Here is a 72,089-nt window from a genome sequence, read left to right as displayed (position 1 = left end):
TTGGCATTTTCCTAGTAATGCTCTAGATGGTCAGGTCTGAGAAGTTTACTCAGGGATTATTCTGAGAAGCTGTGAAACCATGCTGCTTGGTGCATCCTTCAGAAGGCAGCTAGAGAAGAGCAACACTTTGTTCAATAAATGTAGAATCACTGGAAGATCTTTGCCCTAATCAGAGAGCTTGAATATGTCTTGACTCTTAATCTTATTAAAAATCTTCATTAAAAAGCAGACAGAAATTCATTATATTTGCATATGCACCCTTGTATAGTGTCATGAGTAAAGAATCAACATCAGAAGCAAAATAAATTAGAAAATCATTTTAAAGCACTTACGGGTCATGAAATATAATTAAAGTCTCGGTAGGTTATTATTTTCATCACAGCTCTCTGAACAGTTTAACCACATCACAAGCAGACAAATGATGAGGAGATGAGTTGTCACGTCAAAGATAGAAGTATTCCATAGTCTTTACTTCTAAAGATCTCCTTAAGAGCCTGTTTTCTTAAAGGGACAAAGGGCAAAAAGTCTAAAGACTCTTAAAGTCATAGGTGATATAAGAAAAAAATAGCTTCTTCTGTTGTACTGATGTGACTGATCAAAAAACAAGCTCAGGCTGCCCTGTGATGCCTCTGCAGCAGACAATGGCAGAGGAACTGAGGCTAGATCTACATTAATTTAAGGGCCAAAAGTTGTGACCTGAGATTCTGCTCCCAACCACACTTATACTGATGCTCAAAGGCAAAGAAAGATATTCTGATATTCAAGCCTTCAGACAATCTTCATATGCATTTCCTAAAATAAAAATGATTCCAAAATATTTCCAAGTAGGGGGTAGTTAGTCAAGTAAAGGAACTCAAGTGAAAAGTTGTAGCCACTTTTTTAAATTCCAAAAAGAGAAATAAGGAAAAAGAAATAAAAAGTTAAAAGCAAAGTTCCCAATGTTTACATATGAGAAGAGTGTCCTTCAAGAAAGACCTGGATGATCAATGAAAAAATTATTTTAATAGAGAGCTCACTAAAAGAGCCTGTTTAAAAAGCATACATAGATATTTCCACACTTTTATAGCTGAAATAATGCATTTTAAAAATCACAGAAATAAATTACTATTCCCAAAACAAGAAAGTATTTCAGATACCTGGGAATCGCAGGACAAATTTATGTGGCATTTATGTAAGAAACTATTAAAGATATCAAGGAATGTAAAGGCTAACTTGAAATGGAGCACTAACACTGTTTCTAAATGGAAAGGCTGAAGGAAATGTAGATGAGGATGAAACGGGAGTGAGAATAAAAAGCTTTTTTAAGTGTAATGCTATAAGGCAAAAATTATAAAGGAAAGCACTGGATTGCACAACAGGGCTAGGAAAGCTTAATATTCGTACACCCAGAAGCAAAATAAAAAGTACCCATCTATCTGGGAACAATACTTGCAATCTATATGACAAAAAATGGATAACACTCATATAAAGAGCACAAACAACAGACCATCCGCCACAAGTGAAAATAAGTGGCAAATATAAAAAAGTTTTCACTCATGTTGAGTTTTAGAGGGAAATTTTTGAGTTAGAGCTCTTTTCATTTTTATGATTTTCCTCATTCCTCTTTCAACAAGGATGACGTAAATTCTAAAACTCGTATTGCATTTCCAAGGCAGAGAAGTATAGTTGCAATAGTACCATGACCACAGGAACTGACCTTTCAAAAGGTTAAAATGCCCACCACATATAGAAAGTGTGCTTTTTCTACTTTTCTTTTTTTTTTTTTTTTGATTGATAAGAATGCCAGACATCTATATGATAAAGAGAAGCAGCTCTCTCTGTTCCTCTGTATCTCTCCCTTTCTCTCCTGGTGTGTGTGTGTGTGTCCCAATTTGGACACACTTTATTTTCTGACTAAAATACAAATGGTTTGAGGTCCACTTCTCCAACAGGGTATAAAAACCTATGTTCTTTTAGATACATATTTATTGAATAGACAGATAATGTGACATTTTGTTAAGGAAGAGGAATGCTTAGATAGCAAGATGCATAAAAAAATATATGTAGATAGAATGGCTAATAGATTAAATAGTTGACATCCCAGTGCACCAGCCCCAAGCATCCAGTACCGTGCATCGAACCTGGACTGGCGACTCGTTTCATACATGATATTATACATGTTTCAATGCTATTCTCCCAAATCTCCCCACTGGTGCACTGGGACGACCCAGAGGGAGGGTAGGGGAGGGAGGAGGGAGGAGGGTTCAGGATGGGGAACGCAGGTATACCTGTGGTGGATTCATTTCGATATTTGGCAAAACTAATACAATATTGTAAAGTTTAAAAATAAAATAAAATTTAAAAAAAATAAATAGTTGACATCCAAAAGTCTCAAAAGGGCTACATCAAATACCATGTTTCTGCTTGATGCTGGTATTCCCCCATGATCCTTGTTATATTTCACATGGGAATCCTCTTCTACATCCCACAGTTGCTCCCATCTCACAATTATTTCATTAAAATGACTATTTCTTTGTATGCAGAGCACTGTGTTAGTTGCACCTGCTTTTCTTAAATTGCCTTCAATATATCTAGGAAAGTCTGTAACTTCACAATAATAGCTACTGTTTATCAAACTTTTACTATACTTGCAATAATTAAAACACTTGTTTTAAATAATGAACTCATTTATTTACTACAGCTACTCACTGAGATAGGTACTATTATTATTATCCTCACTTTTTATGCAAATGAATGAACTGAGGCTCAGGGACATTACATAACTCTCGGTTAGAAGAATGGAAATAGAATGTGAGTCAAGGCGTTTCTGTTTCCACAGTGTATGCAGGGTTTAACGTCGACACTGCCTCTGTGCACGCATGCTCAGTCGCTTCAGTCATGTCCGACTCTTTGTGGCCCCGTGGACTGTAGTCCGCCAAGCTACTCTGTCCATGGGGATTCTCCAGGCAAGAATACTCAGGTGGGTTGCCATGCTCTCCCCCAGGGGATCTTCCCCGCCCAGGGATCAAACTGGTGTCTTTTATGTCTCCTGCACTGACAGGCAGTTTCTTTACCACTAGCGCCACCTGGGAAACCCCTACACTGACCTCAGTCTAACCCAAATCTCTCACATCCTCAGCTTGGGGTACAAAATAAGCTCATCAACTTTTAACAATAAAATGAATAAGACTTCAAGCCCCATTTGGCCACTCTGACCTTCTTGAACTCCTGAGGCATGATTTCCCAGGAAGTGTCTTTATGTCTTTAGATGATAACCGAGCTCTTGTCTTTAACACAGGCCACTGAATGGGTTTCCTGAGGCTATGGATCCTCAGTCCGTGAACAGCAGGTTTCTAACAAACTCTAAAAGCACAGCTGCCACTGCCATCAAAACAATGGAGAGCTAATGGTCAAAGGGTCAGTACTGAGGGCACCATCAGAGCCAACGAGCTATCCAAGGGGAAAGTGGAATTCTTCTTTCCCTCACTGGATGCTACTTCTCTTTCTACATCAACTTAGCTATTGTTCAGTGGAGGAGAATGGAGACCACTATCTCTATGTGAAATTCTGCAATGAGCAACTCCCTCTGGGGGGCTTAGATCCCAACATTCACTGTTAGATACTGATAACCAACCATTAATCCCAATGAAGGTCAAGGAACAACTCCTGAGTAAGAGAATAGAGGAATTTAGGAATGCCTGGGGTTAAAGAAAAGCATCTGTTTTTAATTTTAATGGGTGAAATTTCATCTTTCTTTTTAAAACATCTAGGGCTTCCCTCGGAGAAGGCAATGGCAAGCCACTCCAGTACTCTTGCCTAGAAAATTCCATGGATGGAGGAGCCTGGTAGGCTGCAGTCCATGGGGTCGCTATGAGTCAGATGCAACTGAGCGACTTCACTTTCACTTTTCACTTTCACACAATGGAGAAGGCAATGGCCACCCACTCCAGTGTTCTTGCCTGGAGAATCCCAGGGATGGGGGAGCCTGGTGGGCTGCCAGTCTATGGGATCATACAGAGTTGGACACGACTGAAGTGACTTTAAAAAAAAAAAAAAAAAAAAGGTCTTCCCTGGTGGCTCAGACTGTAAAGAATCTGCCTGCAGTGTGGGAGATCTGGGTTTGATTCCTGGGTTGGGAAGATCCCCTGAAGAAGGGAACGGCTACTCACTTCAGTATTCTGGCCTGGAGAATTCCATGGACAGAGAAGCCTGGCAAGGTATAGTCTATGGGTCGCAAAGAGTTGGACACAATTGAGCAACTTTCACTTCACTTCACTTCCAGTAGACTTAAAATACTGCACAAAACTCTAAGGGTTTTGGCAATTGTTGTCCAGTTTTTTCAGAATAAGTAATTCTCTGTAATTCTACCTGGATAAATTTGTGCTCAAAAATTGTAAAAAAAAAAAAAAATATCCTTTAGATAAAGGGGACCATAAATATTCACAAAGCCTCTGTGTGAGTAATTAGGATAATTATATTTAGACTGGTTGTTCTTACATGTAAGGGAATATCATCTATCTCTCAAATTATAATGTACTTCAGGTACCTATTATAAGTTTTAACTATTCTGATTATAAAAGTAGCACATGGTCAACATAAAAGTATAAAAAATAAAGAAAAGCATAAAACATTAAAATTATTCATGATCTTACTACTTAAAGATTACAACTCTTAAGATGTTTATATATTTTTTTCCTATCTGTAGGTGAATGCTAAGTCACTTCAGCCCTGTCAGACCCTTTGTGACCCTGTGAACTGTAGCCCACCAGGCCCCTCTGTTCATGGGATCTCCAGGCAAGAATGCTGGAGCTATCCCCTCCTGCTGGGAATCTTTCTGACCCAGGGACCAAACCCTTGACTTTCGTGGCTCCTGCACTGCAGGCAGATTCTATACCACTGAGCCACATAGGAAGCCCCCATCTGTAAGGTTACCCACCACTAATACTCAGACATTTTCAGTCCTCTCTCATAAACTGTTAGGAGAGTAGGGTAGCGTAGTCAGATCTTATTCCCAAGAACATTTGAAAAGCTTCCTGGAATATTGTACCTGAAGGAAGGAGAGAATCACAACCAATTGGAACTACCACCAGAGTAAGCAGTTGGCAGAGAGGGACACCAGGTCTGGACCAGAGGCTGGCACTCAGGTGTGTACCAGATCCAGTCCCAAGGAAGCCTCAGGGAGCAGACTGCTACAGATGAATTACTGATGACTGCATTCTCCAAGATCTCAGGAAGGTACTGAGGATTAAGGCTGTTCTCTGATCGCTTTCTAACTGACTGCAGTACAATAAGGATGGGGGACATTCTCCTCACTTCAGCAAAAGCAAGTCTTGCTTTAGCACAGAACTTTGACAGTTAGGATTCCAGATCACTGAATAGCATTTATACTTTGATATATCAACAGCAAAGGAGACTCTAGACAATAAAAGGGGGAGTTTGAAGTAGCAACAGGGCTCTGTTTGAGAAAAGAGAAGAGAACCAGGGAAATATAAATCAGTACTTTCAATGGGAGTTCATTTGCACGCACGTGCTTGTGAAAACTGTCCAAAACACTTGATGTCTATTCATATATAGGAAGAAAAAAAGATTTTTTTTCTCCTTTTAGAAAGAAAACCAACAAACTATTTTGCTAATAGAAAGACAGCCCCAGGGCACGCTCCTGAGGATAGAGAAATGAAGCAAAAGAAAGCTAAATTGTTTTGCATTACAAAAATCTGGGGACTAATAAACAAATTTGTAGAAAAAGAACAAAGGTATTCAGAAAAGGTATTATTTGGAAGAAAAGCTATGACCAAGCTAGATAGCATGTTAAAAAGCAGAGACATTACTTTGCCAAAAAGGTCCATCTGGTCAAAGCTATGGTTTTTCCAGTGGTCATGTATGGATGTGAGAGTTGGACTGTGAAGAAAGCTGAACACAGAAGAATTGATGCTTTTGAACTGTGGTGTTGGAGAAGACTCTTGAGAGTCCCTTGGACTGCAGGGAGATCCAACCAGTCCATCCTAAAGGAGATCAGTCCTGGGTGTTCATTGGAAGGACTGATGTTGAAGCTGAAACCCCAATATTTTGGCCACCTGATGCGAAGAACTGACTCATTGGAAAAGACCCTGATGCTGGGAAGGATTGAAGGCTGGGGGAGAAGGTGACGACAGATGATGGGATGGTTGGATGGCATCACTAACTCAATAAACATGAGTTTAAATAAGTTCCATGAGTTAGTGATGGACAGGGAAGCCAGGCAAGCTGCAGTCCATGGGGTCGCAAAGAGTTGGATACGACTGAGCAATTGAACTGATTCAGAAAAGGGTAAAGATAAAAGAGAACTAAGAGACTGGCAGGAAGCAATTGCCCAAAGTGAAGGAACAATCTATGAAAAATGCCTGGTGGAAGATATGGCTAAGGGACTTTGAGAAGGGGGATGCTAGGCTGTGCTTTTAGGTTGAAAGCTTGATGTGCTAAAGCCCTTCTCCACTGCCCTCTAACATTCAGTCTGGGTCCTCTGCTGCACACAGCTGCCCTGTGTGTGAGATGCTCAGGGGAAGTCAAAGAAAAATATGTCCACATTTTATTGGAGGGAAAGGAAGTAAACAGGAGGCAAGATATTAGATGTCTGTAGAAATAGGATTTGGAAAGGAACTCACTATGTGAAGATAAACTTTGGGGAAATAAAAGAAAACTATAAATTACCATATGATACTATTATAAATATGTATTTATATGGAAATACATAACATTGGAGAAATGCTGTCCTTTTTTACTTAAAGTATATCTATGTTTTTACTCTTATTTCTACCTTCTACTTTTAATGCTACTAAGAATTTCATAATAATATATGAATGTGAATTTAATTATTGTTGCTTTTTGTTTGCTTGTTTGTTTTTAACCATTTTAAACTATCTCCTGTTTGTGACTTGTGGGTTATTTCCTATCACAAGGATAAGAGAAAGTTTGCTTTTTGTCTGGGTGAATCCAACTAGCAAACACAAATGGCCTTCTATTCACCTCCCTCCAGCTCATCAAAACTCTCCAGTGCTTTGCTTCCACAGAGTTGAACTCAGACAGATTTGTAGCCTTTTTTCCCTATAGCCTTGAATAAAATCTTCCTTGCCTGTTTACTTTTGTCCAGTGAAATTTTTGCTTTAATCCTCCATAAAACAGTCAGAAAAGCAGGATATTTGTGTGTGGTATAATTAATAAATTGCTGTGGAATTAGATGGCTTCTTAAAATTCTATTTTATTTCTTTCATCTAACATAAATTTACAAAGTATTCCCAATATTAGAGCTTTTTTAATTGTTTTAACTTGGTAAATATTGAATTATTATAGGCCCTACCACAAATGATATGATTTCTCTAATCTCTGCTTTCACATTTGTAAAATTAGACTTGTTATATGGCTACTAAGATCTTCAAAGATCTAATATAGTTAACTTCATTCTTCACAAAATTCCAAATTGTTAAACAATCTGTTCTACTACTGTACTAGAGTATTTTGTACTCAAAATACTCCAAAACTGGAGTATTTTGCTGAAACCGTGCACCTCTGATTGAGCCAAAACCCGGATGTGTTACAGTGAACATATACTGAGGCTCCAGGTCTAGTGGAAGTTGACTCATCTGTCATCTTGGGCCCATTTGGTTCTAATCAGCTTTTGCCGTGTCCTATGGGCTTCCCAGATGGCACAGTGGCAAAGAATCCACCTGCCAACGCAGGAGACGAGAGTCTCAAGTCTGATTCTCGGTCAGGAAGATCCCCTGGAGGAGGAAACGGCAACCCACTCCAGTATTCCTGACTGGAAAATTCCATGTACAGAGGAGCCTGGTGGGCTACAGTCCATGGGGTCTCAAAGAGTCGGACCCGACTAAGTGAATGAGCACACACACACGTGGCTATGTCATTCTTTCAAAGGTTGTGCCTTGCCTCCTTCCCTCCTGTTTCATTTCTACAACATGAATTAGCTCATGAAGAACTGGGAGAGAAATGTCAGTATAATGTGGAGATAATCGGGTTCATATGAAATTTTGCCAGTTGAGGGGAGCCAAAAAAGCAGGAATAGAAATAAAACCTTCAACAATGAAGGAGAAAGCCCTCAGTCCATGTCTGCTCAAGCAGCAGAAACTCTTTCAGCCCCATTTTCAAAAAAAATTGAAATAAGTCCTCCCCAGAGAGGAACATCCCAGAGACCTATAGTTTATCCTCTTGACAGTCTTCACACTCCAAACTCATCTTCAAAGGACCCCCACTGCTCAAGATCTCTGCTTCTATCTACCTGCTAGTCTGTTGCTAATTGAGGAGTTGCCAGACTTTCCACTAGATTTTTTTCTGTACATTTTAGGATCCTCTGGGACAGCCTCTAGCTATACTGAACTGCCTGCCTGAGTAGTCTGTTATCTCCCAAGGCATCAATGCTAACTTGGTTAGTGCTCTAGTCACAAAGTTGTACAAGTGTGAGTGGTCACCTCTCACCCTCACTCCATTTTCTCCATTAAGTCTTGCTAATTTCAGCACACAGTTTTGCAAAACATCAGATTCTTGGTCTTTGGCTTTTTTAACCCCCAAACACAGAATCTCTATACTGATAAACATAACTCCTCTCAACCTACCAAAAACTGAAAAAAAAGAAAATTGTGATAAGGCCCTCTACATTTCTCATCTATTTGTCCAAAAGTTCATTTAAGTACCTGCAATGTGCCAGGCACTGTGCACATCTCTTCAACTGCTCTGTTTAAAACTATCTGAAGGTTTTTCACTTCCATTGATGATAGAAATATGTTTTGGTACTTAAGATTATCCCCTCAAATATCCTTTACATGCTTCAAAACTCATTCCTAAACATAGAGAATATTCTTTTAAAAAATCAGTCCACTCTGTGACTTAGAGAGCTGTAACTCAGACATCCTCTCGCTGGTGTTTCATCCTTTCCCCTACCTCACTTTCCTCAGGCTCTCGGGAAGGGCATCAGCCCCAACAAGACAATCTCTATTAGTCCCTACCTGGTAGCTCACTTCACAGTTGCTGGCCTGCTTACCTCCACATCCTCGGGCTTTCTTTCACAGCTGTAGCTTTCACTCAATAAACTAGACCACACTTGGCTTTTCATCTTCCTGAAGCTAATTTATAACAGAGCCCCTAAAAGAAAGTAAATCTGAACAAAGCACACACACACACACACACACACACACCTCACACTAATTTTATTATAAAACCAACATTTCTCTATCAATGTGGTGGGGTAGGGGAGGGGGGAAGCAGGACTTCAAAAACTGATATTTCAAACACCAAAGAAAATATTTTGGGGCCTCCATCCATTTACTAAGCCTCACATGATTAATATATGTTACAGACAGAGAGGATTTTTAGCTTGCAAATATATGGCTTGCTTTTATAAGCAATGGTTAAGACACAAATAAAATTGAAAGGCAATCCAAAGCTTTACCCTAATTCATAGTGAAATGACAAAGGTAAATATATGTTTAGAGCACGCATGTATGAAAGCACGTGGCATGTATGCTCAGTTTCCCAGTCGTGTCCAAGTCTTTGTGACCCTATTAACTATAGCCCACCAGGGTCCACTGTCCATGGAATCCTCCAGGCAAGAATGCTGGAGTGGGTTGCAATTTCCTCTTTGTGGGATCTTCCCAACCCAGGGATAGAACTCACGTCTTTGGCATCTTCTGCACTGGCAGGTGGATTCTTTACCACTGAGCCACCAGGGAAGCCCCAAAGCACATGGAGATGTGCATAAATATGTACGACTATAGAAACTGGAATCATAAAACCAACTTTTCTCCTCATCTCAACTCAGACACACAAAATGGGAATATGTATGAATCTTTGCTAAAGAACAATTTTAATCAATGATTTACACAAATTATTGCAAGTATTGTTTTAAATTTTCTCTCAAGGTACTTGTGTAGCTTAGACAATGGCTTGTAGGAGGCATAAGACTTAGCTAAACCCCAGGGGCACAATTACCAAGCAGGGGACTCAATTACTACATAATAATGTGAGCGCTGATTGCATTGTAGAGAGCTTGCCTTTCATTTTACATTATAGTTAAGAAAATATGTTCTCCCTCCTTAAAGTTTTAAAATGTACTGTCTCAGGAAATTAAATGTCCTTCAGAAGTGTCTCATTTGTATGTATCTCTAAATCATCTGGATGAAATAATTAAGGGGTATATACCCAACCTACCTGGAGTAGGGCTCATAGCAGTGACCATATCTAAGGCTACTGGACCAGAGGTGAAGCACCAGTCATTCCCAACCCCTGACCCACTGAACAGGACTTTATATATCGATTGTTACCACAGGCTGTATTTCCAGAGCTTCACAGGATGTGATTCTAGACCACTGGTTCTCCACCCTGGCTGCACAATAAGATCACTTGAATATTTTAAAATAAAATCGCCTGGGCATAATTTTAAAATGCACGCATGTATGCATGCTAAGTTGCTTCAGTTGTGTCTGAATCTTTGTGATTCTAGGGACTATAGCCCGCCAGGCTCTTCTGTCCATGGGATTCTCCAGGCAAGAATACTGGAGTGGGTTGCCATGCCCTCCTCCAGGGGAATCTTCCCAACCCAGCGATTGAACCTGTGTCTCCTATGTCTGCTGCATCGGCAAGTGGGTTCTTTACCACTAGTGCCACCACTTTGTGTCTCGATAGTAAAGAATCAGCCTCAAATGCAGGAGACCTGGGTTCAGTCCCTAGATAAGGAAGATCCCCTGGAAAGGGAATGGCTACCCACTCCAGTATTCTTGCCTGGAGAATTCCATGGATAGAGGAGACTGGCGAGCTACAGTCTATGGGGTCACAAAGAGTTGGACACGACTGAGTGACTAACACTTTTCAAGCTAGGGAGCAGCCACCTTGAGAACTGTCCTAAAATTGCTAGAAGTTTAGAAGAGTTATTAACCTTTCTCTCCCTCTGTTTGCTCAACTATAACATTGGAAAATAATAACACCTATCTATAGAGTTGTTTAGAAAATTAAACAAGTTAATGATATAAATCCCTTAAAACAGACTGACACATAGTAATTCACTATAAGCACGTGAGTTGTTATTTTACCCCAACCATTCAGGAAAGTCTGATATCCCCATTCAGTTATGCATAGTAGTGCAGATGGGACTATAAAGGGACAGGGGTCAGCCCATATTCACTCCTCCTTTAGCACCCACTCAGACAAGGTAACATTCTGATGAGGACATTCTGACCTGAAAGTGACCTGTTTCCTTGCACTAAAACCACCAGTAGTCCAAGGTGATGCTAGAAACAGAAGAGCACCAATAAATTTAAATGGCCCACAAGTTTATCTCGAAGCACAAAGATTGTCCAGGGCAAATGCCAGTACTACCTTTCCATGCTACCAGTGTGGCCATTCACTTCACAGACAATGCTATTTCACCTGTGAGTTACCCAAAAACATACTACTGCATTCAGCTGTAAATACCCCGACACAATGAAAAATTTGTGTTATAGCAGAGTCCCAAGGAGTTCTGTGACTCTAGCTTGACAACACAGCTTATATAAAGAGAAGGCAGAATACCTGTTTCTGGGTCCTGGCTCACTCTATAGCTTTTGTGTAAGCTAGTTGCTTAAAATGAAGTATTTAATCAATACTTGCAAACCAAAAACAAAGAATGCAATTGGTCATCCAGCAAATCAATGCTGAACAGTCAATACAAACAAAGCATGATAGAAAGTCAAGACAGCGAGACTATGGCATTTTATATTCTCTGCATTTTTAAATGTCTAAGTCACTTCTAAAAGAGTGTTCAGTGAGAAATGAGGCAAATTCTGTAGAATGCTTTTACAAAAAAAACAAACAAAAAACCATTTCATTCAACCACAATTCCCCAATGTTAATGGGCCTTTAACATTTGGGAGACTTAACCCCCACTGGGTTTAAGTAATAGTTCAAGGCTTTCCTATTTCCGTTAGCCTCCAGCTAATGACACTCGATTCTTCTGTCTGGGAGTGCTTCTGCTTGAGGCCTGTCATTGCCTCCCTTGAGCAAGAGTATATTAAGGGAAAAGCAAAGAGTAACCCCACCTGGTATATTTGACATATGGGTGCTGGACAATTAAGGACATCAGGATTTAATCTTATAGGATTCCAGGAATCTTAAAAACTTCAGAAATTCAAATAATTTTCATAGAAGAAGCCCAGAAGGGCAAATAGCAGAAACATTTTGCTCTCACCACTTTTATTATTCTGTATCTATACATTTAACAAATTTGTACTGAGCACTCATAATGTGCTAACTATTCTGGCCTTGAGATACAACATGATACAAAAGACAGCTTCCTTGATCTTTATTTTATTAGAGAAGTAGAGAGTTGAAGGATGCAGGTAATGAAAAATTGAAAAATGAAGATGATTTTACCTAGTATTTTTTTTAATGTGCGAGAGATGAGAGATGAGAGTGACACAGGGTCACTGTGACACGGACATCAAAGCAGGCGGTGACTAAGAATGAAGGCTCAGGGAGGTCTGTAGAAAGAGCATTTCCAGTGGATGAAACTCACTGTGCATTGGCCTAGAGATAGAAATAGTTTCATTGGTTCAAGAGACCTAAAGTAAGTGCCAGTAAGACTAGAGGGAGGGAGCAAGGAGGAAAGGTTTGGAGAAATGGGGTCAGAGCCTGAACACAGACAACATTGGGCAGTTTGAAGCAGGAGAGTGATACAACTGGATTTGTCTTTCATTTATGAAAGTTTTACTGGTAACTGCCCAAGAGGGTAGTTGGTGTGGGACAAGGATGGAAGCAAGAGAAGATGAACATGACATTAACATGTGAATCACATGATAATTTACCTATAGAATCCTGCTGACCTTTCCTCCCTGACTCAGATTGAGGTTGGAACACTACCTGCTTCCTCTGAAATGGAGATAAAAAATCCTCAGCTCCACTGTCTGATCAGTATCTCTTTTATTTTATTTTATTTTTTTTATTGTATTTTAGCTTTTTAATTTAATTTTATTTTTTATTTTATTTCTTTTTATTTTATTTTATTTTATTTTGAGATCCAACTCAAATCTCAGGTAATAGTCAAATAATTGCCTAATTAGTTTTTTTATTAGTAAAAAATAAACTACTTTTTTATTACAATGAGTTTGAGAGACTTGAGTCATTGTCATGACCTATATGTAGTAATACCATGGGTAGCAAGAGAACATATTCTCTACTTGTTCCTAATAACAGCCTATTTTTTTGTTGCCATTGTCATTCTTATTTTTAACTTCAAAATGTGATAAACATTGCATAAATGTAACCTGAATTGTCACCACTAAACACACTCATGAAACCCCTGCTCAGATTGCAAATCCCCAGAGGCTTCCACTCAGTCACTATGGGAGTTGTTACCTCCACACTCGCCTCCCAACCCCCAGGAAGGCAGTAACCACTGTCCTGACTTCTAACAGCATAAGCTAATTATGCCTATTTTTATACTTTATGTAAATGGGACTCAGATGTAGAGAACAGACTTTTGGACTTAGTGGGAGAAGGCAAGGGATGCTGGGAGAGAATAGCATTGAAACATATATGTTGCCATATGTAAAATAGATGACCAGTGCAAGTGTGAATCACGAAGCAGGGCTCCCAAAGCTGATGCTCTGGATCAGCCTGGAGGGATGGGATGGGGAGGGAGGTGGGAGAGGGGTTCGGGATGGGAGGACATGTGTGTACCTATGGCTGATTCATGTTAATGTATGGCGAAAACCATCAAAATATTGTAAAGTAATTATCCTCCAACTAAAATAAATATTTTTTTTAAATAGGGTCTATACAATGTGTTTTCTTCTATGCCTTACTTCTTTCATTCAATAATGTGTTTCAGATATATCCATATTATTATGCAGTTGTAGCCTAATCATTCTTCCTGTTCTCCACTGGGTATTCATTGAACTAATTGTTAATGGGTATCTGGATAGTCTGCATTTTGAGCTATGCTAAGAGGTGTCATTAGATGAAAAGAAAGGAAAAGAAATAGATTTCTACATATGCATACACATGCACACACACTCATACACCTCGGCTGAGTGTGTATCTAGAAGTAAAACTGCCAGGCCATTGAGTATGTGTATTTTAAACTTCAATAAATATTACTAAGGAGTCTTCCAAAGAGATTATACCAGTATACATCAGCAGTGTGAATTTCTGTTGTTCCATACCCTGGAAAGATCTAGTTTTGTTTTTTATGAGGTCCTACTTTAGAGGTAATAAAATAGATTATGAAGTACTTTCAGTGCAGTTCAGTTCAGTCGCTCAGTCGTGTCCGACTCTTTGCGACCCCATGAATCCCAGCACGCCAAGCCTCCCTGTCCATCACCAACTCCCGGAGTTCACTCAGACTCACGTCTATCGAGTCAATGATGCCATCCAGCCATCTCAACCTCCGTCATCCCTTTCTCCTCCTGCCTCCAATCCCTCCCAGCATTAGAGTCTTTTCCAATGAGTCAATTCTTCACATGAGGTGGCCAAAGTACTGGAGTTTCAGCTTTAGCATCATTCCTTCCAAAGAAATCCCAGGGCTGATCTCCTTCAGAATGGACTGGTTGGATCTCCTTGCAATCCAAGGGACTCTCAAGAGTCTTCTCCAACACCACAGTTCAAAAGCATCAATTCTTCGGCGCTCAGCCTTCTTCACAGTCCAACTCTCACATCCATACATGACCACAGGAAAAACCATAGCCTTGACTAGATGGACCTTTGTTGGCAAAGTAATGTCTCTGCTAGGAACATGTAATCAATCAAAATTCGGGTTTCACCTCTCTCGTACAAGGTGTATTTCTTTAAGGAAATTATCTGTGTCTTCAGCCACACATATGACAGAGATGAGAAAGGCATGAGATGACTGTTTGGAGCTGATATCACCCCACCACCGTTACTAGTGTCTGGGACGCCTACCATGAGGGAGTCACTCTGCTCTACATACCATAGCTCATGCTTTAAGGAGAATAGACTGGCAGTCAGACACCTTAGCACCTAAGGATTTGATTCTCTAGCCAATAACAAAACCTTTTCCAGACTATTGTTTTCATGCACACTTCTTAATTAAGGTGTATGTGAATTTGGTCAACTATTACATTGCACTCAAGCTACATTGATGTTGTTTAAAAACCAACTCCTGACAGTTCAGAGTAGGCATGTTTTAATCAATAAAGAAACACAGTGATTATAGAATTACAGTTTGGGGGACATTTTGTCTGAAGTCATCAGACCTATTAGAAAGTTCATCCTTCTGTAGTTTTAGAAGCAAGTGCAACCTTAACAACATTTCATGAAAAATTGTATTTGATGAGTACAAGGCGTAGTTTGCTGAGAAAAGTGCACACTCAAACTAAGTTAGTATCTATGTTGAATCATTGTGCCAGGTTTATTAGAACAGTCAGCCACAAAGTGGAGTGTGGCACCAGCTCTTCCAAAATGCCTGTGAGTGACACTGAAAGTCACGACCTGTGAGTGGCAGCTGCTTTTCTTGCCTTGGTCAACAGGCTCAGTGATTAATATGAGACATTATCCATGTATTTTAAAGGTAGAATATTCAACAGGAGAAAGTCGATTAATGTCATGTTTAATCATTTCCAAGTAAGGGAATATAAATATCCACCTTTCTCCACTTATCCAACCATGCATTATCTTCTCAAGTTCTAGGTAGGTACATACTTTTCAAAAGAGTGCAGTTATTAAGAAAAGAGATTGGGATATTATAGCCCTTTATTCAGGAGAGAACGCAAATAAATTTTCAGTGAGCTTAGGAATGGTGATAAAAATAAGATTCTTTCTGGGGAACAGGAAGTAGCAGCATGTGTTATTTTAATGTGTGTCATATACATATTCTGTATTATGTATCACAGAGTACCAGAAGTTTACAAGACTCCTGTATGTCGTTAAGACACTTTCTCCCTTTCTCCAGTGCAAGGGTCTCAAGTCACTCATTATCTTGTTCTACTTCCCAGGATTTGTTATTGTGGTGGTGGCAGTTCTGGTTAGCTTAATTCATGTAAAATATTCTGAGCATCAAATATAATCAGTTATAAGGGAGGAAAAGTTTGGTTTACAAGCACTGTACATGGTATCTGGGGAATACTGGAATTTCCATTGGTATCTGATCTGATTCAGTATTTACCCCTCTGGTGCTCCTGTGACAAGTCAGGCAAAACAGTGCCCATTTGCACTGGCCCATGGACTTGGTTTTCACAATTGCCAGCCCTGAATATTCCTACCACATACGTAAAGATCTGCTCTATACTTCCTCCATTCATTAAGATTCTCTTTCAAACACTAAGTCACAATAGAATAAGCATTTTAAGACTCCAATATTGTAGTATTTAAAGGAAATTTAAGAGGATTTTGGCTCAGTTGTCTGCTGAGAATTCTCTTCCCTGATCAGACAAAGGATCAGGCAATTTAACACTGTGGCTAAAAGCCCAGGTGTCAAGGGCAGAACCTGGGTTTGAGGCCAAGCTTTCTAACTTGTAAGCCTCCAGATCTTAGGCAAGCTCAAGACGCTTGCAGAGTTAGACTCCTCACCTCTAAAACTTCGGTAACAGTATTTATCTGCAGGATGTTTTATAAGAGAGGAACATGAGGAAACACACATTTAGCCCTTAGCTGTTATCTAACCTCTCACCACAGGATACTATTATCTTGTTTGTTCATCTTTAGGAAAAGGGGCACCTCAGGGAGGAAAATCTTTATCAAAATGATCTGAAAAAAAAAAAAAAAAAGAACAAACCCTCCTCAAAAAGCAGCTGCCAGGAAACAAAACCAGTAGAACTATATACTTCACTCAGGAAATGGAGTCTGGTAATTTTCGTGTCCTGAGCCAGCCCTCAGAAATGGGTGATAAAATGGAAAATGGACTTAAAAGGGATTAAATTTCTGATTTCTAGTCTGAACAGGCCATCCGAGTGGGAAGGGTACTGAAATCAAAGAGCCTGGCGACCCAGATGGTTCCACAGACGGCTCCATCTCTGAGAAATTCTGCACCTCGGCCATTCGGTCACCTGCTGGGCCACCACAGCCCACTGTGGCAAAAGGAAAGCCAGCTACATCAAAGGTCTGCAACCTTCTGTAAGTGAGGAGCTCACTTCCTGGGTCGTTGACTTCCTGATAGCGACCGTAGGCAGAGCTGGTCTCAGCCAGGGCTGTGCCCTCCTGCGTGTGTCCTCTGCCCTCACGTGGCTCCCAGGAGGCTCCTCCAGGACAGCCTGAAACCACCAGACTGGACAGTTATGTTACTCCTGGCTGATGTGTTCAGTTCTGATATCGCCATTCTTAGCGGTGTAGCTTGGCTCTTGGGATGGGATTTTTCTGAACTAAAATGGGAAGCAAACAGTGTTTTGGAATTAGACCTGAGTTTGAATCCCTCCACTTTTCAGCTTGGTGACTTTGGGCAAGTAACTTAACATCTTCCTAGGTTCTTATCTGTAAAATGGGTCTGAGAGGAATTAGATCAGCCCAAGACAGTCCAGGCACAGTGTGCTGAGCACTGGCTTCTCTTCCCTATGCCAAGCGTGCTACCTCACTTTTCCCCTCTTCAGTCCTCTGGAAAGGATTTAGAAACTTCCTCACAGAATATGTTCTGAAAATATTCATTAATTGGTATTTCTTCCCAAAAGAATCTCTTCATCAAATAAATTTGGGGATCTCACCAGATTAAGTAAGGATTGCTGTTGTTGTTCAGTCACTAAGCTGTCTCTGACTCTGCAACTCCATGGACTGCAGACTGCCAGGCTCCTCTGTCCTTCACTAACTCCCAGAGTTTGCTCAAATTCATGTCCATAGAGTCAGTGGTGCTATCTAACCATTCCATCCTCTGCCACCCCTTTCTCTTTTATCCTCAATCTTTCCCAGCATCAGGGTCTTTTCCAATAAATCAGCTCTTCTCATCAGGTGGTTGAAGTAGTCAGGCTTCAGCTTTAGCATCAAGCCTTACAATGAATTTTCTGGGTTGATTTCCTTTAGAATTGACTGATCTGATCTCTTTGCTGGGCAAGGGACCCTCAAGAGTCTTCTCCAGCACCACAGTTCAAAGGCATCAATTCTTCAGTGCTCAGCCTTTTTTATTGTCTAGCTCTCACATCCACACATGACTACTGGAAAAAACATAGCTTTGATTAGACGGACCTTTGCTGGCAAAGTGATGTCTCTGCTTTTTAATATGCTGTCTAGGTTTGTCATAGCTATTCTTCCAAGGAGCAATCATCTTTTAACTTCATAGCTGCAGTCACCACCCACAGTGATTAATCTGGTAGTCCTGAGTTATTTTATTTTGCATTTTGAGATCTGATATCTGGAAACACAATAAGAACCCTACAGTCGAGTCAGCATAAATGACTGTCAGATCAGGGAAGTGGAGCCCTGTCTCAGGCATAGGTTGCTACTTGTCCCTCACGGTGACTTCTTTACCACTGGCCCTTTCCTCTGATGTGGCAGCTTTCAAACTGAGGTCAGTGCTTTGATGGCAGCAGGAGATTCACCAGGGCAGCTGAACACTCACCTCCCCCCACCACCCAGACAAAGCAGCTTAGCTTATTGTATACTGTATTATACATTTGACTTCCTCAAAAGACGGCATTCAAAGGGGGATTCTGTGTGCCTGAAATGCAAAGTCATTGACTGAACTGCCAGTCGGCTTTCAGGCCTCCTCTGTCTCTGGCCTGCTGCACTTTCATCCGAGAAGTGTCAGTGTAGTCCAAAGATAGAAGCAAACAACGGAGACATTTTTACAAGGACTGCTGTTACCCTGTACTGGAAGTTTCCTAAACTGTCAGCAGGTTGAGGTTATCCTAATGCCTTCCTTCTGATATAATTGCTGTATTTGTACAGCATTGCGGAAAGACCGTCATCAGCATTTTTCTAATTTTCTCATCAACAAACTACGGCAAAAATAAGGAAGATATTATAATTTCTGCTAAAGCCAGGGCTAAGAGAAATTAAATATTTTGCTAGAAATAGTAGGCTAATAAGTGGAAGACGAGAAATATAAATCTAGAAGTTCTGATTCTTTCCACTGCACCTTGACCCTTCTAGATAATTTTTTTTTTTTTAACATGGCTCCTGGAGAAGAGAATGGCTACCCACTCCAGTGTTCTTACCTGGAGAATTTCATAGATAGAGGAGCCTGGCAGGCTACAATCCATGGGATCACAAAGAGTTGGACATGACTGAGCGACTTTAAAAAAAAACCAAAAGACAATCTGAACTTTAATTACATAAGTATAAGATCAAAAGTCCATCACATCAAAACCTCTCAGAGAATTAATAATACTAACTGTAGCACTTCATGCCATAAACCTTTCAAGATCTTCCCTTGGCAAACATAAATTGCTGAATAAGAACTTCATGGATAGACAGAACCAGCCTTGGTGCTCTGAGAGGTAGCAGCTCACTCTGAGAGGGTTCCCAGCCTGCACACCTTTCTCTGATGGGTAATCCTGACGTCACTTCCTCTGAGGGTGATAGGAGCTCCCAGCATCCCTTTCTTTCATCATGTTACCAGCATTCCTCTCTCTGATGGAGGCTTCCAGAATCCTTCCCTTTCATCATGTTCCCAGCATCCCTCTCTCTGAAGGCAAGTTCCCAGCATCCCTCCCTTATATTGCCTTCCCAACATCCCTCTCTCTTGTGGGGATTCCCAGCCTTCCTCTCTTACATGGTGATTCCAGGATCCCTCTCTTTGTTAGATAACTTTATTTTGATGAAGGACAAAGGTCATGACCAGAGCAGGAGATAAAAATAATTCTCTTGAATTACTGTTCCTTATATTTTTATTACTAATAAACTTGACTATTACAGTTCACAGTACATATACATATACAATAGAAATCTATAGATGTGTAGACAAATATTATCAAAGAACTGAAATTCACTTTTGCATTCAATGTTTTACAAGTGATCATTGTACTCCAACTTTCAGAAACCATCTGCACTTAATTATGAATTTTTTTAAATTAGGCTGCATCACTCATGATTCCTTCAGACCAGATATTCAGAAACAACTCAGAAAATATTGCTATGAGTACAGACACAGGAATCACCTTTTTAAGTGAAAAGTGTTGAAGGAAACTGAAAGTGACCAGGAATGAACTGGGCCCTTTGACAGGATTGCTTATTATGATATTTCATGTTTGGGATGAGCCTTGTTCTGAGGAGGCATCAATTTCTGTCGGATCTAAAGCCCATCAGCTTTTTGAAGGTGCCTTGAAGAAGTCAGGGCATGAGTACTTTGGGGGATCTCACAACCTCACACATTTAGAAATAGGATGTGCCTTCAGGAGTCAGATATCTATTTAGCAGACTCCCGGGTTCTGCCATGTGAAGTGGAGAACTTTCCCCTGAGAGTGACTACTGTCTCTGGGCTCTGTAAATTGAAACAATGACTCTGCTTTTAAGATGACAAATCAAGTTAACTTGCAGAAACAGATGGATTCACATATGCATTTTACAATTCTCTTCTTTTCAAGATGATCTGAAAGCAAACATTTTATGTACTCTGTAACCCAATTTTAATCTACTTAACGTTTATCTAAGCTAGAAATTAGAATAACTAATAACTTTAAAATGAAGAATAAAATAAAATAGACCAAGTTCTAGGTTCTATAAACTTTTCTCTGCAGTGATTTGTCACAATGTGTAGCAGATTATGTAAAATAGCAATATCTTACCATTTCAGTATTTTCCATACTTGGAACTTCTTATCTTAAAACTATACCTCTGGGGAGCACAGTACCAAAACCCAACTGTAAGTATCCTAAAAGGGTAATAATTTGTTTCATTTATTGACATATTCATTCTTTCAATCATCAAAAATAATAATGTGTTATGCTATAGGCCATGCGCTCTGCCAAGCATTGGACATGAAATGATTAACAAAAAGGTTCTCTATTGTCATAGAGTTTATGGTCAAGTGTATAGGCTTTCCCTCTTGACCTACTGATTTTTATTTGACATACAGTTCTAACAGCTCAATATATTTAAGAGTCATGTCTAGATCCCAATAGAAATATCAAGTTACAAAGGGAAAGAGCTACCAGAAAAGGTGAGGAGAGCAAGGAGAGAGGAAAAACTAACCAGAAAAGAGAGAAAACTTAACAGGATTCATTCATTCAGACAAATATTTATTAAAGTGAAGTCCCTCAGTCATGTCCCACTCTGCGACCCCATGATATGAAGCCTGCCAGGCTCCTCCATCCATGGGATTTCCAGGCAAGAATACTGCAGTGGGTTGCCATTTCCTTCTCCAGGGGATCTTCTCAACCCAGGGATTGAATCTGGGTCTCTTGCATTGCAGGCAGATTCTTTAGCATTTGAGCTACCAGGGACTCCCTATAAGAATGAGGTAAGATCTGGGGGCTCTTTTGTTCAGTGATTGCCTCCAGTGTTTATTGAGTATCCAGTAAATGTCAGTACTGCTCTAGGAACAATCATTGAACAAAAAGCCCCCAAATTTACCTTATTCTTATAGGACTCACCTTCTACCGCTGAGCAGACAAACATCTAAAGGCATGTGAAGTTGAGGAGATATCAGGTAAAGATGTGTAAATGATAATATAATAATGATGTCAGTGAACCGTTTTCTGATACCACATGCTAAACACTATTCCAAATCTTTTACCTATAAAAATTCACTGAATCCAACACTTTTCTGAGATGTGAACTATCATATATTTCCATTTAACAGAAGAGGAGATTGAGGCATTTCTCCAGAAATGAACTTTTACAGAAGCATACCTACAACAAAGGACTTCCCTTGTGGCTCAGACAGTAGAGTCTGCTTACAATGCAGGAGACCTGGGTTCAATCCCTGGGCCAGGGAGATCCCCTGGAGAAGGAAATGGCAATCCACTCCAATATTCTTGCCTGGAAAATCCCATGGATGGAGAAGCCTGGCAGACTACAGTCCATGGGGTAGCAAAGAGTTGGACACAACTGAGTGACTAACACATACACACGTTCAACAAATGTGTGATTGTCCTGGTTGAAGCAGCCATGAGTAGCCTCCTCACACTCAGCCTCCACCTCACACTCCTAGTTGCCCTTGGAGATTCTTCAAGAAATGAGATTTTTTGGCTTTTCATAAAAAAAATTGAAAATCACTGACTTCTGATAGCTCATTTCTTGTGAGGCTGAATGGCTGATAGAGAATCTGCTCATTCTATTCTAAAAAGTTAGTGGATATTTTAGACATACCCTTTCATTCTTTACCCTTATCTTCGTATGAAGTGAGGAGTTGAAAAAAAGGTATCCCTGTTTCACAAATGAACTTAACAAGACATAAAGAAGTACTGGCTAACACTGTTTTCTACCAGCTACTATGAGATTAATCAGATCATAAAACTGAAAATGTTCTTTTATTCTTTCCTCCAAGTACCAACAGCACCTAAGTCCTCCATTTAGATGAAAACAGATACTCTAGAAAAGGTCATTTCACAAACTTTGCAGTAATGTTTTTCACTTGGGATTGTTAACCTTTACTAATATTTATTGAACATGTATTTCATGAACCTTTCACCAAATTAGAAATTGAGATCATACAAAGGCTTATGGTCTGTAATATTGAGGTCAAAAATATAGCTAAAGAGAAAGAATATAAATGTTATTTTTGATGTATTTTAAAAGGTCAGTTTTCATTCCAATCCCAAAGAAAGGTAATTCCAAATAATTTTCAAATTACCACACAATTGCACTCATTTCACATGCCGGCAAGATTATGCTCAAAATCCTTCAAGCTATGCTTCAGCAACATGTGAGCCAAGAACTTCCAGATGTACACGCTGGATTTTAAAAAGGCAGAGGAACCAGAGATCAAACTGCCAACAAATGCTGGATCATAGAAAAAGCAAGAGAATTCCAAAAAAAATCATCTACTTCTGCTTCACTGACTACGTGAAAGCCTTTGACTATGTGGGTCACAACTGTGGCATATATTTAATGATATAGAAATACCAGATCATGTTACCCGTTCCTGAGAAACCTGTGTGCAGGGCAAGAAGCAAGTTAGAACTGGACATGAAACAATAGACTGGCTCAAAACTGGGAAAGGAGTATGTCAAGGCTGTATATTGTCATCCTGCTTATTTAACTTATACGCAGAGTACATAATGAGAAATGCTGGGCTGGATAAAGCACAAGATGGAATCAAGATTGCAGGGAGAAATATTAATAACCTCAGATATGCAGATGATACCACTTTAATGGTGGTAAGTGAAGAGGAACTAAACAGCCTCTGGATGAAGGTGAAAGAGGACTGTGAAAAACTTGACTTTCAAAAAATGAAGATCATGGCATCCTGTTCTAGGACTTCATAGCAAATAGATGGGGAAAATGTGGAAACAGTGTCAGATTTCATTTTCTTAGGCTCCAAAATCACTGCAGACAGTGACTACAGCCATGAAATTAAAGGACACTTGCTTCTTAGAAGAATAGCTATAACAAACCTAGACAGTGTACTAAAAAGCAGAGACATAACTTTGCCAACAAAGGTCCATCTAGTCAAAGCTATGGTTTTTCCAGGGGTTACGTACGGATGTGAGAGTTGGACCATAAAGAAATCTGATCACCAAAGAATTGATGCTTTTGAACTGTGGTGTTGGAGAAGACTTTGAAAGTCCCTTAGACTGCAAGGAGATCAAGCCAGTTAATTCTAAAGGAAATCAACCCTGAATATTCATTGGCAGGACTGTGCTGCAGCTGAAGCTCCAATACTTTGGCTACTTGATGCAAAGAGCTTACTCACTGGAAAAGACCTGATGCTGGGAAAGATTGAGGGCAGGAGGAAACAGGGTTACAGAGGATGAGATGATTGGATGACATCACTGACTCAATGGACATGAGTTTGAGCAAACTCTGGGAGATAGTGAAGGGCCCGGAAGTCTGGCATGCAGCAGTTCATGGGGTCACAGAGAGTCGGACACGACTTAGCGACTGAACAACAACAATATCCAAAGAAGGGTGTCTGTGTGTATGGGTAAATTGATGATTTAGTGGATGAATGGGTGAAAAGCAGATGAAAGGATATAGATGGATGCATGGAAAGGTGTATGTATGTATGGATGGGTGGATGGATAGATGGATTGGTTGAGAATGAATGGGTGGATGGGCCACAGGTTGATTAATAGAGTGAAGGTGAAAGGATACATGTAGATAGACAAAATGACTATTAAATAAATAGTAAAGATATGAGTGCTGTTTATACAGAAATCAGTAACCATTATTACTGAGGCTGATTAAATGATGTTTACTATTATGTATTTAAGAATGCAAGAAAACAGGTTATGAACAATTTAGAAATTTTTGTATTTGTCTAAAGCTAAAAGAATGAATTCTTATATGTCTTTAGAATAATTATCAAATAAATCATTATTCATAGCTATAGTAAACAATTATTTAAGAAAGTGTCTTGAAATTGAGTCTTTAAAAATAGATATCTTGAAAAAGTGGAAAGGAAGACACTCCGAGCAGGAAGATGAAATGCCAGAGGAAGGAATAGAGAGGGTTTATACACGAGAAATAAATCCATGTGTTTGACATAGAAGTTCCATGTTGGGAAAGGGTGAACAATGAGGCTGACCATGAAGCAGGTGCCAGATTGTGGAGCACCTCATGCCCTTGGATGAGGTGTTTAGAGTTTCCCCTCCACATACTAAGGAGATCTTGCATAGCTGTGGTTTTGTTTGTTTGGGTTTTTTAGTTTGGGGGATTGGTTTGCTTGACTGGTTTTTTTAAGTGATGTATGCCAACTACCTCGCTGCAGGCCACGGGGTTGCAGAGTCGAGCACACCGAGTGGCTGGACAACAACCATAGCAGGCCAACTGCCCTCTTGGGAAAATCACTCTATGTGATAAAGAAATGATGCGTGAAGGGAGAGGAAGTCTATATTTCCTAACAAAGATGACACCAGCTCTTCTACCCAAATAGCCCCTTAGAAAGATCTTCAGTGACCAAACAACCTGAGATAGGCTTACCTGATCCGTACCCCAACGAACTCACCATTCTTTACCTTGCTTTATTTATCTTTACAGCCTTTGTGTTTACCCTGATATAAACATATATACTTAATTTTTATTTGTTTATTTTATTTATTTTCTTTTTCCCACTAGAATATATTCTTCAAAGGGTAGGGAATTGAGTTTGCTCACTGATTTATTTCTAGTTTACAGAACAGTACCTGGCCCAGGGTGGCATTCAGTAAATATTTGTTTTACAAAGAATGAGTCTAAACAATAAGGAGTCATTTATAGAAAGTCCACAAACCTGTAAATTCAGTCATAGTGCATGTGTGTGTTAGTCACTCAGTCGTGTCTGACTCCTCACGACCCCGTGGGCTGTAGCCCACCAGGTTCCTCTGTCCATGGAATTCTCCAGGCAAGAATATTGGAGCGGGTTGCCATTTCCTCCTCCAGGGGATCTTCCCAATCCAAGGATTGAACCTGGATTTCTAGCATTCTTTACTAGCAGATTCTTTACTGTCTGAGCTACCAGAGAAGCCCAATAAAACTTTTAAAATAAGCCAAAATTATTTTAACTGAGGAAAAAAATCCAAAGCAAATTAAATAAGGTAGTCACATAGTGACAAAACATACAAAGCTAAGCTAATTATAGAATATGAAATTCAGCAATTAATAATTTTAAACACCTTTGCTATAAAAAGCATTAAGAAATAACAGGGGATTATGTAAACAAGAAATAACCTTTAAATCCACAAAATTCAGATCTCAAACCTGGGAAGGAGGAGAAGGATCAGAGAATCTGGTCTGTAAATCTGCAGAAAGCTAAAGGAACAGAGCCAGACCATGGCTTCTTTCTCACAGCTAACAAGACTTGGACAGACTTCATACTAAATGGAACCTGCCTCCAAGTCTACCTCGTCTAGGCTTCCTACATAGAAAAACAAATCTGTTGGCAGAGACAGAGGTAATAAATCAAACAGCCCATCCAACTCATTTAAGCTTGGTTTTTTGGTTGTGGTACATTGTGAAAATATTCATCCCCAAGAACTTGCAGAGAAAGAGTACTGCTTGTCCTCACCCCACTTCCCTCCTTCCTCCAGAAGCCAGGTGGCAGGTTGGGTCCAGGTTTACAAATGAGTTGCATAGCTTCCAACATCATTCCCACACAAACAAAACATTAAGGGAAAGAGCTATACATTGAAAAATTAACCATTTTGCATTTGGAATCAAAGATTATATTGACTTCCTCAACACTAATAACTCTAGAAATTCCGGACCAAGAGATAGGGTATGAAAAAGTTGGATGGCCTCATCAACTCAATGGACATGAATTTGAGCAAACTCCAGGATTTAGTGAAGGACAGGGAAGCGTGGCATGCTACAGTCCATGGGGTTGAAAAGAGTTGGAATCAACTTAGTGACTAAACAACGAACAATCTTGCTGAGATACTATGAACATTCAGCTGGTGCTGCAACAAAACCTCTTTTCAAAGATCATTTAAGACAAACACACATACGGAAACCAAAAGGCATTTCTTCTAAAGACGAAAAGGTGTGCAATTTAAGAACATTCTAGCACATTGTTCATATTTGGGAATGATTCATCTGCATCTGCAGCTCTCCTACTCTCTGTGTGCTCTCAACTCAGCTTCTCCAGGCTTCATATTGCAGCAGGGGAAGTACACTAATTCATAACCAAGTCCATTGTCCTACCGCCGAAGGGAACATTGTAATTCTTCTTCCCAGCCACTTAAAGTACAGTCAGCCCAGATGAAAACACTGTTTCAGCTGTGACTCCATCATTATACCTAGAAATTACCCTCAAAAGTAAACATGTCAAAAATTTAAATAGTATGGCCATATATTCAATTTTTATTGTAGAGAAAGATCACATCAAATTTTGACCAAATAAAATAGGAGGAACCAGTGCTCCAAGGGGAGTGGGTTTTTTTTTTTTTTAACTTTACAATATTGTATTAGTTTTGCCAAATATCAAAATGAATCCGCCACAGGTATACATGTGTTCCCCATCCTGAACCCTCCTCCCTCCTCCCTCCCCATACCATCCCTCTGGGTCGTCCCAGTGCACTAGCCCCAGGCATCCAGTATCGTGCATCGAACCTGGACTGGCATCTCGTTTCATACATGACATTTTACATGTTTCAATGCCATTCCCCCAAATCTTCCCACCCTCTCCCTCTCCCACAGAGTCCATAAGACTGTTCTATACATCAGTGTCTCTTTTGCTGTCTCGTACACAGGGTTATTGTTAAGTTTCATTAGCTCAGTCATGTCCAACTCTTTGTGACCCCATGGACTGCAGAACAGTCTCTGTCCATCTCCAACACCTAGAACTTGCTCAAACTTGCTCAAACTCAAGTCCATCAAGTCGGTGATGCCATCCAATCATCTCATCCTCTGTCATAACCTTCCCTTCCTACCTTCACTCTTTCCCAGCATTAGGGTCTTTTCTAAGGAGTCAGTTCTTCCCATCAGGTAACCAAAGTATTGGAGCTTCAGCTCCAGCATCACTCTTTCCAATGAATATTCCTTTCTTTTTCTTGGGGATGGTTTTGATCACTGCCTTCTGTACAATGTTATGAATCTCCACCCGTAGTTCTTCAGGCACTTTGTCTATCAGATCTAATCCCTTGAATCTATTTGTCCCTTCCACTGTATAATTGTGAAGGATTTTATTTAGATCATACCTGAATGATCTAGTGGTTTCCCTACTTTCTTTAAGTCTTAATTTTGCAATAACATGACCCCACAGAGACTGAGTCAGACCTGCTTTGAGTGGCCTGCCATGGGGACAGGGGTTCTGGCTGCAGCAGACCTGGGAGGCATGGTGCACATCATAAGTCATCTTGCCAGGAGGTTGCCTTTAGCCCCACCATAGAGCCACTGAGCAGATGACCCACAAACTGGAGAACAATTATACCAAAGAAGTTTTCAAACTGTTACAAAAGTCCTAGGACCCACAATAGATTTCCCAGCCTTGGGAAATTTGGCAAAGGGACTGAGAATGCATGAGAATTTGACTTGGAAGACCAGTGGGATTTTATTACAGAACTTCCACAGAAATGGGGAAACAGACTATTGAAGGGCACAAACAAAACCTTGTGTGCACCAGGATCCAGGAAGAAGGAGCAGTGACCCCACAAGAGACTGAGCCAGACTTGCCTGTGAGTGTCCAGGATTTCTGGCAGAGACGTGGGTCAACAGTGGCCTGCTGCAGGGTCTAGGACACTGAATACAACAGTCCAGGGAGCTGTGGCAGCTGGCATAAGTCGTTTTGAAGGAGGTCACCATTATAGCCATTACCCCTACATAGTTTGGCCTCAGGTCAGCCCTGCCCAGCAAAAGAAAACTTACTAAAGAATTACTGAGCATGGCCCTGCCCATCAGAGCAAGAGTCAGATTCCCCCACAACCAGTCCCTCCCATCAGGAAGCTTCCACAAACCTCTTATCCTTATCCTCCAAAGGGCAGGTAGAATGGAAATTGAAATCACAGAAAACTAACCAAACTGATCACATGGGTCACAGCTTTGTCTAACTCAATGAAACTATGAGTCATGTCATGTAGGGCCATCTAAGACAGACGGGTCATGGTGGAGAGTTCTGGCAAAACGTGGTCCACTGGAGAAGGGAATGGCAAAAACGTCAGGATTCTTGCTTTGAGAACCCCATGAACAGTATGAAAAGGAAAATAGATATGACACTGAGAGATGAACTCCCCAGTTCGATAGGTGCCCAATGTGCTAAAGGAGAAGAGTGGAGAAATAGCCCCAGAAGGAATGAAGAGGCTGAGCCAAAGCGAAAACAATGTCCAGTTGTGGATATGACTGGTGATCGAAGTAAAGTCCAATGCTGTAAAGAACAATATTGCCTAGGAACCTGGAATGTTAGGTCCATGAATCAAGGTAAATTGGAAGTGGTCTAACAGGAGATGGCAAGAGTGAACATCGACATTTTAGGAATCAGTGAACTAAAATGGACTGGAATGGGTGAATTTAATTCAGATGACCATTATATCTACTACTATGGGCAGGAATCCCTCAGAAGAAATGGAGTAGCCCTCATAGTCAATAAAAGAGTCTTAAATGCAGTACTTGGGTGCAATCTCAAAAACGACAGAATGATCTCTGTTTGTTTCCAAGGCAAACCATTCAATATCACAGTAATCCAAGTCTATGCCCCAACCACTAATGCCAAAGAAGTTGAAGTTGAACAGTTCTGTGATGACCTACAAGACCTTCTAGAACTAACAACAAAAAATGGTGTCCTTGTCATCACAGGGGACTGGAATGTAAAAGTAAGAGTGAAGAGATACCTGGAGTAACAGGCAAGATTGGCCTTGGAGTACAAAATGAAGCAGGGCCAAGGCTAGCAGAGTTTTGCCAAGAGACTGCATTGGTCATAGCAAGCACCCTCTTCCAACAACACGAGACATGACTCTCCACATGGACATCACCAGATGGTCAATACCGAAATCAGATTGGTTATATTTTTTGTAGCAAAAGATGGAGAAGCTCTATACAGTCAGAAAAAACAAGACCAGGAAATGACTGTGGCTCAGATCATGGACTCCTTATTGCAAAATTCAGCCTTAAATTGAAGAAAGTAGGGAAAACCACTAGACCATTCAGATATTAGGTTTACTCACTGGTATCAGTTTCATGACAAGTTTCCTGGGTGCCACTGCATTGATTAGTAAACATCAATTTTCAGACCATCTAAACTCACATTGAAATTAATGACATCCTATGTGCATTATTTTTATTGTTCTTTGAGCATACAATTATATATATACATATATATGTGTGTAAAGAGAGAGAGTCTATAAAATATAGCAAAAAATAAGCCCATTTGCAGCTCTTCAAAAATCTGAAAAACAGTTTGGTTTACCAAGGCACTTGCTCTGACTTCCAATAGCAAATCCAATTTAGCTCAGTCTCTGGTAGCAAGTAGTCATGTAATTGAGCATAATTTGTCACAATTGGCCATTCTGACTAGAGAACCATTTAGGATTGAGTTAGTACAAACATTGGAAAGCCCTTGCAACATTCCAGCTAAAAAACAGAAAAGATATAACATGGCAATCTGCCCTCCCTCAAAAACAATCTATTAAACTGTAATATTTTTTGTTTCCTTATTTACTTTGAATATTCCTATTGCTGAAATATTACTATTTGCATAAAGTTCTGATCCCTATCCATAGAAGTAACATTCACATTTAATTCTTCAGTGTCACGTGGCCTAAAAGTCAGCACTTATATAGTACCTTTCACTTGAAGATTTTTTTCCAAAGTGTTTGAAATAAAATTTTGACAAGTTGATTTTCCTCACATCAATGCTGCTTGACTGCATAAATCTCTTAACTCTGACATTTCCAAATGTACTAAACCGAATACAATTGTTCCTCAGTAACTGCAGAAGGGCTAGTTCTAGATTCCCTCAGATATCAAAACTCAAGCAAGCTCTTGTATTAATATTTATATATAAATGAACATTGTATTTACATATAACCTATGCACTTCCTCCTCTATATTTTAAATCATCTCTAGATTACTTATAATACCTAATACAATGCAAATGCCATGCAAAAGACAAATCATATATGGAAATGAAAGATGGAAGTACTCATGGATTTCTTGATCAGAGGAAAAAAACAGACCATGACATTCACTGTAAAGTCATTATACAGTGAATGGCTTTTACTAAAGTAAAAACAAACCTCTAGAAAAGGATGGTAGCCCCACAACATTGAGGACATTGTTAGAAGTCGTTAAATGTTAAGAAAAAGGCATAATTAGACTTCAGACATAGTTTTTCACAGTTATCATGGCTGAGGACTTTGTAGCACTGTGGCTTTCTGCAGCAGAACAGCCTCTCGGAATACATGATAATGTATGATAATGCACGCCACATTGTGCTGTCCTTGTCCTCAATCTTTCAGTCGTGTCTGATTCTCTGTGATCCCATAGACTGTAGTCTGCCAGGCTCCTCTGCCCATTGGATTTTCCAGGCAAGAATACTGGAATGGGTTGCCATTTCCTACTCCAGGAAATATTCCAGACCCAGGGATAGAATCTGTGTGTCTTGTGTTTCCTGCATTGGAGGCGGATTCTTTACCACTGGGCCACCTGGGAAGCCTACATGCAACACTAATCATAATAATAGTGGTAATAATAAAAATAATAACAGGGTGTTAGCATTCTTGAGTTCTGCCCATGTGCCAGGCCCTGTGGAAGAACTTTGCAAACTTTCAATTTACAAGCAAAACCCTAACCCTAATCCCACAAGGCTGGTGCTATTATATTTTGGTTTGATTGATGAGACTGGGGTTTAGGCAGAGAATTTGCAAGAATGCAAATTTAGATCTCTCTGATTCTAAACCTTAAGCTTCTAGATATTATATATTCTATCCTATAACGCTAAGGAATAATTATTTAGGAAATCTTTGCATGCAAGGTAATATAATTTAAAATTAAGTTAGAAAGTATTTTAAATTAAATTTTGCAAGTTTTTGCATATACCCGTAACTAAAATGCTCATATAATTTTTTTCAAAATGTATGTAGGATACCTTTTTCATTTCTTTTCAACTTCACCTTCTATATATCATGTTTATTTCACTAAGCAATAGTACTCCTTTTGAGTTAGCAAAAAATTTGCTTTGCTGATTCAGGAGAAGTTTTTCTTAAAAGAGGTCAAGGTTTGAGATTTTTTTATGACATTAATTTAATCCTTAAGGTTACCACCTACAGCACAATACATGTAAATGCATGTAATAAATATAATTCTGTAAACCTCAGCATTCTGAGGACACATCCTCAAGCCCCTACAGACAATTAAAAACATACAATGTGGAAAACAGTGAACAAAGACTAATCTTAAGAAATTATTTCTAACTTTTTTTCTCTGGTAATGTTTCTCAGCTTTAAATCCTCAATGTTTATCCCTTTGGTGGTCAGTAGCTTGGACATCAAGTGCAGAGCAAGAACACATAAGACACATTTGATAACCATTATCTTTTATGAAGCTCTGATGCTCATCTCTGTTGGAATAGCAACAATTTTTCCTCAGTGTAACAGAATGAGAACATTTGAACATAGCTATCAATACATCTCAAAATACATCTATTCCCTCCCTCTTATAAGCAACAGGAAAATGAAAATTAAAATCTCTATTAAGCTAGGATTGGCCAACTGTTTCACCACAGAGCTCTTAATAATTAAAGGGAAATGCTACAGAATTATACACAGTTAAACATGTAATACCAAGGAGTTAATGTACATTAAAAGCTATGCTTATATAAGGCAGCGTTCTCAGGGCAGATTATTTGCAATAATGTATTTTTTTAACCCCAATTTTAAGAAGCATGTGAGAGGAGGGGACTTTAGATGAAGGCAGTCAAAAAGTGTAAACTCAATTTAAGATATATAAATACTAGAGAATATAAAGTAAAACGTGATAAATATTAACATAGCTATTTGTTATAAGAAAGGTGTTAAAAGAGTAAATCCTAAGAATTCTCATCACAAGAAAAAATTTTTTTCTAATTCTTTAACATTGTACTTATTGAAGTGATGGATTTTCACTGAACGCACTTTGGTCATCATTTCATAATGGATGGAAGTCAGGTCATTATACTCTACACCTTAAACTTACACAGTGCTGCATGTCAGTTCAGTTCAGTTCAGTCGCTCAGTCGTGTCTGACTCTTTGCGACCCCATGAATCGCAGCACGCCGGGCCTCCCTGTCCGTCACCAACTCCCGGAGTTCACCTGAACTCATGTGCATCGAGTCAGTAATGCCATCCAGCCATCTCATCCTCTGTTGTCCCCTTCTCCTCCTGCCCCCAATCCCTCCCAGCATCAGGATCTTTTCCAATGAGTCAACTCTTCACATGAGGTGGCCAAAGAATTGGAGTTTCAGCCTCAACATCAGTCCTTCCAATGAACACCCAGGACTGATCTCCTTTAGGATGGACTGATTGGATTTCCTTGCAGTCCAAGGGACTCACAAGAGTCTTCTCCAACACCACAGTTCAAAAGCATCAATTCTTCGGTGCTCAGCTTTCTTCACAGTCCAACTCTCATATCCATACGTGACCACAGGAAAAACCATAGCCTTGACTAGACAGATCTTTGTTGACAAAGTAATATCTCTGCTTTTCAATATGCTGGTCATAACTTTCCTTCCAAGGAGTAAGTGTCTTTTAATTTCATGGCTTCAATCACCATCTGCAATGATTTTGGAGCCCCCCTCAAAAAAAATCTGACATTGTTTCCACTGTTTCCCCATCTATTTCCCATGAAGTGATGGGACCAGATGCCATGATCTTCGTTTTCTGAATGTTGAGCCTTAAGCCAACTTTTTCACTCTCCTCTTTCACTTTCATCAAGAAGCTCTTTAGTTCCTCTTCACTTTCTGCCATAAGGATGGTGTCATCTGCATATCTGAGGTTATTGAGATTTCTCCCGGCAATCTTGGTTCCAGCTTGTGCTTCTTCCAGCCCAGCGTTTCTCATGATGTACTCTGCATATAAGTTAAATAAACAGGGTGACAATATACAGCCTTGACATACTCCTTTTCCTATTTGGACCAGTCTGTTGTTCCATGTCCAGTTCTAACTGTTGCTTCCTGACCTGCATATAGTGTTTCTCAAGAGGCAGGTCAGGTGGTCTGGTATTCCCATCTCTTTCAGAATTTTCCACAGTTTATCATGATCCACACAGTCAATTACATCTCAATATAACCGGAAGGAGAAAAAAATTAAAAGATGCTAGAAATGTGGTTCTTATAGAAGATACAGGGTTAAAGGCGATGTAACTACAAGACAATAGAGTGGGCAAGGAAAGAGGGAAGCTGCTTTGGGCCTCACTGTACGAAACAGTTTATAGCTACTTGCCTTCTGTATTATCTGTCAACTCCTCTAGAGTACACTACTATCATACGAGAGCAACAGGAAAGGAACTATATGTGCTGTTTTCCTTTTAGAGCTGTTCTGGTTTATGTTAATTGTGGTAAAAAAAATTTATAAATGCTTTCCTTGGGACTCCCTTGATGGTCCAGCAGTTAAGAGTCCACTCTTCCAATGCAGGGGGCACAGGTTCGATCACTGGTTGGGGAAGTTCTGCATGCCGTGGGGTGTGGAAAAAAAATTTAGGAATCCTCTATTTTATTTGGAAGATAAATTATATAGGGAATTATCAGTTATAAATTAAAATCTTTCCTGAACAATAATACAGAGGGTTGAAAACAATCATCATGACAGAATGAGCTGATGTTGACAGGATAAATCAAAAACAATGAAAATACAAAAAAAAAAAAAAAAAAAACACCTAGGCACTAGAAGCAAAGAGAGAGCTCTGTAACAGATGTGAGCTGAGGAGAATAAATTTCGTGCAAGAATATCAGAGCCATGGTACCCAGACAGCCTCCATGGCTGCTGGGCATGACCTGTAGGAAAGCTATTGCTAAGGGTGAACTCTGTGTCTAAAATATGAACAAAACAGGGCTAAGGAAGCAGAATAAAAATTTGAAAGACTTAAGTTAATTATGTTTAAACGTTCACAGAGGTGAAGGACTTGATTTATAAGCCAAGAACAGAAATGAATGAAAAAGTGAATGACTATGAATATGAATGAAATGAATGAATAATGAATGACATCTATAAAGGACTATCACAAAATCACTATGAGGAAGGTCTAATGTAAATGATTTTAGAGAACATTCCATGTGCTGTACAAATATCTGGTACATAATGAAGGTTTTCAGGTCACTCTACCTGAGATTAATTTTTATTGCCATATCTCTTCCAAAATAGACCTTATCCCAAATCATAAATTCTTGACAAACCCAGAGCAATAAGTATACCATTTAGGAGATCTTATATTAATACCTGTACTAAAACCTTGAAATTGGGCCAAAGCAGAGAAAGAAAGGCAGAAGAGTCTTAGTGGAATTTGAGTAGCAAGTTCATAAGGTTTGACAGAGAATTTTGTTCCCGAAAATAAATGAGAAAAAGGTGATCATTAGTAGAATCATCATCAAATATCTACTTGCCCTTAAAACTGATCATTTATTGCCAATTTTCCCTTTGGTCAAAATAGAACAGCTGTTTATTCTAATATTTGGAATGTGTTTTTATGCTGCTACAACAGCAATAAATGTAGTCATCCTTTCTTGAAAAGTGATAGAAACTTGCAGTCAGTCACTCAGTCTGGTCTGACTCTTTGAGACCCCATGGACTGCAGCATGCCAAGCCTCTCTGTCCATCACCAACTCCCGGAGTTCACCCAAACTCAAGTCCATTGAGTCAGTGGTGCCACCCAACCATCTCATCCTCTGTTGTCCCCTTCTCCTCCTGTCTTGAATCTTTCCCAGCATCAGGGTCTTTTCAAATGAGTCAGCTCTTCCCATCAGGTGGCCAAAGTTTTGGAGTTTCAGCTTCAACATCAGTTCTACCAATGAACACCCAGAACTGATCTCAAGGGACTCTCAAGAGTCTTTTACAACACCGCAGTTCAAAAGCATCAATTCTTTGGCGCTCAGCTTTCTTAATAGACCAACTCTAACATCCATACATAACCACTGAAAAAACCATAGCCTTGACTAGACGGACCTTTGTTGGCAAAGTAATGTCTCTGCTTTTGAATAGGCTATCTAGGTTGGTTATAACTTTCCTTCCAAGGAGTAAGCGTCTTTTAATTTCATGGTTGCAATTACCATCTGCAGTGATTTTGGAGCTCAAAAAGATAAAGTCTGACACTATTTCCACCATTTCCCCATCTATTTGCCATGAAGTGATGGGACCAGATGCCATGATCTTAGTTTTCTGAATGTTGAGCTTTAAGCCAACATTTTCACTGTCCTCTTTCACTTTCATCAAGAGGCTCTTTAGTTCTTCTTCACTTTCTGCCATAAGGGTGATGTCATCTGCATATCTGAGGTTATTGATATTTCTCCCACAATCTTGAGTCCAGCTTGTGCTTCATCCATCCCAGAGTTTCTCATGATGTACTCTGTATATAAGTTAAATAAGCAGGGTGACAATATACAGCCTTGACATAGTCCTTTTCCTATTTGGAACCAGTCTGTTGTTCCATGTCCAGCTCTAACTGTTGCTTCCTGACCTGCATACAGGTTTCTCAAGAGGCAGGTCAGGTGATTTGGTATTCCCATCTCTTGAAGAATTTTCCACAGTTTATTGTGATCCACACAGTCAAAGGCTTTTGCATACTCAATAATGCAGAAATAGATGTTTTTCTGGAACTCTCTTGTTTTTTCAATGATCCAGTGGATGTTGGCAATTTGATCTCTGGTTCCTCTGCCTTTTCTAAAACCAGCTTGAACATCTGGAATTTTATGGTTCACGTATTGTTGAAGCCTACCTTGGAGAATTTTGAACATTACTTTACTAACATGTGAGATGAGTGCAATTGTGAGGTAGTTTGAGCATTCTTTGGCATTGCCTTTCACTGGGACTGGAATGAAAACTGAACTTTTCCAGTCCTGTAGCCACTGCTGAGTTTTCCAAATTTGTTAGCATATTGAGTGAAGCACTTTCACAGAATCATCTTTCAGGATTTGAAATAGCTCAACTGGAATTCCATCACCTCCACCAGCTTTGTTCATAGTGATACTTCCTAAGGCCCACTTGACTTCACAATCGAGGATGTCTGGCTCTAGGTGAGTGATCACACCATCGTGATTATCCGGGTCATGAAGATCTTTTTGTACAGTTCTTCTGTATATTCTTGCCACCTTTTCTTAATATCCTCTGCTTCTGTTAGGTCCATACCATTTCTGTTGTTTATTGAGCCCATCTTTGCATGCAATGGAAACTTTATATTTGTATTATTCTGATGAAATGTTGAATGTACTATTATTCTCTTTTCAAATCACATTCAAGTGCCATGTAAGCTTAGAGAAATTCTCCTGATTTAGGATTCCTTTTTATAATTTCAGTGGACCTTCTGAAGTGGATTCTTCTCCTTAAGGACTTGTTCACTTCTTTCCTTGTTTACACCTAGTAGTGGAAAGAGAACAGTGGTGAGAATGCAAAGGCTTGAGTTTTAGTCCCAACTGTGTGGCTAACAAGCTAAACCTTGGGGAAGTCACTCTACTTCCTAGAAATTGTCTTCACATTTGTAGGAAGAGAAGGTTGAACTAAAGATTTTTTTTTTTTTTTGCTTCTTTCAGAATTTTATGTTTTCAACAATATTTACCTAATTATTATTCATTATACTCTATTTTTGTGTGATGCTACTTAGGTTTTTTGATTATGTGATCAGTATACAAACTTGCACTATTCTTGGACTGTTCTATTTTAAATGTGTATGAGTAGCTTTTATCCACTGACTTCATTCTTTCTGTGGCTTTGCTTCATTTATACAGAGACAAGGGTTTGGTCAGTGTGGCAAAGAATGTTATTATGATTTTTGCTGATTTAAATAAATTATGATTCAGATTTCTGAACTTTCAGTTAATATCCATGTCCATGTCATATAACAGAAACTTCAAAAAAAATGTCTTATAGACATTTATTCCTGTGTCACATAAAAACAAGTCTACAGTTTTACCAGTCAGAGACAGCAATTCCAAGTAGCACAAAGAATCCAGGCCAGCCTTCTATCCAGGCTCTAATTGTGAAGATCGGAGGAAAATGTTTTCTGTCTGAGACCTTCTACCTTTTCATTTTAAAAAAAATAATGGCTTCCTATAAACTTGTACCTAGGTCTAGAGACTTGGTTGGATTCAACAAAATATTTTTGGCAAGGAAATGTCAAAGGTCATGTTGTGTATTTCATATTAAATCACACCAGGAGCCACATAATATCAGGTTGCTTCTGATTAGTGATGCTATGTGAGGCCATTTAGTTAAATTGGTGACAGCCAGATATCTCTGTTTTCATGGTATTAATACCTTGTTCCTTTGCAATTGAAGTGATCTGAATAGTGTTCATTTGGTACCATGCTGATATATCCTATTCCTGTACAACTTTTTACCTAATGGCTACAGCATCTTTGGACGGTCGTTGGCTGAATGGTTATTACATTGAGGGGCAGCACACGGTAATCGTCTTAATTCTACTATGTGTGTATGTATGCCCACTCAGTCATGTTCAGCTCGTTTCAGCCCCACACAGGCTCCTTTGTTAATGGAATTTTCCAGGCAAGAAAACTGGAGTGGTTGCCGTTTCTTACTCCAGAGGATCTCCCCAAGCCAGGGATCAAACTCCTGTGTGTCCTGCATCAGCAGGCAAATTCTTTACCTCTAGCACCACCTGAGAAGCCCCTTCTTGATTCTATTATTCCTTCTTTATTAACTAGCATTCCTCTGAAAAGATGAGGTCTTCTAGCACAGCAATATGTTCCAGACTGTCAAAGAAAAAATTCACTGGTTAAGGTAAACAGACAAAGAAGACTTTATTCAAGACTGTTCCAATAGAGGAGATGACACTCAATTCTGCTGAAACAAAAGGTGGGTTTTTAAGCATGGGGTGGATGAGGCAGTGGAAAGTACTAGAGGACATGAAGTGGGTGGTTAGTTAATGGGATCGGGCCATCTGCACTTGCTAATTCTAGCTTAGTTAGTTTTTACCCTCCTACAGAGACTGGAAGATAGAGTAGCTATCTTTCTTGATTATTACATTTCAAAGGGATAGATCCTAAATCCTTGAGAGTTACATTCCTGGGTTGTAAAACTGATAGGAAGCTGGAAGAAGATTTACATTTTAAAGAGACAGAAAAGAATTTAGAATTGAAAGTTTTTTAAAGTAAATGCTCTAAGAGGAAGATAAGAGGCCTAAGAAATCTACCTAAAGTTTACTCACCTTGTATTTTCTCATGATATAACACACATAGACCCCATTTCCAAGGTCATTCCTAGGCCCCATTTCGAAGGTTGCGCTTAGGCCCAAAATGGCTGGTGAAGTTCCATGAAGGTCCAACCATCATGGCCACTTGCCAGGCAACAGGAAATAGAGCATTTCAAGAGGAAAATAAAACGTGCCATCTATTTGGTTTGTTTTTTATTATTAAATAATCTTAGAATCACCCAATAACTTCTACTAGCATGTAATTGACCACCTCTAGCTATGAGGACATGAACTTGGGCAAACTCTGGGAGATGGTAAGGGATGGGAGGGCTGATATGCTGCAGTCCATGGAGTTTCAAAGAGTCAGACATGATTGGGTGACTGAACAACAACAACAGCTATGAGGAAGATGAGAAACATGGTATTTTAGGTGAGCACACTGTTCCCTGGAAAAGCCAGGAATCTGTTATTATTTTAAAAGATGAAAATGGCTGTGGAGTAGGCAACCAGAAGTATCGAATATACTGATGAATATAGATGTCACAGAAAATAGAAGCAATGGTAACACTGACTAAATAGTCAGTGTTCATTAGTTCTTCCTCAGATCTGTTATCCAGAATATTTTGTTTCATTAAGAGTATATCACTAGCCTGATGCTTCATATCTTTTTTCAGCAAATCTTCTTAAACTATAATAATAATATTCTTTTAGTTTTTATTATATTTGTTAATATTAATGGACAACTATTAACCCACATAGTATATTCAAAGTGCCATATATTTGATGTAAATTTTGTAATCTGTCTTTCCCAAAATACAAAGAACCTATATAAGGACCTTAAATAAAGTGATATGAAATATTTAAGATGCTGTAGTTTCTAGACTATAATCTGACCCACAATTTTAATCTAGTTTAATAAATCTGTTCTTTAGAAGTGAAGACATAAACTTAAAAATCTTTAGGAAAACCTCTTAATGAATGACCTTTGGATTGCATTTATTAGAACTGAATCAAATCAGAACTTAAAGTTTCAGATCAATACTACCTGCATAATATTCCATTTGTATAAATTTGTTTCAACAAGCAAACAGCGGAAATTTTAATAAAAATCCTAGCTCTTCCTATTCACTTCAGCGTGTGTGTGTGTGTGTGTGTGTGTGTGTGCACGCTCACATGCACGCACGCACGCAGTCATGTCTGATTCTGCAACCCCATGGACTGTGCCCCACCTGGTTCCTCTGTCCATGGTATTTTCCAGACAAGAATACTGGAGTACGTTGCCATTTCCTTCTCCAGGAGATCTTCCCAACCCAAGGACTGAACCCACATCTCCTGCATTGGTAGGTGAATTCTTTACCACTGAGCCACCCAGGAAGCCCTTATTACAGCATAAACTGGAAGAAAAGTTTCAAACCTCAGAAAAATTCTCCTAATTAGGCAGGGCTAGCTTCCAATTGAAATTAGTATTCAGAGTTTTCACTTAGTACAGTTGCTTCTGGTTTAAAAATAGACCACAGATAATTTTTCACATTTTCTATACAATCTCCAAATATCCAATGAAAAGAAAAATAAGGAACTGGGATTTATAATCATGATGTATATACATTTGTTTTCAGGACTGTGTTTTTCTCACTGCATTTTTTATTCTTATCTGATGGCATTATTAGAATGCCATACAGGTGGTCCATATTTACCATGCTTTATTTATTTCATTCTTAAAATGCTAAGCCAAGAATTTATTAATATATTTAAAGTTATCTAAATAAAACTTCTTATATTATTTTTCTAAATTTTCAACCAATATTTCAGCTTAATTCAACAGTAAGTGATAGACTAGAAAGATTATATTGCCTAATTATGAAAAATATTATTAACTAATATATGTGATGCCCTTTAACAGCACATAATATTTATTCAAACTTAATATTAGATACCTAATGTTCAGTTAAGGCTGAGAATATGCAGCTATATATAGTATACAATCTCTGCACAGTCTACGGAGGAACATAGATGTGTATCAAGAACCAAATACCATTTGATAGCTAAATTTGATAGAGTCATTAACCTGATATAAACATCCTTACCACATAAGAACTTCACCCATGAAACAAGGACTTCCTTGGTAGCTCAGTTGGTAAAGAATCTGCCTGCAGTGCAGGAGACCTGGGTTCAATCCCTGGGTTGGGATGATCCCTGGAGAAAAAAATGTCAACCCACTCCAGTATTCTTTCACCAACATGAAACAAAAAGTGACCCAGAGTTTACATCCAGTGTAATTTGTCTTAAAAGGCTTTGTTGTTAAAGTGGAACTGAAAGGTATAAAGAAGTTGTATACTTTGGCAAAAATGCAGCAAATTTGTCATGCTGTTGTATCTTTCCAAATTAATCAATTTGAAAAGCTTCTATATGTCAGTGGTCTCAAGAGAATAAACAAAACTTCTATCTCCTTTACACTGTTGTTGTTCAGTAGCTAAGCCGTGTCCAACTCTATGTAACCGCTTGGACTGAAGTACTCCAGCCTTCCCTGTCCTTCACTATCTCCTGGAGTTTGCTCAAATTCATGTCCATTAGGTCAGTGATACTATCCAACCATCATATCCTCTGTCACCTACTTCTCCTGCCTTTGATCTTTCCCAGTATCAAGGTTTTTTCCAATGAATCAGCTGTTGGCATCAAAGGGTGAAAGTATTGGAGCTTCAATTTCAGCATCAGTCCTTCCAAGAATATTCAGGATTGATTTCCTTTAGGATTGACAGGTTTTTTTTTCCTCTCTCTATCTTTTGCATTGCATTTTATCATAATAGAAATTTATCTTCTGCTCTTCTAAATTGTGCTTTTAATTTGAAAAGGAAAGTATTCCATTCCTTTAAAATGAACATGCTAAAAAGTGTGCTTTACTAAGTCTTTTTTAAAACATTTTCACCAATACTGATGTAGAAGGCCAATTCACTACACCAGTGTTACACCAGTAACACTGTGTTTATGAATGCAATTTTCCATGATACTGAACAATTAAAATTATCAACTACAGTTCAGGATGGGGAGCACAAGTATACCTGTGACGGATTCATTTTGATATTTGGCAAAACTAATACAATTATGTAAAGTTTAAAAATAAAATAAAATTTAAAAATAAATAAATAAATAAATAAAATTATCAACTACAGAAGACAAAAGAAAAGGACAACCATGACTCTCTAGGCCACAAATGAAACATAGAACTTTCAAGTATTTTTTCCCTTGAAAATTAAAGGATTACTTTTAAACACTAAGATCAATAATGAGATTTCAATTGCCAGAGCTTCCTGGATCAACCATATCTAATGAGAAATAGATTAGAGTTCCTGCTAGAGTAGGTGAGTTCTCATCACACTGTGGCAAATTCTATGAATTGAGCTATTGCAATTCCTCTCATCTGAAGTTTGAACATAATTGGGCATCAAATGATAATTCTCACTTTGTTTTTCTGGTTGACTAAAGGAAAGATTACTGATAAAGATGCCATTAAAGTGCTGCACTCAATATGCCAGCGAAGTTGGAAAACTCAGCAGTGACCACAAAACTGGAAAAGGTCAGTTTTCCTTCCAATCCCAAAGAAGGGCAATGACAAAGAATGTTCAAACTATTGTACAGTTGCCCTCATTTCACATGCTTTCAAGGTAATGGTCAGAATCCTTCAAGCTAGGCTTCAACCAAGAAATTCCAGATGTAAAAGCTGGATTTAGAAAAGGCATAGGGACCAGAGATCAAAATGTCAACATCCGTTGGATCATGGGAAAAGCAAAGGAATTCCAGAAAAACAGCTACTTCTCCTTCATCGACTATGCCAAAGCCTTTGACTGTGTGGATTACAACAAATTGTGGAAAATTCTTCAAGAGATGGGAATACCATACCACCTTACCCACCTCCTGAGAAACCTGTATGATGGTCAAGAAGCAACAGTTAGAACCAGACATGGAGCAATGGACTGGTTCAAATTGAGACAGGAGTTAAGTCAAGGCTATATATTGTCACCCTGCTTGTTTAACTTATATGCAGAGAACATAATGTGAAATGTCATGTTGGATAAACCACAAGCTGGAATCAAGATGGCCAGGAGAAATAGCAATAACATCAGATATGCAGAAGATACCACTCTAATGGCAGAAAGCAAAAAGGAACTAAACAGCCTCTTGATGAGGATGAAAGGACAGTGAAAAAGCTGACTTAAAACTCAACATTTAAAAAACTATGAGCATGGCATCTAGTCTAATCACTTTAAGACAAATAGATGGGGGAAAATGCAAACAGTGTCAGATTTTATTTACTTGGGCTCCATCACTTCATACAGTGACTGCAGCCATTTAAATTTAAAAAGATGATTGTTCCTTTGAAGAAAAGCTATGACAAACCTAGACTGCATATTAAAAAGCAGAGACATCACTTTGCTGACAAAGGTCCGTTTAATAAAAGCTATGGTTTTACCAGTAGTCATGTATAGATGTGAGAATTGGACCATAAAGAAGGTTGAGTGCAGAAGAATTGATGCTTTTGAAGTGTGGTGCTGGAGAAGTCTCTTGAGAGTCCCTTGAATTGCAAGGAAATCAAACCAGTCAGTCTTAAAGGAAATCATTCCTGAATATTCATTGGAAGGACTGATACTGAAGCTGAAGCTCCAATACTTTGGCCACCTGATATGAAGAGCAGACTCATTGGAGGAGACCCTGATGCCTGGGAAGACTGAGGGCACGGGAAGGCGGGGTGACAGAGGATGAGATGGTGGGATGACATCACCAACTCAATGGACATGAGTTCGAGCAAGCTCCAGGAGATAGTGAAGGACAGGGAAGCCTTGCATGCTGCCGTCTGTAAGGTCACAAAGATTTGGATGCTAGTTAGTGACTAAACAACAAAGGAAAGATTGACTTCTAGCATGTGTTATCCTGGATGGACTTTATCAATGACTACTAACAGTGATACTCAACAGACCACAGACAGGGAGCTTTCATACCTTGCTGGGGATTGGGGAGCATGGTACCTTCTAGAAGCCAGTAAACCAGAGAAGGTGCCACTTAAGACTCATTCCCCTTTTTCCACTCATGATGCTGTTCCCTTACACATATACAACTTGCTCATCTTCACCCTTGACCTAACACTAATGACTCTTAGGAATTCACAGGAAAAAAACATCTACCATTTGTTGTAGCATCATCTTTTTTTGGTAAGCAATGTGCATTAGGGCTTCATATAAAATATATACAATATTTCTTTGAGACTGAACAACAGTACATTGAAAAGATGGGGAAGTTGGGCCTCACTGTGACAAACCAACAATTCCAATTCTATTCTAAGGCCAGAGCCTCTTTCCATCTGCTAATACCATATGTATTGTTGCTACTGTTGCTTAGTTGCTCAGTCATGTCTGATTCTTTGCAACCCATGGACTGTAGCATGCCAGGCTTCCCTGTCCTTCACCATCTCCCAGAGCTTGCTCAAACTCGGGTCTATTGAGTCAGTGATGCCATCCAATCATCTCATCTTCTGTCATCCCTTTATCCTCCTGCCTTCAATCTTTCCCAGCATCAGGGTCCTTTCCAATGATTTGGCACTTCACATCAGGTGGCCAAAGTATTGGAGCTTCAGCTTCAGCATCAGTCCTTCCAATGAATATTCAGGGTTAATTTCCTTTAGGATTGACTGGTTGTATCTCTTGCTGTTCAAGGGACTATCAAGAGCTTTCTCCACAGTTCAAAAGCATCAATTCTTTGGTGCTCAGCTTTCTTTATGGTTAAACTCTTACATCCATAGATGATTACCAGAAAAACCATAGCTTTAACTAGACAGACCTTTGTTGGCAAAGTAATGTCTCTGCTTTCTAATATGCTGTCTAGGTTGGTCATATCTTTTCTTCCAATGAGCAAGCATCTTTTAATTTCATGGCTATAGTCCCCATCCACAGTGATTTTGGAGCCCAAGAAAATAAAATCTTTCACTGTTTCCATTGTTTCCCCATCTATGTGCCATGAAGTGATAGGACCAGATACCATGGTCTTAACTTTTTTTTTTAATTGAAGGATAATTGCTTTACAGAACTTTGTTGTTTTCTGTCAAACTTCAACATGAATCAGCCATTGGCATACATATATCCCCTCCCTTGTGAACCTCTCTCCCATCTCCCTCCCCATCCCACCCCTCTAGGTTGATACAGAGCCCCTGTTTGAGTTTCCTGAGGCATACATCAAATTCCTACTGGCTGTCTATTTTACATATAGTAATGTAGGTTTTCATGTTACTCTCTCCATACATCACCCTCTCCTCCCCTCTCCCCATGTCTATAAGTCTATTCTCTGTTTCTCCAGTGCTGTCCTATAAATAAATTCTTCAGTACCATTTTTCTAGATTCCATATATATGCATTAGAATACGATATTTATCTTTCTGCCTTCCTTTACTCTGTATAATGGGTTCTAGGTTCATCCAAACTTATTAGAACTGACTCAAATATATTCCTTTTATGGCTGAGTAATATTCCATTGTGTATATGCACCATAACTTCTTTATCCATTCATCTGTTGATGGGCATCTAGGTTGTTTCCATGTTCTAGCTATTGTAAATAGTGTTGCAGTGAAGAATGGGATACATGGGTCTTTTTCAATTTTTGTTTCCTCGGGGTATATGCCTAGGAGTGGGATTACTGGGTCATTTTTAAGATCTTAGCTTTTTAAATATTGAATTTTAAGCCAACTTTTTCATTCTCCTCTTTCACCTTCATCAAAAGGCTCTTTAGTTCCTCCTCACTTTCTGCCATAAGAGTGGTGTCATCCACATTGCTGAGGTTATTGATATTTCTCCTGGCAATCTTGATTCCAGTTTGTGCTTCATCCAGCCTGGCATTTCACATAATGTACTCTGCATATAAGTTAAATAAACAATGTGACAATATACAGCCTTGACATATTCCTTTTCCAATTTTGAACCAATCTGTTTTTCCATGTTTTGTTCTAACTGTTGCTTCTTGACCTGCATAGAGGTTTCTCAGGAGGTAAAATGGTCTGGTGTTCCCATTTCTTGAAGAATTTTCCACAGTTTCTTGTGATCCACACAGTCAAAGGTATTAATATAGTCAATGAAGCAGAAGTAGATGTTTTTACAGAATTCTCTTGTTTTTTCCTGTGATCCAACAGATGTTGGTTATTTGATCTCTGGTTCCTGTGCCTTTTCTAAATCCAGCTTAAACATCTGGAAGTTCTCAGTTCACGTACTGTTGAAGCCTAGCTTAGAGGATTTTGAGCATGACCTTATCAGCATGTGAAATTAGTTCAATTGTGTGGTAGTTTGAATATTCTTTGGCATTGCCCTTCTTTGGGATTGGGATGAAAACTGACCTTTTCCACTCCTGTGGCCACCGCTGAGTTTTCCAAACTTGCTGGCATATTGAGTGCAGCACTTTAGCAGCATCATCTTTTAGGATTTGATTTGCTCAGTTGGAATTCTATCACCTCCACTAGCTTTGTTCATAGTGATGCTTCCTAAGGCATATTTGATTTCACACTCCAGGATGTCTAGCTCTAGGTAAGTAATTACACCTTCGTGGTTACCTAGGATGTATAAGGGTACCTAATACCATTGTCAACCTGTGTAAGAGCAGTATACACAGCAAAGTGTGCTTCCCTTTTACAATCACAATGGAATTATGTTATTGTTATAATAACTATTCTAGTTGAACTTGCCAGATTGTAAATTTAATGTGATGCAAACATACCCAGTCTCTCCCATACTTGGCTTAGAAGCAGGAACCTGTGATGACCCTTCATTGCTACAGAGATACCAGAAGCATTTATGAAGTGTTTGGATTTTAAGCATTTTTTCAAAAAAGGCACAAACTATGTGAAGTCTATATAAACCCTTTCCAGATTAATATACAAAGGAGTAACATATGTTTTCAACATACAAACATAAGGGTTTTCCTGGAATTATCTTTGCAATAATTCTGCATTTTTTTCTTCTTGTAAGAAGGCCTTTGAAAGTCAACAATGGTAGTGACTAAATAATTTTGAAATGTGACTAATGAAGGAAAATTTTCAAGAAATATATGAGTTTGAATCTGTCAGAGGAATTAATCCAACAAGCTGTAATACTATGTGATAACAACAAATATTCAGGTTTTATTTGTACAAGGTGAGTTAAAGTTTATATCCAGGAATAACCTCAAGGTTATACTGGCTGTATAGACTTTATTTTTGAACTTACTTGGTTCATGTGACTTTCAAGTCATAAAAACCATTGAAAATCATGTACTCAAAGGAAAAAACAAAACCAAATGTCAACTCCTTATAGCAAATAAAATTCCAGTGAATAATGACCCCTTCAGTGTATGTGGTCTCACTCAACCAGTTCACAGTCCTTTACACAAGATAAATTACAGGTTAAAAGAGAAGAAAAAAAAAAGGTTAAAGCAGAGCTAAACACTTACGAAAGCTTACAAGCATATGAAATAGTTGTGATTTAAAACCAAACTCTGTAATTGATAGAAATATCACTAAATAATAATGAACACGTTTATACTACATGCTTTATTATATAATGCTCTCTGTATAATATAAAGTTTTCTGTTTTATAAAGTGCTCCAGTCTGTGTGACAGCATCATGATTATGCCACCACCACCTCCTCACAGTGAGAAAAATAAAGTTCAGCAAGGTTATTTTCTCAACTAGATTTGCAGAGCTAGAGCTAGTACTGACTCCAGAATTCACCTGATACAAAACCGGTGCTGTTTATTTGTGCCATGAAGGCAAATACATACCCCAAATCTGGCAGCTATTGCCCTCTGCCTCCTAAGGTTCCCCAATAAGGAATCATGGGTTACCTTCTTAACCCTTGCTTTCTAAATAAAGCACACCAGGGGCTGCCTTCTAGATACAATTGCTGAGACGGTGAGTCCTGGTGTGATCTCTGCCTAGTGATAGAAAGGTTGCAATCAGTTCTGTTGAACACAGGACTGTTCTCAGCACCAGGCTGTTACAACATAACATTTAAGTAAGGGAATCTGATTCATTTCTCTCTCCAGATTATATGAACTACTCAAATTTTGTTTTTGAAAACTGAAGCAGCTAACAGTATTCTTTCAAAAACCAAATGGATTAATTACTATAAACCAAAATAGAATAAAAGTGTAATAGAAATCAACCCAAGTTTCTAAAGATTCTTTACAGAGCCCCAGCATGACTGACTATTTCTGCAACATGGCCCAGATCAAAACAAACAGCAAAAACAACAAAAAAGAGTCTGTTCTCTTATTGATTATGTGGCAGTCTGGCCAGTATTACTAAAGGGAAAACTTCAGAAGATATTTTTTTATAAAAGCCCAAATTTTACTGCTCCCCTAATAGTCCCATGACTCAAAGCACCCCAGCAGCAACCACTGTGGAAAGCAGTGAGCAAGCTGTAAAGTCTTCCAGCAGCAGGAGGCTCAGAAAAGAATCCAAGACTGAGTGGCTTCATGACTTGGGACACCAAAAACGAAGATCAGAAACCCACAGGGAAGGATGTAGGCAATTGCCCGGGGTAGCTGTTCCCAACAGACAAGCAAGCAGGCATCTGGCTAAGGAAAGGCTTTGGGTAGAGGGGAAGGCAGGAGGGGAGGCAAGATGACATGGCAAAAAGAAAAGAAATAAACAGGTTTCAAGATGGATCAACAACGGACCACTTCATAGGTAACAGCAGATTTCAGCCTTTCCGGCTGGGAGATAGACATTTTCCTGCCTTCTGGAGCAAACTTACCTCCCAGAAGGGCAAGTGTGTCTGAGTGCACAGAGAAAGGTCCCATTTGCTCATCAGTTCAGGTCATCTGGACAAAGGCTGCCCTGATTGTAGCTCCCCGGGAAGCAGGCTGAGCTGGCCATGCGGATGCCAATAGGACAGAGAAAAGGGAAACATTTGAGGGGACGACAGCATATTACATAAAGAAAGTTTGTGAAGACACATCTGTGATCAAATCTGGCTTTGTGGAGTTCGTGTAGCACTTTCTACTAGCAAAAAGTCTGCTGCAGAATGAAGAGTTTATGAGTGTGTCAGGGAAACTGACACAGGCAAAAATCTCCAGAGCTGAAAGCCAGCAGGTGCTTGTCAGTTTTACTCAAATTACCAATCAACAACAGTGAAACAAACACACAACAATGACAACAAAAAACACCAATGCAACAGCCAACCCTTCTTTGGACGAGTAACTTCCCATCCAGTGTATCAGGGGCCTTATGTTTCAGACCACAGTTGAAATGCAAATTCCATCATGCTCTTGAGTGGGAATTATGGGGAAGTTGTTGCAAAAACTATGCTATCACAAACCATCTGCAAAAGCAGTTTGGGACCTGGACAATTTGCTATGAGTATTACCACCATCATTACTGTCCTAGGAATTTGGTGATAAAATAAAATATTCTGACTTTTGGCAAAGAGGTCAGAAAAGGAAAATCAGTTTCCAACATCACAGGATAACTGTGGCCTTTGAGAAACAGAAATAAAAGATGAAACTTTTATCATCTGAGCTTAGCCAAAAGAGCTGATTTCTTTTTTCAGCCAAGGGGCTTTTGATCAAAGTGAACATTCAAGTCAATTTCACAAATGAGTAGGACCTAAACAGTGGCCTCAAGTGAAAATCAGACTCATTATCTACGTGATGATCTGCATCCCCTACCAAACCCAGGGCTCAGTGCTACAGCCCAAACCCAGCCCAGCTGCCAAACAAGGCTGTTTGTCAGTCTAAAGCTGAAGAACAAATCAGATCCATAAACACTGGTTTTGAAAAACTATTATGTCCATCTACCCTTTTTTATTTCAAGGGATAAGTTCTGTAGAATGCTTTCTTTTCAAATGCATCCAAGACCCCATACGTAAATTCCTTGAGCTTCCAAATAGAGAAAAAATATTTCCTGGAACAATTTGTGGGCAAGCTGTCTCTTGGAATTCAACCTGTGATTCATATTTCCAGCTCCATGCTTCCCTGAATGACAGCTGGAAATACTGTATATATGCGAGTGTGTGTTCATAAATGATGTATTGGGGAAGAAGTGTGTGATGCTAGAAAAGGCAGAGACTGCTGCAAAATCTTCAAAATCCATTTATAAATGCCCAAGATCTATTGACGATCTTGGTTTCCTTTTCTTTAGCTGATGTTTTCTATAAGACAATAAAAATCCTGAGCTACATTGAAGAACATGCAGAGAGGCATTTTCAGGGAAGGGGATATAAATTAGACATTTTACATTTGAAGAGCAACATGAACTGTTCAAGATAACAGAACAGAGACAGCACATAGAAAGGAAATCCTTGTTAATTATCAGTTGTGCTTGAGTTGGTGGTTTTGTCTCTCATGATAATGGTGCAACTATTTACCACAGAGTCGGACACGACTGAAGCGACTTAGCAGCAGCAGCAGAAGATAGACAAGGGCTTCTTCCCTGGTCGCTCAGCAGTAAAGAATCCACCGACTAGTTCAGGAGACATAAGAGACGCAAGTTCCATCCCTGGGTTGGGAAGATCCCCTGGTGGAGGGCATGACACCCCACTCTAGTCATAGCATCGCAAAGAGTCAGACAAAATTTAGCACTAAACAACTGCAACAGAAAATAAGAAAGCAGTGTTTCTGGGAGCTTTTCTTACCAAAAAAACCAAAAAGTTAACTGCTACAACATGTTTAGCAATTAGTATATACTACACTATTCTAGGCACTCAGCACATATACTCTTTTATTAAACATATATATATTTATTTATTTCTTCTTTGGGCCATACCACATGGCTGATGAGATCCTAGTTCCCTGACCAGAGATCAAACCGTATCCACAATGAAAGCATGGAGTCTTAACCACTGAAACACCAGGGAATTCCAGCATATATATTCTTTTTTTTTTTTAACTTTACAATATTGTATTGGTTTTGCTATATATCAAAATGAATCCGCCACAGGTATACATGTGTTCCCCATCCTGAACCCTCCTCCCTCCTACCTCCCCATACCATCCCTCTGAGTCGTCCCATTGCACCAGCCCCAAGCATCCAGTATCGTGCATCGAACCTGGACTGGTGACTTGTTTCATATATGATATTATACATGTTTCAATGCCATTCTCCCAAATCATCCCACCCTCTCCCTCTCCCACAGAGTCCATAAGACTGTTATATACATCAGTGTCTCTTTTGCTGTCTCATATACACAGTTACTGTTACCATCTTTCTAAATTCCATATATATGCGTTAGTATACTGTATTGGTGTTTTTCTTTCTGGCTTACTTCACTCTGTATAATAGGCTCCAGTTTCATCCACCTCATTAGAACTGATTCCAATGTATTCTTTTTAATGGCTGAGTAATACTCCATTGTGTATATGTACCACAGCTGTCTTATCCATTCATCTGCTGATGGACATCTAGGTTGCTTCCATGTCTTGGCTATTATAAACAGTGCTGCGATGAACATTGGGGTACACGTGTCTCTTTCCCTTCTGGTTTCCTCAGTGTGTATGCCCAGCAGTGGGATTGCTGGATCATAAGGCAGTTCTATTTCCAGTTTTTTTTAAGAATCTCCACACTGCTCTCCATAATAGATGGAGAAGTATATATTCTTAATTAATAGTTCATTCTCAAAGTTACTCCATGAGATAGGCATTCATATTCCCATTTTACTCATGATGGATTGAGAGACAAGGATAAGTGACTTGTCAAAGATCTTGTGTGAGAGAGAGGCAAGATTCAAAGCAGAAGCTTTTCTCACTCCCCAAACTATAGTCATGCCATTACACTCCATTGCCTAAAAATAAATATTTCAAGAGTTAACATCAGATGAACCTCAGTGAATACAGAAGTAAGCCCAGTTTGCTGCACTGATATTTGCTAAGCAATACTGTTTTTGAAATCACTGTTGTTGTTGTTGTTTTAATTTTTGAAATGTTTAGTACTTTTTTTAAATAAAAAAATTAATTTTTAAAAATTTTTTAACTTTACAATATTGTATTGGTTTTGCCATATATCAACATGAATCCGCCACAGGTATACACGTGTTCCGCATCCTGAACCCTCCTCCCTCCTCCCTCCCCATACCATCCCTCTGGGTCATCCCAGTGCACCAGCCCCAAGCATCCAGTATCGTGCATCAAACCTGGACTGGCGACTTGTTTCATATATGATATTATACATGTTTCAATGCCATTCTCCCAAATCATCCCACCCTCTCCCTCTCCCACAGAGTCCAAAAGACTGTTTAGTGCTTTTGAAAGTGAGCTTTCACTATACCCACTCCCAAATCTAGGAGCGTTAAATTACTGTGTTCAAGTCACTGTTAAAAGGTGTCATTAGTCTATACTTTTGTGCCTAAATAATCCTCATAATGGGTTTCCCAAGGGTCTCAGACACATTCCTGCTAACTGACTCACCTGTCCAATAGCACTATAACACCAAGAAACCATATGGCAGGTAGGGGTGGAAAATTGGTTAATTCCAGGCTTAAAAAAGGATTACCTTCCTTGAAGCTCACCTATGAGGAGATCTGCTGTATTTATAGATGACATTCGTCAAAATGGACAACGGCTTCTATGAGTTACTGACTCAACTGCTGAATGAAAAGATACCCACATACACACCATCTACATGATCGCTGTGAATATTTCACATATTCAGGTACAAGAAATGTCATACCTCTCTTCCACAGTCCCTGACTGCACCTTTGAAAGCTAGCAAGGGAAGGCAAGAGACAATACTTCTCTCATACCCAATGAGAGGGAATATGCAGGAACTTTTGATTATAGAAGAAAAAAATGTTCCTTTTAGAAAATATATGAGTTCAATAAAATATAAAATAACTCACCCTAGGACCTATTTTCGTCCATTTCTTCACTATTATTTGGGGACTTACCCATTTCCTTTAAAATCTTTATTCTTTGAATATGCATCCTTCAACTGAACCATTTTGAATGTATCTATTGTGATTTCACTTTTGAGTTAATAGTCCATTATGGGGATTTTCACACTTCATTAAACATTAAATATCTATGATATTACACCATGCATGTTAACGTAACTCACTTGCTCATTCCCCTGTTAGGCATTATTTCTGATTTTTCACTACTGCAGGTATAATTATAAGCATTTTCATATCATTTTTGTACATCCCTGAGTATTTGCTTAGAATAGGTTCTGCAGGTCAGAGAAGTGATGGGTAGAATATTTAAATAAGTTCTGATGAATTGCTCTCCTGCAAAGTTGTACCCACTTATATTTATGAATTGTCATTTCATATTACTCTTATCAAATTTGGAGCCTAATTTTAAAGTGATGCTTTTCCAAGAGGTAAGGCCTTCCCGGAACAAATCAATTTCTACATACAGCGTTCATTAGCTTCCTGAATAAAACAGTCACAAATATTTGTGCCATCACCCAACTCAAAGACAGATTCTATTTAAAGTATTTTCCAACAGATGTTGTTAAGTGCTCAATAAATATTTGTTAAGTGCAATGAATAAATGATCATCTAATTCTGTCAAATTTGAACTTGGATGTGGCAACCAGTATGTGTTTTACAAAGGGCTTTAACCAATATGTATCTCATTAGATTATCACAAGGACCTAATGGGAAGATACTATGACTCCAGCTTTAGAGATGAGAAAAATGAGAGTCATTAAAGTTCCAGGATTTTCTCACAGTCGTAAATAGTAACTGTTAATTCTGAACCCTGTCTCCTAGAGCATGCTTGGTTTCTGCTAGCTTCCTCTATGCTACAGCCAAAGGTGACAAGGCCAGAGGGATTCATGAATATTCTGACTGTTCAGTACTCCACACCAATTAAATGAAATTTAAACAATTGCCCAATATATTGAGTTTTCTAGAAAGCACTCTTTGAATAATAAGATATTTGCCTCACCAAGTGTGATGCTTTCTTTCAAAGAAATATGATGCATTTAACAAATTTAGATTTATGTTTGTAAGAAGTGCAAATGAATATTAAACATAGGTATAATCCTTGGTTAATTATAGGAATAATAATGGTTATTTTAATATTATTGAGATAGTAAAAAGAATAGTAATAGTAAATTTTAAAATATTTACTATTTATATGTATTAAAATAGTAATTTTCATAGGAAAAAGAATGAGGACTAAGTAATAAAAACTATGTCGTTAGAGCCTGCCAACCACTATATACGTGTTACTCTCATTCTTACACTGAAAGGTAAGTTATCAAGTCCATATCATACATCAGTGGTTCTCACACTCTAGAATGCACCAGCAGGACCTGAAGGGCTTGTTAGAAAATAGATTGCTGGATTCTTCCCTGAGTGTTTTGTATTTAGGAAGTCTGGGCTGGGGCCCCAGAATATGTATGATTCAGGTATACTGGTGAGGCTGCAGGTCCCTGGATGCCATTGCGAGACTCACTGGCTTCCCCGCAGTGAGAGCTAGGAAGAGCTAGGATTTGAACTTAGCCTGACTTCAAAAGTCATACATGTTACTTGCACTGTCCTAACTAGATTATAATGTAAAGACTTTGAATTAGAATGTTCTTCATCTTAATTTGATCTTTGAGACTTGTACATAAATTAATAAAAGAAGGGATGAGAAATTTATATTGGAATTCTAAGAAGTAGATTTAAACTGAATTAATCAACTCTCAATGAGAATTAAATTAGCCACAACCTGCTCACTTTACCTCTCCTATGTCATGAAATAATATTTTAAAGCTAAAAGTAACCTTAGATCTCATTTGGTTGAGTTCTTTCATTTTATAGATGACTTAAATTCTTAAGATGCTTCAGTGATCCCTCTCCCCTATCAGTCAACTCCCACACCTCAAGGAAGTTTAACCTCTTCTCTCCTCCACCACACTGTAGAGTTTACCACTTCCTTCTCTGCTACGATTGCTTCTTATTTTTTATTGTAGTATAGTTAATTTATAATATAATGTAAGTCTCAGGTATACAGCACACTGATTCAGTTTTATATATATATATATATATACACACACATATATATATATATATATATTCTTTTTCAGATTCTTCTCCTTGTAGGTTATAACATAATATTGAGTATAGTTCCCTGTGCTATACAGCATATCCTTAATGGCTGTCTATTTTATATATAGTAGTGTATATATCAGAGAAGGCAATGGCAATCCACTCCAGTACTCTTGCCTGGAAAATCCGATGGATGGAGGAGCCTGGTAGGCTGCAGTCCATGGGGTCACTAAGAGTCGGACACGACTGAGCGACTTCACTTTCACTTTTCACTTGCATGCATTGGAGAAGGAAATGGCAACCCACTCCAGTGTTCTTGCCTGGAGAATCCCAGGGACTGGGGAGCCTGGTGGGCTTCTGTCTATGGGGTCGCTCAGAGTCAGATACAACTAAAGTGACTTAGCAGCAGCAGTGTATATATGTCAATCCCAGTAGCTTCTTATCTTGTAAATGCAACAGTAGAAGTCTCTCTATGACTGACTTTGCCACTAATATTTTAACTTACTGTTTTATATTTTTGCTTCCTCTTCTGAACTAGAAACATCTGAAAACCAAGTATTACATTTACATGTTCTCTGTAGCCACTTAGAAAATGCTTGTTGAATTAAATAAAATTGAATGGGATGGCATTTCATTTAGCTTTTCTCTTTACTGCTGTAACCATTTTTCTCACTGTGCTTAGCTTGCTTCTGAAAAGCAGTCACTAGTAAATAGTTCTTTCCTTCTTTAGTTTTACCTAAAAGTTCATTAAGTAATTTAATAATTAAGTATTAATCAGTTCAGTTCAGTTCAGTCGCTCAGTCGTGTCCGACTTTTTGCGACCCCATGAATCGCAGCACCACCAGGTCTCCCTATCACCAATTCCCGGAGTTCATTCAGACTCACTCAAGTCAGTGATGCCATCCAGCCATCTCATCCTCTGTCATCCCCTTCTCCTCCTGCCCGCAATCCCTCCCAGCATCACAGTCTTTTCCAATGAGTCAACTCTTCGTATGAGGTGGCCAAAGTACTGGAGTTTCAGCTTCAGCATCATTCCCTCCACAGAAATCCCAGGGCTGATCTCCTTCAGAATGGACTGGTTGGATCTCCTTGCAGTCCAAGGGACTCTCAAGAGTCTTCTCCAACACCACAGTTCAAAAGCATCAATTCTTCGGCACTCAGCTTTCTTCACAGTCCAACACTCACATCCATATATGACCACTGGAAAAACTATAGCCTTGACTAGAAGGACCTTTGCTGGTAATGTCTCTGCTTTTGAATATGCTATCTAGGTTGGTCATAACTTTTTTTCCAAGGAATAAGCGTCTTTTAATTTCATGGCTGCAGTCAACATCTGCAGTGATTTTGGAGCCCCCCAAAATAAAGTCTGACACTGTTTCCACTGTTTCCCCATCTATTTCTCATGAAGTGATGGGACCAGATGCCATGATCTTCATCTTCTGAATCTTGAGCTTTAAGCTAACTTTTTCACTCTCCTCTTTCACTTTCATCAAGAGGCTTTTTAATTCCTCTTCACTTTCTGCCATAAGGGTGGTGTCATCTGCATACTGGGGTTATTGATATTTCTCCTAGCAATATTGATTCCAGCTTGTGCTTCTTCCAGCCCAGGGTTTCTCATGATGTAACCTGCATATAAGTTAAATAAGCAGGGTGACAATATACTGCCTTGATGTACTCCTTTTCCTATTTGGAACCAGTCTGTTGTTCCATGTCCAGTTCTAACTGTTGCTTCCTGACCTGCATATAGGTTTCTCAAGAGGCAGGTCAGGTGCTCTGGTATTCCCATCTCTTTCAGAATTTTCCACAGTTTGTTGTGATCCACACAGTCAAAGGCTTTGGCATAGTCAATAAATAATAGCAATTAATAAAATAAGTGAATGTAATTAATCTGACTAATCAATAATAAAAATTAATGAATATTGATTACATAATTTAACTAATATATGCCATTAAATAATTTAAAAGTATTATTTTTAGGATGATTGCTTTCTATGATATTTAGGGTATTAAAAAGCATTTTACATACATATAATGTGTGTGTATATATAGAAATATATTTACATATCATTCAAATCTTCTTTGCCTCTTCTCTTTCAAATATGTGCATCTCCCACTTTCTTATGGAATATGATTATAAATCAGTCCATTTCATTAATGGAAAAAAATAGATTATTTGGAGAAAGGACAATGACAGAGTAGATTACAGGCATAACTGGAGTTCTTAATTATGACCCTTAACTCCTCTAGTTCAATTCAAAAGAAATAATGACTTAGATCACACAGACTAGACAAAGGGCTTCATCCAGGTATTGCAATGAAATCAGCAGAAAAGAAAACCCTGTCAATGCTTCTGTCTGAATTGATGCAAAAGCTAGTATTAAAGCACAGAGTAGGAAAGTGGAGGGATGGCTGAATCACAGGTCTCTGACATTCCTGACATCTATTGTATAATATGGACTCGTACCTACTCCTTCCTTAAAAATGTCTAGACCAGAGGAGTTTTACAACCCATATCCTCAATGTTCTCCTAGCGGTGATATTAAGATATACAACACCAACCCTTAGGGCTTCCCTTGTGGATCAGCTGCTAAAGAATCTGTCTGCAGTGCGGGAGACCTGGGTTCAATCCCTGGGTTGGGAAGATCCCTGGAGAAGGGAAAGGCTACCCACTCTAGTATTCTGGCCTGGAGAATTCCATGGAGTAGTCCATGAGGTCGCAAAGAGTCGGACTCAACTGAGCGACTTTCACTTCACTTCACTTCACCATCCCTTAGAGAAGGGTGCATTTCAATAATAATAGCAATACAACAACAATAATGATAATAACAGCAGCCCTTTAAAGGGTGCTTCTCACATGGCAAGCACTTTGCAAACATTGTCTAAACATTTTCTAAACCCAGCCTTGGAAAAAGTCCTGAAAAGTAGACATGAGCTTATCCATGTTACAAATGCAAAGGGAGGATCAGAGAGTTGAGGTGACACAGTTGTGGTCGCAGAGTTTGGATTCTTTGTTTCCAAACCATACTATTCATTTAAGTTGTTACTTGCTCCATTAGAAGTACAAGCAGATATCTATATTTCAGTGGAAAGGGGTTACATTTTTTCCCAAGAGCTATATTTTTAAAAAATTGATTCTTCTTTCTTTGTCTCTCTGAGACAGATGAAGAGTTGCTATTTTCCATCCAGCAGAAAAGTAAGAGCACTTCTGAACATGTGATGCCTCCTTAAAATTTAAACAAAATTTAAACAAATCAAATGAAGATGTGGGTGAGCTGAGAAGTCCAACCAAGACTAGGATTGAGTGTGTGTGTGTGTGTGTGTGTGTGTGTGTGTGAATATAAAGTTTCCAGAAAAATTAATCTTTTTAAAAATCAAGACAATAAAGTTTTTTGTAGTGCACTCTACATGACCAATTTGCCAGTCTGCGAGAAACAAAAAAATTCTGATGTGGGCTCCCTTACCTTTTATTAGCAGTACGAATACTCCCCACTCTCTCACAAACCCTAATTTTCCAAAACAAAGGGTGTGCAAATAAAATTTGGCACAAAGGAAAAATCTTAATTTCAAATGATGTTTTCACTTTTCTTAATTAGGTATTGACATTTCTTCAAGATATCAGCTCTTCAGTGATCAAACTTTATCTCCCAGATTGTTTCTTTTACCCCAAAACCATGAAATAAAAATCTTTCTCAATTTAGGAACACTAGACTTTCTTCATTGTTGTTTAGTAGCTAAGTTATATCCAACTCTGTTTGTGATTCATTGGAAAAGACCCTGATGCTGGGAAAGATTGAGGGCAGGAGGAGAAGGGGGTGACAGAGGATGAGATGGTTGGATGGCATCACCGACTCAATGAACATGAGTTTGAATAAATTCCAGGAGATAGTGAAGGACAGGGAAGCCTGGCGTGCTGCAGTTGCAACCCCGTGCATGAGGTTGCAAAGAGTCGGACATGACTGAGTGACTGAACAACAACACACCAACAGACTTCCTTCTTCAAGACCAGAATAATTGACAAACTGAAAAAAAGATACCTTTTAATCTCCTTTCAGAGGTAGCTGAAAACAACTGAGTTGATTTTTTATAACTGAGTGTGGAAACAGACCTGTGCAGGGGAAAAACTCCAGGGACCATGGTTCTGTTCTTCCCTCCAGCTACTAATACAATGTGGAATAAAAGATTTACAACATTGGTGCTAATTAGTGTCAAATGAGGAGAAGAACAAGCACGATAAATACTTAGATCTGGGAGGAACCATGGAGGGCAATGATTTATCCAAAGCCCTCTCTTTCGTGGCTCTTAGGAAAGAAAACAAAATGGAAAGAATCAGTCTGACTGGGGCACCAGAGGGAAAGGGCTTAAGTTCTGTCTTTATTGTTTAAAGCTGCTTGAGCTTGAAACACTTAACTAACCTGAGCCTCAGTTGCCCTTTTAATAAGACAGGAACAATAATTCCAACATCTTCAGAGCTATTTTAAGGATAAGAGCTGTGTTCTTTAAAATGATGCATTGGAGACTTCCCTGGTGCTCCAGTGGTTCAAACTTCCCCTTCCAATTCAGAGGTGCAGGTTCAATCCTCGGCCAGAGAGCTGAGATCCCACGTGCCTACGGGCCAAGAAATGGAAACATAATACAGAAGCAATATTGTCATCAATTTAATGAAGACTTTAAAAAATATTCCACATCAAAAACACTCTTTAAAAAATAAGTAAAATGACAGGTTGACAATAAATGTTCACAAGGTGAAGAAATTTTGATGCCAAGAGTTTGTGGCCTTTCTACAATTAAATAGCTGTGATTTGCAGCAGAACAGAAAATAGGAGTCAGGACTGCCACCCAAATACTCTTAACACCACTTCATGTGAAAATTTCAGAAGTAAGCTCTGTCTGCCCTCGTTAGTGATGTTTAGGATTATTTCATCTCATTTAATGTCTGTTTCTGGGAGCTCTTTGCTGATTTTTACTTGCTGTTGTTTTATCATTTCTAGGTTAAAAGACAAAATGAGATGTGAAAGAGATCCAGTCTCCCTTCAAGTTACTTTCAAGGCTTGCCTGGAAAGATGAGAGCCCTTGGCTACCCCAGAGATAGAAAGACACAAGGTCAGAACTGGCAGGTGGGAAGTTCCAGGATACAATCAATCCCCACATGTCTGGAGGATGGGTGGATCCCATAGCAACACATGTGGATGTAGATTCTACACAAAGCACTTCTTCCTCCAGGACGACACAGAAATGACGGTGTAGAGTCAAGCTCTTGCTAATGAGTGCCGAAGGGCATCGCATAATTGAAATGAAATTAAGAACTCTCAGAGACACATCAGCTAGGAGCCTGAAGTCCCATTCCTTGCCATGATCTGAGGTCATTCAGAATATAACCCCAGGCAACATGAGCCAAGGCACTGGTGAATTACACCTGCAGACGTCCATCCTAAATGACAGTCAAGATTCGTTCAGGCATTTCAAAACTGTGCTTCTGCTTTAGTTTTGTTCTCATGATTTTATCAAATATTGACTAGATAGAAAAGAATATAAAAGGCATGGGAATTATGATGAACAGTGATGCAAATATTTGTGTGCCCAAAACTAAGTTTAACTGAAAGGGTGGTAACCTTACATGGGAGGGTTCTTTCAAGTCCCTCCCCAACCCCATTCTGATTCTCTCTGCTTAGAGGTAAGCATAGTCTTCTGAGTGTATAACTCCTTTGCTCTTCTTTAAAGTTTTAACACATATGTTTTATATCCCTGAGAGATTATTGTTTAGTATACATGGTGTTGAACATTGTATAAATAGTCATGTTATATATATTTTTCTACAACTTGATTTATCCCTATCATTTCATCCACACACTTTACCATTTAATAGAATACTGAAAATAGTCCAACATTCTAATACTATGTTCATAATTAGAATAGCCATTGTATTTAGGAAAGGCATATAATGCTCTAAGGAAAAAAAAAAATACCTTGAGGTGCAAGAAAGCTTTATTATGACAGTAATCCTTATGCCTTAACTTTCTTTAGTTTCTCCCTTCCAATAAATGAATGTTAAATAATGAATTATAGTTGTCTTTACAAAAATTCACTACAGTTGTGTGATTATTCAGCAACATAACTTCAAGATGATGAGAGCAACAAAACTGGCATCTTCTGAAATTTCTCCAGAGATATTTTTAGCGCTTCCCTTGAGTTGGTTGCTACTGAGAGTCGTTTGTTATACTGTTTAATACTTATCCTTCATTATTGTCCATGATTCTCTATTATTCCAGTGTGTGAATGCACCCCTATCATTTATTCATTTTACTAGTGTTGGATCTCTGTGCTGTGTGCTGTGCTTAGTTGCTCGGTGGTATCTGACTCTGTGTGGCCCCATGGACTGTAGCCCGCCAGGCTCCTCTGCCCATGGGGATTGTCCAGGCAACAATATTGGAGTGGGTTGCCATGCCCTCCTCCAGGGATCTTCTCAACCCAGGGCTTGAACCCAGATCTCTCACAGTGCAGGCAGATTCTTTACCATCTGAGCCACCAGGAAAGTCCATTGGATTTCTGAGCTGCCTCTAGTTTTCCTCCTTTTACATTTTTGGCCTTGTCTCCTGAAATAAGTGCAAGAGTCACCCAAATCTCTCCCAAACTTTCTCACATAACGAGTGCTTCAGAACCCACATCACTCCACATCCTTGCCTTAAAATTGCAAGCCCATGAAAAATGATACCTCATTGTGACTTAACTTGCAAGATTACTAATGAATCTAAGCATGTGTTCATGTGTTTATGTGCCATTCATGTTTTTTCTTTTCTTTTGTGAAATGTTTATTCATGTCTCTGACCCATATTTCTGTTGAGTTGTCATATTGGTATTGAATCTGTTGAGTCAAATTATAATCCCCTGATGGTTTTGTATGCTCCAAATGTATTTTCCCTTTTGTAGATTATATTTCTCTTTGTTTTAAAGCATCAACTGATGAACAGAAGTTCTTAATCCTAACTTAGTGAAATTTATAACTTTGTTTATGATTTGTGCTTGTTGTGCCCTATTTATGAGATTTTTCACTACTGTGGGGGTTATAAATATACACTCTCACGTGGTCTTGTAAAAATGTTTTTAGTTTTTCCTTTCCAATATGTCCTTAATTTTTTATATATTTTCCAATTGCTTCAACACCATTTTTAAAAGTCTTTTCTTTCTCAACTATTGTGCTAGCTTTTAACAAAATTAAGTTTCCATATATATGTGGGAATTCCATATGTATGAGATTATAATCTATTAAGGAGATCAAACCAATCAAACCTAAAGGAAATCAACCCTGAATATTCATTGGAAGGACTGATGCTGAAGCTGAAACTCCAGTACTTTGGCCACCCGATGTGAAGAACTGACTCATTGGAAAAGACCCTGATGCTGGGAAAGATTGAAGGCAGGAGGAGAAGGGGATGACAAAGGATGAGACAATGGATCATGGACTCAATGGGTGTGAGTCTGAGCAAACTCCAGGAGATAGAGAAGGACAGATAAGCCTGGCATGCTGCAGTCCATGTGCAAGGAGCCAGACACCACTGAGCAACTGTACAATATATTGCATTGGTCTTTTCACCTGTCACTGCACCAGTACCACATTATCCAATTTGGTATGAGTTTTATTTCATCTGGTAAGATAAGTATTTCCAAGCTGTACTTCTTTAAGAGTGTTTTGATCCTTTGGGGGCTTCTTCAATTCTATATATGGATCAGCTCATCAAATTCCACCTGAGCACCTGTTGAGATTTTTGGAGTTGCATTCTCTGTAGATTAGTGTATTCATCACTATAGACTAGTCTATAAATCAATTGGCTTTGTTCAAAATTTGTATTTTGTATCTATTTATTTATATTTGAGGTAGTAGTAATAGTTTTATGACTTTCTCCATGAAACTCTTGCTTATATTTTGTCAGGTTTATTCCAAAGTGTTTTACATTCTGATGCTATTTTAAATAGTATCTTTAAAAATTACTTTTTAATAAAATTTTCTGCCAGTAGTGTATAAAAATACAATTGATGTTTTTATATCTAGGCACTTTGTTAAACTTTCTTATCATCCAAATAACTTACATACAGATTGTTTTGTTTTTACTTACACAATCATATCACCTGTGAATAATGATATCTTTATTTAGATTTCATTTATAATTGAATGATATTTCATTGTATATAATGCTAATTGAAAATTATGTATAAAGAATTGTAGATATAGGGAGTGACCTTATTATCCATTCATCCATTGATATACATTTAATTTGTTTTCCATATCTTGGCTATTGTAAATAATGCTGCAATGAACATAGGAGTGTATACATCTTTTTTGAGTTAGCATTTTAGTTTTCTTTGGACTAATACTCAGAAATGGAATTGCAGCCTCTAAAAATGGTAGCCCTATTTTTATTTTCTGACAGCCTCTATACTGTTTTCCATCATGGCTGCACCAATTTGCATTCCCACCAGCAGTGTACAAGAGTTCCCTTTCTCCATATACTCATCAATACTTGTTATCGCATGTCTTTTTAATAATAGTCACTCTAACAGGTGCAAGATAATATCTCACTGTTATGATTTTCATTTCCTAGGTGATTAATGATGTCAAGAATTTTATCACATGCCTGTTAGTCATTTGTAGGCCTTCTTTGGAAAAATGTCTATTCAGATCCTCTATTTTTTAATTGGACTATATTTTTTGGCTGATTAAAAAATTAATATTTTAAGGATATTAACTTTTCCAGTTCATAAACATTGATATCTTTCCATTTATTTATGTCTTCTCTAATTTCTTCCATCAGTGTCTTATAGTTTTCAGTATACAAGTCTTTCACCTCTTTGGTTAAACTTATTTATAGATATGTAATGATAATTTTATTTATCCCTTTTCCAATGTTAATTCATTCATTTGTGGTTTTGGTATTTTTATTTCTTGGGCTGTTTGTTTGTTGTGGGTTTTTTTTTATTTTCCTTTGGTTGTTGTTGGGTGGTTTGTTGGTTGCTTGCTTGCTTTACTAAACTAATTTGAACTTCCAGCACAATATTGAATGGGAGTGGGGATGGTTGACAACTCATTAACCTGATCTCAAAAGGAATGCTGTTAATATTTTACTAGTAAGTACAATATTCCCCATAGCTTTTCTGTAGTCATCTGCTATTACACTGAATATATTGACTCTATTGCTAATGTCTTAAGAAGTTTTCCCATAAATGTATACTGAATTTTGATCAATTATTTTCTTGCCTATATTGAGATAATCAGATTCTTTTCCTTTAATGTGCTAATGTTGTGAATTAAATTCTTTATAATGTCAAACCAACTGTGTATTATTAGAATAACCCCCAATTAGTAATAATGTGTCAATTTTTTATGCAATAATCAGTTTCTTAATATTTTTAGGATTTTTGCATTCATGTTCATAAATGATATTGGCCTGTAATTTCCTTTGTATTGTCCTAGATTGGGTTTCACAACAAGATAATTCTAGACTCATAAATAATGAGTTGAGTACATTCTTTCATTGTCAGTATTCTGCATAGTTTTGCAATATTGTAATAATTTGTTTGTTGCATGTTGATGGAACTCATATGTAAGAAATCTCTGGTCCTGATAACTCCAATGAGGTAAACTTTTTATTTGTTCTTTTCATTTCTTTTGTGGATATATAACTGTTAAGTCTTTCTGGTTTTCTCTGAGTCATTTTTGTTAATTTTTTTTTTTTAATTTGTTCTTCTCTCATCAAAACTTTCAAATTTATTGGCATAAAGTTACTTACATTATTTTGTTTTTCAAATCTCTGTAGTTGTCTCCTTTTGATTCCTAAAATTACTTACTTGTGCATTCACACTTTTTTTCTGGTTAATTTTGACAGAAATTGTCAACTGCAGTCTTTCCAAGTGAACCTTTCAGTTTTGTAGATATATGCTATTAAATGTTTGTTTTCTATTACATGTATTACCCTGTTATCTGTATCATTTCTTTCCTTCACTAGTCTTTGTGTTTACTATTCTTTTGCATATTAAGTTAGCTACCTAGCTCATTAATTTTGAAACTTCCTTCTTTTATAATACAAATATTATTTGTATAATAAAATAATATTTTATTGACAATAAAATATAAATTTATTTGATTGATAATAAAATATCACTTTATCTGCTGCTGCTGCTAAGTCACTTCAGTCATGTCTGACTCTGTGCGAACCCATAGACGGCAGCCCACCAGGCTCCCCCCATCCCTGGGATTCTCCAGGCAAGAACACTGGAGTGGGTTGCCGTTTCCTTCTTCAATGCATGAAAGGAAAAGTGAAAGTGAAGTCATTCAGTCTAGATCCCCCAAATTTTAATATGCAGCAAATTATTATAATTCAGTTCAAAATATTTTCTATTTTATACTTATGATTCTTTAACTATTATATTAAGAATGTATTTCTAAATTTGCAAACATATGGAATTCTTCTGTCTCTTGTACACATATATATGTACTTACTGTGTTAATTTCATTGGAGTCGGAGAATGAAATGGATATGAAATCCATCTTTTTTTTTTAGTTTTATTTATCTATTTGTCTGTGTCAGGTCTTAGTTGTAGCACACAGAATCTTCGTTGCATCATGTGAGACCTTCTGTTGCAGTACACAGATTCTCTAGTTTTGATGCACAGATGCAGTAGTTTTGGTGCACTGGTGTACGGGCTTCAGAGGGGTTGGAGGCTGCTTCAGTAGTTGTGGCTTAGTTGCTCGGCAGCATATGGGATCTTAGTTCTTTGACAAGGAATCAAACCTGCATTCCCTGCATTGCAAGGAGGACTCAACCACTGGATCACCAGGGAAGTCCCTGAAATCCATCTTTCAAAATGTGTTCTATGGCCCATTATGCATTAAATTCAGAAATATTCCTTGTGTATTAAAACAAGAGTATGTACTTTGCAGTCCCTGTTGCAAACTTATCAATTAGGTTATTCAAATAAATATTCTATATCATCATTAATACATTTGCACACTTATTATTCCAATCATTAAATTGTGTGTGCTAAAGATCTCTCACCATGATATTGATTTGTTAATTTTCTTTGTACTTGGTCAGTTCTGACTTTATATAGTTTGCAGGCTGGTATTAGGTATATAAAAGTCTAGATTATTATATCTTCTAGGTCATTTGAGTTTTTATCAATGTGAAATTGACTTTTTATTCCTAGTAATACTTCTTACTTTAAATTCTGTTTTGACTGAAGATTAAATAGAGCAATCTCAGCTTTATTAGTATTAGCATTTATTAGTATTGTTCCAGGAAAAAATTTGATATTCTTTGATTTTCAAACTGTCTCCAAATGATACAGATGGGTTACTTGTAAATTATATGTATTAATAGCAGAATTTTGGTTTATTGATCTAGTAATCTTTAACTCTTAGCTATAGAATCTAATCTACTTATTTTTATTATAGTTGCTAATATGTTCTCTAACCCAGTTTATTTCTTATTTTTTATGAATCCTTTTCTATATTTTTATTGTGCTTTCTGCTTTTCTTTTTTTCTTCAACTGGTTTGAAAGTAATGTACTCTATTTCTATTTTGTGTGTATATGCTTATCTAGAGCACTAGCTAAATGTGTTAACATGTCTACTTAACTTATCAAACATAAATATTATTAATTTATTTACCTTTGAAGGTAAAGATATTCAAAATATAATTTTTAAAATTCTTAGGATTTTAGAAACTAAATATCTGGACTTCTAATAAACAGAATTACTTTCCTATGCTTTCCTCAAGGAAAAAAGAGGAACAAAGGAAAAGAATAAAATAAGAGAAATTTCATTTGACCTGAAGGAGACCTTCAACTCAGTTTATTATTCAACCTATAGCCACGGGATTTTACAATACAGATTTCATTTTCAAAGAGAGCATTTGAGGGTCTAGAGGTACCACCATTTCTAAGACTGCATTCTATCCAGCTTCCAAAGCATGAGGTTTGGTGAAAAGACTGCAGGCTATGTAGATGAGCTGTGGAGCCCATAGCAGACCCTGTCATTGTCATCGCACCAGTATTTACATTAAGCCCATAAATCTATGGCTTTGCCAGTAGTCATGTATGGATGTGAGAGTTGGACCATAACGAAGACTGAGCACCAAAGAATTGATGCTTTTGAACTGTGATGATGGAAAAGACTCTTGAGAGTCCCTTGAACTGCAAGGAGATCAAACCAGTCCATCCTAAAAAAAATCAGTCCTTAATATTCATCAGAGGGACTGATACCGAAGCTGAAGCACCAATACTTGGCCACTTGATTGGAAGAGCCAACTCATAGGAAAAGACTCTGATGCTGGGAAAGATTGAAGGTAGGAAGAGAAGGTGACGACAGAAGATAAGATGATTGGATGACAACATTGATTTCAATGAACATGAGCTTGAGCAAACTCCAGGAGATAGTGAAGGACAGGGAAGCCCGGCATGCTGCTGTCCATGGGGTCTCAAAGAGTCAGACATGACTGAGCAACTGAACAACAACAACAAAATAAGGAAACTGAGGCATAGCATGCTTAAATTATAGGTTATATTCATTATAAATTACAGGCAGAGCTGGGGCCTCAACACAGATTCCTCAACTAAAAGTTGGCCTTTTCTTCACTGCTTTACATATATCTCTCTAAAGTATATACAGGGCAAAAATAAACCTGAATTACTGCTAATCTACTCTGACCTATTATTCAGGGCTAATAAAGGAGAATCATATTTTTTTAAAAAATTTTTATGAGGATACAAAAAATATTGCAATTCTCTTCTACTTTGAGAATCCTTAAAGTTGAAAGGCTAGAAGTTCATTATTTCACACTTAAAACTCAGTTGAAGAATTCCCCACTCAGTTAATCATCAGCTAGAGTTATTTCATTTTTAATGCCTTGTACCCATGAATACTTTGAATACCATTATGCATGAATAGAACAATGGCTTCCTACCTCATCCTGAATCCAGTAAAGTTCATTATTTTCTTGTCATTTGGGGGGAGCATGTATGCATTAAATTTGGAAGATCTTAGAAAAGAAAATAGCACAGAGGTAATATTGAAGAAACAGTTGATTTACTGGAAGTGCCTGGAGATTCTTATTCAGATTTCTGACTTCATTTTTTATGATGGATGAGACTTGACAATTCTGTCTAGGTGTTTTCTTGCATTACTGATCAAAATGAGAAAGTAGAGAAGAGGGAAAACAGTTTATTAAAGCAATAAAATCCTATTTGAAATATTTACTTCAAAGACACTTATCATGTTAGCATCTAGTGCCCATAGTAATGTCAAAATTAAAAAGGAGATGAACTTTCCTTGGGAGTCAGATCAGGTTTAAGAGATTATTTTAAAAGAGCAAGAAATGCCTATATCTTGGAAAATAGCACTCAGTCTTTTTATAAGTTGATAAAAGCACAGTATGAGGAAATATTCTAAGCTTAGATCTGTCTACTATGTTGAGTCATCTCATTCTGATCAGAAAAATCTAAAGTACCTATTAAGCATCAGGTGGTAATTATATAAATGCTTTCATATATAATGAGATTTAACTCTCACCATAATATTCTTGTGTGGTAGGTATTATAATGAGCATCTTGACAGATTTAAAAATATAAGGCACAAAGAAGTGAAGTAAATCAATCAAGGTCATAACTAACAAGTGGAAGAACCCAAGGTGTTCCAATAAGGCCCATGTCTACCTACCAATGAGCCACAATGCTGGAGGGTTTTTCTTTTCATTGTGTTTGTATCTTTCAACCTTGACTTGCAAAATAAGATGCAATAGGACAAAGAGGGAAAAGGTTGTGTTGTTTCAGAACGACCTACATTTTACAAGCTGGCTTCAATAATTCTGTGGCAAAACAATAACTTAACTACTCTCAGTCATCGTTTCTTCAACTAATTTTAAAAAGATAGTAACTCTCATCAGGTTATGGTGAGGATTAAGCCTACAGTTATGGTAAAATTAAAAGATCTAAATTTAAAAAGCTATTTTCTACAGTTTGGAGCCTCTATTAAGATTTCAGAAAAAATCAAAAGTGAGACTTCTAATTTCCCTGACCAGCGTTAAAAAGTATGTCACCCCACTTTCTTGAAAGAACATTAGGGGTAGATTAATATTGGCTTTCATGAAGATTTGAGGTGCATGAGAGCCAAAGGAGGAAAAATAAAGCTTTCACAAAAGCAAGCCATTAGTGGTATTAAAGAAAGTCAAAGCCATCTGGAAGTTATCATAAAATAACAGTGAAAGCAGATTTTTTTCATGAACTATTGCAGTAGGGGAGAAGATACCTCAGTATATAACTTGACTCAAATCTGAATACAGCCTGGACAAGTAGGGATTTATAAACAAGGAGCTTGGTGGGGGTCAGAGGATAAAAAAATTACTGAGGTGATATCAAAGGTCAGGGGAATTCTTGCCAGACTGACTTAGCAGGATTCTTGCTGAAGGTAGAACAGGTGACCAGACCCAAGGGTGAAGGAAGGATGAGGCTTCAACCTAAACTGACTGAGCAAGATTTCTGCTAAAAACCAGGCGACACAAAGAACAAGTCTGTCCAGAGACTGAGGTCCAGTTGACAAAAGGGGCCTGAAGAAAGTTTGGTCAAGGAGGACGTATGGTCAGTGACCTAGGGTTTCCTTTTAAAGGCAGCTTTTGAGTACAAATTTGATTAATAAATATAGAAGTATGAAGCTTTTCTATTTCTTCTTATAATTAGTTTTTGTAAACTGATTTTTCTAGATTTGGAGAAGGAAATGGCAACCCACTCCAGTATTCTTGCCTGGAGAATCTCATGGAAAGAGGAGCCTGGTGGGCTACAGTCAAGTCCATGGGGTCGCAGAGTTGGACACGACTGAGCGACTGATACTTCTCTAGGTTATCCATTTCACCAAAATATGTTGTCACTAAGTTATTTGAAATATCCTCTTATCATTTTACTGTGGGCAGAATCTGTAGCAATGTGTTCCTTGGCATTCTAAAGGTTAGTTTTTCATTCTTTAATTTTTTTCATCAAGTCTTATAGTTTCTTAACTATAAATTGTTAAGAAACTTAACTATAGCTTCTAAACTATAAGTTTCATCAACTATAACTATAGTTGATGCTCTCTATTGTTTATATGTTTTCTATAGCCACATTTAGAAGCCATTTCTGCTTCTAAATCTGACTTTCTTCTTTCTATTCTTTGTATTCTTGACACAGACACAATGCTTACTTATTTTTTTCCAGTTTTTTTTTTAAAGTTTCCAATATGTGCAGTTAAGGCTATAAATTTTCTTTTAATTCCAGTTTTACTGCTATACCAGAAAATTTTATATAAAGTAGTTTCATTATCATTTGAGTCAAAGTATTTCTAATTCCCACTGTTTTTCTTTGATGCATGGATTATTTATACATGCATCTTTTATTTCAAAGCATATTGTGATATTATATTAATAGTTACTTTTTTGCTATGAATTTCTAACATAAATACATTATGGTAAGATGCCATGTTTCTGCATGTCTTCAATCCTTTCAAATGTATTGAGTGTTACTTTGTGGCCCAACATGTGATCAATTTTTGTAACTCTTCCACATGTACTTGTAAAGAATGCATATTCTGCAGTTTGAGAGAAGCACTGTTGTAAGTATGTTTATAGGTCAAGATTGTTAATGGTGTTCAAGTCTTCTCAATCTAGTCACTGTGCCCTAGCCCATGACACTCCTGAAAGTCTCCACCACCCAGTCGAGTTGACAGTTGTACCCCCATCCAGGAGACAGTGGTTGAGGGGGCAAACTTCAGCAGAGCGCCTGCTCACCTCATCTTGACCCCATAATTCTTCACTGTCTTATTAGCACTCTGATACCTTCTAGTAGATTTTTTGTGTGCCCAGACGCTTTAGCTAAATTCAGTGGGACATTTTAATTGAAATACTAGTCTGCCTTCATCAAGAACCCTGTCTATTTGTTCTCTCTCCTCCCCCGGAGTGTGAGGTCTAGACCAATGATCATCTCACTATTGTGTCTCTAGTGCTTAGAAGAATGCATAGAGTAGATGCATAATAAGTATTTGTCGAATGATTAAGTACATACTTCCACTCCAGCATTGCAAATGATTCTTCTTGGCTCAGCAACTTTCCACTCTTTTCCAGAAAGAAAACTTTTCAGAGGCCCAACTTTTTCGCTGGGTACTGCAGATCTTTAAGCCCTATATCTAGGATAATTGGATAGTTAGCCTTTCTAATCATGTCTGCAAAAGCCCCCAGAGTGTTTAATGCATTGACCACTATAAAATGTTTTATCATCTTCAAATTTAAGGCTAGAAAGCATCAAGTGATATGCTTAAGTAAAAGAGTTTTAATTCCACAAAGGCTTAAGATCACAGTGACTGCACACAAAGTAAAAGCAATAGGGACTCTCCACGTGAGAGAAAAACATTAACTATTGTGTTTGAGTTGACATATCTTTCATCTGATAAATTCTGAGAGCGTGAAGATATTTGAAACGTCTATTTCCAGCTATTTCCTGAGAGAGTTTAAAAAGAGTTTTCTAAGCAAGATAACTTTTGCCTGTATTTAAAACATAGTTCATGTGTTAATATACAATTTATCCATGAGGAAAAAAAACAGAGACAACATAAACTTATCCAAAGTCATAAAAGTAAGTCATTAAGTTTTTAACCCATGGCCCTATCTCTCGACTAAATTCTGGGCCATTATCTAAATGGTCGATTTTTAAATTGTTAGAAGGACATTTGAAAGACCTAAAAAAAAAAGTATAGAAAATTCTACCTTCTAAAAATAAGCGAAATAAAGATTGGTGAGTAAGTGGGTATGAACCTCCTGGGGAATATCCTAGAAATGAATCCTTGAAGAATTTTTCACACTTGTTCAAACCTTCTTCTATTGCTTTCCTTCTATCCCTTTCTGGGAGTTACAAGGACAGGGTAAGGAGTGAGAGGCATTCACCCTACCCTCCACTCACAGCTCCATTGCTAACTGACCAATTCCAAGAAAAGAAACCCATTTGCTTGGCCACTGATTAGTGATGAGAAATACTTGGGCATCTATAGTTGGATATTCAAAGGTGATAAGGCATTTTACATGTCCAGTGAATTACAACTTCACTGACTTTAATTAGGTTAGAAAGGGATAACTGTCCAGCAATCCTAGATGAAGAGCTAAAAAAGCTAAAGTAGCCAGTTGAAAAATGTAGCCTTCAAGGATCTAGATCTCCAAAGCTGGGTATCATGCAGGCTGCCCAGCCGAACTAACTTAAGAAGGTAGATATATTTTATTCACTGTGAACCTCCTGGACCTAGACTGATCCTGACACATAATAGGAGTA

The sequence above is a fragment of the Bos indicus genome, chromosome 9 (genome assembly GCF_029378745.1).
Source record: "Bos indicus isolate NIAB-ARS_2022 breed Sahiwal x Tharparkar chromosome 9, NIAB-ARS_B.indTharparkar_mat_pri_1.0, whole genome shotgun sequence".
Classification (NCBI taxonomy): Eukaryota; Metazoa; Chordata; class Mammalia; order Artiodactyla; family Bovidae; genus Bos; species Bos indicus.
This window is presented reverse-complemented; position numbering follows the sequence as displayed.